General features: G+C 36.7%; 3 protein-coding genes and 1 non-coding gene across 6 annotated transcripts; 3 read left to right on the top strand and 1 right to left on the bottom strand.

Moving 5' to 3' along the window:
• Positions 1-10,107: 10,107 nt before the first annotated feature.
• On the top strand, positions 10,108-24,407 carry LOC121246192 (TBC1 domain family member 13-like). The gene is made up of 9 exons (XM_041144242.1): positions 10,108-10,621; positions 10,729-10,821; positions 11,162-11,266; positions 13,673-13,825; positions 14,618-14,716; positions 14,807-14,935; positions 19,502-19,681; positions 22,944-23,060; positions 23,985-24,407. The coding sequence occupies exons 1-9, from the start codon at positions 10,301-10,303 to the stop codon at positions 24,147-24,149; spliced, it is 1,362 nt and encodes a 453-aa protein (XP_041000176.1). The 5' UTR covers positions 10,108-10,300; the 3' UTR covers positions 24,150-24,407.
• Positions 24,408-26,171: 1,764 nt separating this feature from the next.
• Positions 26,172-35,802, top strand: LOC121246193 (actin-related protein 2/3 complex subunit 4). Of its 3 annotated transcripts, none has more exons than XM_041144244.1 (9): positions 26,172-26,230; positions 26,354-26,416; positions 26,781-26,846; positions 28,381-28,433; positions 29,076-29,103; positions 31,239-31,313; positions 33,194-33,298; positions 34,206-34,295; positions 35,546-35,802. In XM_041144244.1, exons 2-9 carry the CDS (start codon positions 26,414-26,416, stop codon positions 35,633-35,635), a joined length of 510 nt encoding a protein of 169 aa, XP_041000178.1. In that variant the 5' UTR covers positions 26,172-26,230; positions 26,354-26,413; the 3' UTR covers positions 35,636-35,802. The 3 variants fall into 3 exon arrangements, with proteins under 3 accessions (XP_041000178.1, XP_041000177.1, XP_041000179.1); XM_041144243.1 differs by having other exon boundaries at positions 26,190-26,280; XM_041144245.1 differs by lacking the exon at positions 31,239-31,313 and having other exon boundaries at positions 26,191-26,280.
• On the top strand, positions 26,190-26,286 carry TRNAY-GUA. Its single transcript has 2 exons — positions 26,190-26,226; positions 26,251-26,286. It is a non-coding gene; the product is annotated as a tRNA-Tyr (tRNA).
• Positions 35,803-38,038: 2,236 nt separating the features above from the next.
• On the bottom strand, positions 38,039-59,117 carry LOC121246552 (methionine--tRNA ligase, cytoplasmic). Its single transcript, XM_041144726.1, has 17 exons — positions 58,849-59,117; positions 58,039-58,183; positions 53,255-53,408; positions 52,883-53,038; positions 50,167-50,397; positions 49,848-49,991; positions 47,812-47,902; positions 47,539-47,645; positions 47,313-47,427; positions 46,830-46,960; positions 46,657-46,722; positions 46,392-46,520; positions 46,129-46,266; positions 45,908-46,028; positions 39,088-39,323; positions 38,875-38,976; positions 38,039-38,278 (listed from the first exon to the last, which is right to left on the bottom strand). The coding sequence occupies exons 1-17, from the start codon at positions 58,982-58,984 to the stop codon at positions 38,048-38,050; spliced, it is 2,433 nt and encodes an 810-aa protein (XP_041000660.1). The 5' UTR covers positions 58,985-59,117; the 3' UTR covers positions 38,039-38,047.
• Between the last annotated feature and the right edge of the window lie 3,110 nt (positions 59,118-62,227).

The raw sequence follows: 62,227 nt of genomic DNA, 5'->3' as shown, positions 1-62,227 counted from the left end.
GTCAACTGTTATATTGGAGGAAGTTAATTCTATGGGCGAGTATCACCAGCAGATATCACGCTGAATACTCTCTGCCCTTATGTCATTGATCAGTGGTCAATGATTGCTATGTTTGAATTCTGTATTGGCGCGTAATGGTTGTTGGCCCTTCGGTTGTGGGTCGCGAGCCTTGGACCTTTGACTCACGGGCTCTCTTGGTTGTGGGATCAGCCCTCTCTTTAAGAGGGATTATTTGGCCCTCCCGTTATGTTCTGATAAATCTTTTGAGATTATATATGTATATAAATTGATAATCTATATGCATGCATGTATCATGTATTATGGACGGAGACAACATTACAATTTTGGGGGGCTGCATAATTTTAGGTTGGAATAAGCTCAATTGGAAATTTGCAGGCACACCATTAAAGTATTGAGAACAATAGAGTAATAATAAACATACTATTTATTATACTACTTTTTTTATAATTCAATTTTAATGAAAGACAGTTATGTAAAATTTCAAATTTAAATAGAAAATTTAGTATTTTTAATGAAGTCCCGCTAGAGGGTCGGGAGGGTAACCTTCATCGTTGCCCACTCTCCTCTTCTTCTCCCCTTTGATTTCTTCTTCAATCTCAATTTTGTTTTCAGTTCACTCTCCATTTTTCCACGACTTTCTTTCTACTCTTTCTTTCAAACCTAATTTCTTTTTGTTTGGTTCACACATTGAGAACTGATCCAAAAATCCAAGTTTTTCTATCCCATAAATCTCATAAAGAGTCTGAAGCGCCTTCCAAATTGTATGTTGCTATTGTGGGAGAATCCAATCGAGTAGAGCTTACCTAATCCCAAAATTTGATAGTTGTATCTCTAAAGCAAGCCATAACAAAAAAAATGGTAAGTGATAAGTGTGATTTTTATGTGTTTGTTATTACTCCTTTATTTATGAAAAGTGTTAGTTTTCCTTCAATACTATTGATTTTATTTTATTTTTACATATTTTTTTTTATTTTCTTAGATTTCAAGGAATGAGAAGATTTAGGACAAAAATAGAGCATTTTTGTAAAAAAGAAAAGACTACGGATCCAGACCGATGATAGGTAATGAGATCTGAAGAGAGCCGAGTAGATTTAGGTGAGGAGACTCCATGACAACCAGAATTGGCGACAAGAGTTAAGCGATGAACCAGAATTGACGACAAGAGTTAAGCAATGAGCGAGACATTTTACTTCCGTGGTGAGAAGACTTGGCAACAAGGTTTTGGGAGACTAGATTGGGCGACCAGTCTAACCGACCATCTTAAAAGATCAACCTAAACGACATCGTGGGAAATAACTAGCAAAGGATTTGAAAGTAATTTTGATCAAGAAAAAGAGAAAGAAATCACAAAAGGAATCCACAAGAAGTCCAAGTTCGGAATATACTGAGAGACAATCTGGACATGCTTGAATGTTTCGATCATAACTTTCTGCACACATATCCGATGGATACAATTCTAGATGGGTTGGAAAGCTGACTTAAAGGGTACAATTTTATCTCTATTCTAAATTATGACTCCTGAAGTACACATGAGGCTACCAAAATTAGTCCTAAAAGTTAGGCAAATTTTTAGGCGAAAATCATAAAAATATTAGGGTTTCTTTTATACCTTATATAAGCATATCATTAGCTATAGATTAAGGGAGGAGAGTCTAAGTTTTAGAGTCTAATATTCCAGAGTTTATTCTTTAAGTTTCTTTCAAGGAGACGGATCTGGAGAGTAGAGGCAAGAGCCGGATGCTTCATCACCCGACTCCAATAAAGAATACTAGTTTTATTCTTTTTCTTTTCAATTTCATTATGAACTAATTTTATTTTCTAGAATTTTGATGTAGTCTAGCATTGAACACACAATTTATATTCTAAATTATTTTATGTTCAATATTTCAATAATTGAGTGTTTATTCCTTGTTCTTAATGCTTGCAATTTTCTAACTAATTATTGTTCGATCTATTGAATCGAAATAAGACCGAGAGGTGATTTGTGATTAGAGATCTAGGATTATGTACCATTAGTTGAGCGAAAGTATCGATACTTTACCGCGATTAGTGTGATTTTTAAGAAAAATCTAAAGAACTTAATGAGTCTCCAATTAGTTAAATTTACATAGAGATATGGAATTATTAATTTGAGATATTTTTAGTATTGTTCGAGAGAAAATATTGAAGAGTTAAAAGATTTTTATTATCAATTTGAGATAATTGAAATTCTATAACAATGAAGAATAAATTGTGTGTGATTCACTAGGTGAAGTCAAATGTTCTAGATCTATTATTGTTATCTTTAAAATCTTAATTTTAATGTTATTTTCTTCAGTTTAATTTAGATAATTTAGTCTTAAAATTTCATTTTTCCAAATAGTAATTAATTTAGTAAATTTCAATATTCAATAGCATAATAAATTTCTATGGGTTCGACATCCGTTTTCTTTAAAATATTTTACTACTTGTTATGATTATGTGCACTTACAGATATTTTTATGCGAACGGTAAGCCAACAATATTTTCACACCCCTTGAAGTTCAATGATCTAAAGTTATCCTCCAATTTGCATTGGTGGCAAAATTCTCTAAGGGAAGGTCTCAAATGAATGTCATCTGTAATCATATTTTGACCAAATAGAATCTAACACACCTTCCAATGGCATATTGATTCAAGGCATGTCTTGGTTAAACTGCAATCGACTGAAGATTTGGCCAAAGCATGTACACGAGATACACATATCATGGAAGGAGCTATGTTCAGGCCATCCAGATGGTTTTGGGAATTCACACCAAAGGAGAAATCACTTAAGGAATTTTTTTAGGCTATTCAAATAGTTCAATAAGGATTTACTTATGCCTTTGAATTTTTGTAACAAATCTTATTTAAAAGCTATTATGTTTCTTTTTGGAAAATTCCAAGCTCTTGATTTACTTACCCCCACACACACGTCCTTCCTATGCTCGTATGTGCATAGAAATGGATCTATTAGCTCCTAGAGAAAATGTTATTTGGATAGGTAATGGTGATGAAGGGTTGTGGCAAAAAATTGAGTATGAGAGATGTTCATGCTATTGCACACACTGTAGACTCCAAGAACATGACATCATTGATTATAGGAAATTTTCGAGACAGGTCAATAAGCCCGAAAAGGTTGTGAATGACAATTTGGTTGTCCCTAATGCTGAGAAAAAAAAAACGGATCTCTAAAAATAGAGTTGTTTGACAACAACTTAGAGGAATCCTGCACTCAGCAGAACACCCCTAGTTCTTCTATAGAATTACCTCTCTTGAATAATAAAAACCTCAACATTGAAAACTATAACAAAGCCCCCATTCCTGAGACTAATGTGACCTTTGAAGCTACCAACAACAAAAAACATTAGTGAGGCTGTTCAAAATGATGAGCAAAGTGAGAATGCTCACAATGTCGTGGATAAAGACTCACCTCTTGCTCTTGTTATCTAGAAAATGATCCACCTCTAAAGGATGTTCCTATTTATAATTCTTTTGCGATCCCGGGCGGAGTGTTCCAAACCATCCTTTCATTACTCCCCTGAGGGTCATTGGAAAAGCTCGACAAGCAATCTCTCCTAGGAAATCGTGGAGTGTGATATGCACCTTGAGGTTCTCCAGGGAATCTACTGGGTCCTTGGACCCATCATACATCTCTATCTATGGCACTTTAAACTTAAGCGGTAGCGGCACGACCATTACTTCCGTCCTGTAAGGCAAATCCGTGCAGCTTAATAGCTGTTCCGCCGAGGAAGATTTTGATGCCCCCAAATTCCGCTTCGGATCAGACAGACATCTGAAGCGTCGGGACATGTAAGACAAGGTTATGCAATGTTCCTAGCATGCATCTAGCATTATGCAATATTTGCAGCGAATAATTTTTTTTTAGCAATACTATGCACCAAACTTATAATATCTTAAATAGTTAAAACATAATCAGTGCATATTTAACAAAATAAACATCCACGATTATAGCACGAGTCTCAGAAGACTATAATCTCAAAACAACAGAGACTTGACTCCATAATTGCATTGCCAAAATACATTATTGGGCTAGTTCATTGAGTAACTCGCGTAACTCGACTAACGATGCCGGAATACTATCCAAAGACCTAACTATGGAGGCTGTAAGCTCCGTGTTGCATCTACGACGTCTAGTCAACCTCCTCCAGTCTGCCAGTGTCTGCTCCTTGATCTGATCCTGACACATCGCCTACCATTCAGGGGGAATGGTAGTTGAGACTACCATGGTAAGATTTAATTACAAATCTCAGCAAGTTAACAAGAAACTTCCACACAGATTAATGATACATGTATGGCAATAAAAGCATAAATGCATAATCAAAGTCATAAGTAAACATAGCATAACTTGACATATAGCATGGCATAAACGATATAACTTGAACTGAAACTGAAACTTAGTTTGACGTGACATGGCATGTACGTGAACTTAAAATATAACATGGACCAACAACATAACATGAATGTGAACTTGAAACATAACATAGACTTGAAACATAGCATGAACGTGAACATATATAATTTGAACATGAACTTGAACATAACATGAACCTGAGCATAACATAACATAAATGTAAACTTGAAACATAACGTGAACGTGAACATGGCATAACATGAACGTGAACATAACATGACAGGAACGTGAACTTGAAACATGATGTAAACTTAAAATATAGCATGAACGCGAGCATACATAACATAAACGTGAACTTGAACATAACATAACGTGAAACATGACTTGAACTTGAAATACATGAACTTAGAATCTTATTCAATAGACTTAATTAATAAAAGTGACCATATAGGTGCTACACGGGTCCCCTTGAGCCGTGTGTCCCTGGCGATTACCGTATCACAACACAAGTTTCTATACCAGCTGTAAGTGCATTAATACGTACTCCACAGTTGTTGTGGCCCCACGTATTCTACGTGTCACAATCGTTTTATCTCACGTACTGCTTGCTCCACAGTTGTTGTGGCCCCATGAATTGTTTGTGTCACACTTGCTGTGGACACATGTAACATAAAATATGGCTCCATCGGCGTTATTGTCCGGCGCGCTCCGGTGACCAGCTAGTTAGGCCCCATTCGTAACCTGTTGACTGTACTTCGTTAACTCAAGGAATTTTACACCTATTTAGACACTCCAGCGTAAACAAAGGAGTTCCACTAGGATATTACCCTATCCTAGCACTTGGGGTCGTGATTGACATGAATAACTTAAATGACATACATGAAATTTCGTAACGTGACGTGACATGAATGTGACATAAAAAATAGAATTTCTGACGTAGTGTAACATGACATGAACGTAAAACGACATACATAACATAATTTGAGACATAAATGTAACAGACAACATTCCATAACATGGCATACATGTAACAGACAATATTTCATAACATGGCGTAACAATGTGATAGTGAATATTATGTGACATGACATACATGTAATAGATGGCATACGTAATGTGACATACTTGCAACAGATAGTAACATAAGACAAAGTATATTGTGTAACATATAAGATTTTCGTGATAGAATAATTCGTATAATAGATAAATATGTGATGACATGGCATGTTATGGCATATATAATAACATACAAACATAAACTGTAGTTCCTTTATCCATCACACATACACAATAAACTGATAGTAAGTTAAGAGCTAACTTACCTCGATCGTTGAGTTCTACGAGAATAAAGTGCGAAATACGAGGAATTGTAAGAGGATATTCTGAAAGTTAGAAATTTAATTAATAATAATTAGAAATATGAAAATAGACAACTTAGAGTAAAATTACTATTTTACCCTCTACATGTGAAAAAATGACTATTTTACTCCTAACTTAAGGATTTCACATCCTAACTCCAAAAATTACCAAAATTTATATTCCTCATGTAAATTCTGTCCTAAACTCAAATATCAACTCAGAAAAATTTAAAATCATTCAAAACTATGAAAAACTCACTATGGCCAAAACATTTATAGGTCATTTCTCTTGATTTTGGTTGCAATTTCTTCCATATTCAAAACCCATTATTAAATCAAGATTTTGTAACAAAGATCTTCCTATCCTAAGTCTAAAACCACACTTAAAATATCCATTAAGAAAAAGTTCATCATCAACTCCAAAATTTTTGTAAGAAGACCCAAACTTTTTAACAAAAAGTAAACCCTTAAATCACAAGTTTTGACCTTAATAAAAAAATCTCCAAGAATTTCAAAAAAATCAAATCTTACTTCTAACATATTCATAACATTATCCTAAAATCAACCATGCTTTAAATCATAAAAAAAAAAAAGTTACCAAAAATCACAAAACAACACTTGGAGTTTTTGGTTTTACAATTAGTTCAAAAATAAAAACTTTTCTCTCAACTAACTTTGATCAATCTCTTGATCCATGGTTTAAAGACATGTGATCTTCAAACTACCACATCACATGGTTTAAAAAATGTATCTTAAAGAAGATCCAACCATCAATCTTAAAATCACATAGCTAAAACTCAATAAAATATGGATCTAATCCAATAACATCAAATCTTAGGCCTAACCGAAATTATCTTACATAGAAAATTCATATCTTTAAAGATAATACTAAATATCTTCAAAATAACATCTTAACATGTATATAAGAGGCCTAGGATTATCACATAAAAATATTAAAACCTTTGAAATAAGATTAAATCACGAAATATTCAAACTTTCACAAAACAAAAACTGTTTTTTCACTTCCAGTTTTCAAGTTTATAGATCTAAGGAAATCTATCTTCAAAAGCTTTATTCTTGCAACAAATCTTCAATGAAAATTCATAAATACATGCTAACAACATTCCATAAAATTTTCGGACCAAGATATGTCTATTAGCTTGGTCAAAAATTCCAAAACGTAACATACTCTCCAATTTCACGCCCAGAATGACATTTACGTGGTTAAAAATACTTTTGACCAACCAAATGAGCATGGAATGAGACTAATAAGATATCCACGAAAAACACACTCAAAGAAGAACAATTTTCATAAGAAGTCATTGTGTAAAAATACTTACAATGGGTCGAAAATCTCCATGCAAAAAGACCTAGAAATCTACCCAAGAGAGCTCTTTTGAATTTCTCTATAAGAACAGGGTGAAGAAATGATGAAAATGAGTGAAATGTGTCTTGCACGACTTTATAATTCTAGAGGGGGAAATTATGGGCTTGAATGACTCTTAATTGGAGGTGTCTATGTGACATAAAGTGGAGAATAGAGAGGAGTAAGGACTGCCTGCAACAACTGTGAGATATAGAGGTTGATGGGGTGGATTTCTCCTTCACATCAATGTACTATTGGGTGTAGTCAATGGCAATGAATGGTCTGCCATGTGAGAGAGGAAATTTCTTCAAGAATTTTTGTCAAGGTGGCCAAATTCGTGGGCCCTGGTGGGTCTCAACCAAGTGGGCTTCAATTTGGGGTTTAAAGGGAGTTTGGTTAGGGTCTGAGATGCTATCAAGCCTAAATCCAATTTTTCTTGGCCCAATCAAATTTTCAAGGTTTAAAATGTTGGATAATGATGTCATAAAAAATGTTTGATTAATTAATAGCATGTAAAAATGATTTAATCAAGTAATTAAACACAATGCTAGAAATCATATTAAAAAGGGTTTAGAGGCCAACTTTAGAGTTTGGAAAACCGTTTAGGGTTTCAGTTTCGGTTTCAATCAAACTTTTTGGGTTTCAATTGGATTTCAATCATTTGGGGTTTCGCTAGGATTGAAACCCTCTTTGGTCTGGCAAAATTTGGTTGATCAGATGAAACAAAGTTTTGCTTAGGTGACATAATCTCACACCTTGATTTCCTTCACAAATCTATCTAATGTTTCCTCATGGTGCCAAATGTCTAATACTATTCACTATGTGTGGCTAAGATCTTGCCAAGTGTCCAATTAAAACTTCTCTAACCTAATTTGAACATTTCACACTGTGATTTTGAAAACACTGTACTGGGTGCGCTTATCGAGATTACTATTCACTCCGAATAAATGCATTATAAACTTAGTATTGAAAAATTCTAAATATTCATATTAACTTATAGTGAAAATCGTTTACTGAAATTCAACCCCGAAGTGCCCCTAAAATATAATTTCACAATTTCAAACAGACATTTCGTTCGGAATTATGAAAATGGGCTATTGCGCCGTAAAATCCTAAATAATCAACTGAGTCTAATGGCGTAGACCAAAACACATTCTGACCTTCTAACCACCTCAAATAATTAAACTCATATTTCTAGAACCATAGTGAGTAATAACACTGACTATGTTGACGGACTAAAATCTGTACGATTGATCGATTCGTAAAAACTTATAAGGTTTTTACGAGATTCTTAAAGTCAATAGAAATTTTACTAGTGAATTTCTAGTGGGCTATTACAAAGATTCCCCCATCTTCTTCGCCATCTCCTCGTACTTGCTGGTGAGGCTACGTAGCTCATCATGCAGCTTCTTCTTTTCCACATCCTCTGTGTTCACTCCCCCATTGCTATGTGTTTCTCTTTCTCCTTGTTCACTATGGCTGGGCATGGTAGCATCACTGAACTCAATATTGCAGCGATTTAGTTCCTCGCTCTCTTTCCTTAGGTTTTCCAGGGAGTCTAACGCCATATTCAGCTTTTCTTCTGTCACTACAAACCTTGTTTCTATGTCTGCATGCGCTTGGGTCACGAGTTGCTTAAGAACACGACACAACTGACATGAGGGAACCATGTTAAAGTCTGATGAGAAACTGAAATCATATATCTAGATTAGGAAGTTGAAAGATTTACTCTCTATCCTTGTCATCCTGATTGAATGTACTGCATTTTGGTGCATTTGGAATCCAAATGATGATAAAGGGTTTATTTTTACTTTAAAACTCAAAGATAAAATATGAATGAGTAACATTTGACGTACACCCTCGGTTAGGAAGTGACTGCCAACTCATTTCAAAGCATTTTATGAAATTTATTAATTTACAGGCAAAATAATTTGAAGATTATGAGGGTGTGTTTTGAAATGGCCGGGGAGGCCAAGTTGTGGTGTCTAATACAGATAATAATAGAATTAAAATTATCTGTCAAACTTCCATTTCTTGTCCACAAATTATTGGGTTTTTTAGTGAAGCCTTTAAAATCTTAAAAATGCCTTAATACTAAGTTCACTTGCTTTCTTGTTGTTATATTAACAATAATCATTAATATTAGATTCTTATTATGTACTCTTATAATGTTAAAAGTAGTATAGATTGCATGGCCAATCTTGTAAATATAATATACCCATTTCATAAGATGGTAAGAGATAGATAATTTTAGTTTCTATTATAATTGGAGTCGTTTGATACGAGATATATTTTATAACAAGATTTAAAAGATACATTTTCTTATAAAAACATGTTATTTATTATTATACTTTTATAATTTTTTACATGAAAATGAATTATTACTATAAATGTAATAGTTTAGGAGTGTCAATTTTTGTTCGCAGGTTGTGTTAGATCATAGATATTCGATTATATAAGTCAACTCGAATACGATTCGTTACGCTAAATGTATCAGACTTTCAAATCCTAACACGACCCATTTAAATAACAGGATGTGTCGTGCCATCCGTTTAGACTATTTAATAATTAATTAGAAATTGATCAATCATGACTCATTTATGTTCGTATTATCTAAATGAGTTGAACTATTATCATATATTGTAACTTCTAGAGTCGTCTAATAAAGATATATTTTATAACAATATTTAAAAGATACATTTTCTTATAAAAATATTATTTTTTATCGTCCTTTTATATTTTTTGATGTGATAATGAATTATTATAAGATTATTTATTATTTTAAAAAAAATAAAAATATAATAATAAAATGAATGATAGAATAATATTTCTAATAAATCTAGAAGTTAAATTCTGTCTTTTTGAAGGCCTAGAAGTTAAATTCTGAAAGTATCTAATCAGTGTTAAAATTAAAGAGTATTTTTTGTATTAGCATTTTCTGATTTCTTCCGTTCCTGTCATAATCGGCTCGGCCCCAAATCCAATCTCGCAGTCACGTGGCGATCTCTCTCTCCGTCTGTCTCTCGTCTATTCCAAGAGGCAAGAAGTCTCTCTTAGAGGAAAGAAGAAGGAAGAAAAGCTTCGGGAGATGAGAAAACCCTAGAAGAATCCGCAAGCAGATTTCCTTTGCTTCCAGAAATTCCGAAACTTCTGTAGTTAAATAGTATTTGAAATCGCTAGATAATGGTGAAGAAGGGTGTGCCCGAGTGGCTCAACAGCTCGCTCTGGTACTCCACTTCCTCTCAGGAAGACGACGACCGAGTCTCTCGATACTCCACCAGACCCACAACCATTTCCTCTTCTTCCCCCGAACCTGCTGTGGAGCCGCCACCGGTCCTCCAACCCCCTCCCTCATCTACCCGTGTAGAACCCGCAAAGCTGGCGGAGAACAAGGACTCGCCCACCAACGACAGCCATAGCAGCGATCTCAGTTACAATGGCATCTCCGAAGAAGCTGGACCTTCCGCCGAGGACATTTCTCGCCAGTCCCAGCTCCTCGCCGAGGTTAGCCACTCCCCCCCCCCCCCCCCCCCCCCCCCCCCCCCCGGGTAAAATGTTATGTTTATGTATATGTGAATCGATGTGGATTGGTTGTATTTATGCAATTGTAGATATCGAAGAAAGTGATAAACATGCGGGACCTGCGGAGATTTGCGTCACAGGGTATACCGGACGGCCCTGGGATTCGTTCCATAGTATGGAAGGTTGGTATTTTGTTAAAGATTTCCTTGCATGTTATTTTCTTTCTTTATATTTCTTTTTTTTTGGGTGCTAATAAAGCGTGAGAAAAACGAAATATCACCTATGTGACCTTAATTGCTGGAATTGACTTGGTCGGTTGAGTGGCGTGGCAGATATAGTTATTTCGTGTCACAAAAGAATGAAAACATAGGACTCAGAGTTTGCACACAACGTTTATCAAACAATTTGACTGGTATATTGAGTTTGGTTTAATAGATGGAAAGACAACAAAAAAGGTCTTGTCAATGTAACCATGTTGAATGGAATTGAGGTTTTGACTTTAAGGCTTGTTGGTTGTCAAAGCTCTTACTGGGCTATCTACCGCCGGATCGTGGGGTTTGGTCATCCGAATTAGCCAAGAGGAGGTCGCAGTACAAGCAATTTAAAGAGGAGCTTTTGATGAATCCTGTAAGTTGTATTCAGATTTTGAATTTGATGCCGCTATTCCTGATTTCATTTAGTATTGTTTTGTTGAAATAACAAGAAGTAGCTAAAACAGTAATGAGGGAAATTAAAGAAAATGTAGCTGGCCCTTCTTTTCCATACTGGATATAGGTGCTCTGGTTATTTGTTTATTTTTAATTTTTTTATAGTTCGTCTTAGGCTTAGAAACAGAACCCCTCCATTCGGTGAGGGGGTCAAAGCATTACGGCTACGACTTGATTCTCAGAGGTGCTGCACCGATTGTACGGCACCAAAAGGGGCAGTTTTAATAGGCTGTTGGCTGGTTTGTTTGGTTTGGCCTGATTTACTCGACTCCCAAAAATAAAAATTCCAAAATAAACAACAAAACCCTACCATACTCGCCATGGATACAAATAAATTACCTAGGGCTTTCTTGTGCAATCCGAGGCAAGACCCTTGCCCTTAATTGTGCAACAAATGGAGCTGGGATAACTCTTGCTTTGTTAAACAAAAAAGGCATGGAGCTGGGATCTAGAGAGTGAGATGCCAAATAGATTTGAGATCAATAGAAACACATCTTGCTGAAGGGTGGGGGTAGTGGCTTCGTTGTAGTGACAGGGAGACTAGAACTGAGAACCAAATTCTCTCTCTCTCTCTCTCTCTCTCTCTCTCTCTCTCCCCCCCCCCCCCTTTCCTCCTCTCCCCTCCTCTCCCAGTGTGAGACCACATAGATTTTAGATCAATAGAAACACAGATTTAGCTAGAGGGAGGGATAAAGAGCTGATATGGAGAGAGAGAGAGTATACCTGATGGATTTGATGGCAGTCTCTGTGGCAGTGAAGGGGAGACTAGAATTGAGAAGCCAACCTACCCATTCAATTTTCAAAAAATTGGGTTGCCCTGTTTGGGCTGGCCCGATATGGCGCCTTTTGTCTTGATTGAAGAACAAGACTGTCAGAAACATAGAAGCCATGGAACTGGACTCAGAATTAGGCCTGAGATTTGGAGGAGATGGTGTGCCCTAAGACTCAAAAGCTTCATAAAATTGTTTGGATAATGGTATTAAGAATTGGCTAACTTAGATAAAATTTCTTTCACCTATCAATTGTGTGTGTGTGCTTGCGTGCGCTTTACTCTTCACAGGCTGAAAGGATCCTTTATTGTATTGCTGTTATTGACACAATAAACCCGTTCAATTTTACCTTAAACCTTCACATGCTAAAAATACCTTTCATTGTATTGTCTTTATTACCTCAATAAACCCATTCGATTTTTGACATTAAGATTTAAAAAAGGTTTTAAGATGAAAGGTTTCCCTACCATTTATAATTACTTATTCAATAGAGTATGTCTTCACACGCTAAACCCATTCAGTTTTTTGAAATCAAGATTAAAAAAAAAAAAAAAAAGGTTTCGTGATGAAAGGTTTTCGTACCATCTATAATTACTTCTTCAATAGAGAGAAGAAAGGACTTTCCATCTTATAGTGGTGAATTATTCTATAATTTATTATTAATTTTCCAATAAAAAAAGACTATTCATGTTATTGTAGCTATTGAGTATTGACTCTTCCTTATTTGTCCTTTTGGCTTCCTCACCTCTTAGCTATTCTACTTTGAACTCTTTGTATTCTCACCAACTAATTTTTATGTTTGTTGAGATATAAAAATTGTCATTCCTCACGATTATAAGAATATTTTTACATTTTAGACTATTTGTGATAGAAATTTTAGACAATTCATTCATGCCTTTGTGAAGAGGATCTTCTGATCACATGCTTGTTTTTGCTAACCCTCAGAAAAAAATAAATGGAATAAGAAATAAAAATGGCCTCTTGATTCTTATGCTTGTTCTTGCTTATCGAAAAGATATAATATACTGGATTAAAAATGTTCATATTATTCCTCTTGATTTACATAGTATGAGCTAGAAGTTTAAAAATAATGGGCCTCATCTTTGGTTTTTAATTATGTGGTCAGTTCTTAGAAGTAGCAGGGGAAGGGATGAGAATTTTCTTCAAATAGACTTCCTTTCTTGTGCATCTTGACAACTGCCCTTTCCTTGAACCTATCAAAAAATAAACACGTCCTTTTCATGCCTCAACTTCTAAAACCTGAATGTCAAGTGATGCCTATATAATCTTCTACTAAACTTTTCTTCTGATAAAAGATAATCTTCTACTACTCTTTTCTGTTTCTTTCAATGTTTATCATGTCATATCTCATGGTCAATACTTTTTCATCAAAAAAAAAAAAAAAAGTCTCATGGTCAATAGTTTTACACATATTATGAAAATTTGGTGTTAATGAAAAGAAGAAAAATATTGATGTGGTGTTTTTTTGTTGCTTATATTGACTTTTAATATTCTCTAGAGGTTTGGGTTTTCTGAATGTTTCTGTGGCTAGTCAGTCAGAAATTACGTGGAGGTTGGATAAATCCAGAAGCTGTGACAAAGATGACTCAAAAAGTGAAAGCAGGTGCTTGCTCTCAAGATCAGAAATAACCCATGGGGAACATCCTTTGAGCCTTGGGAAGTCCAGCATATGGAATCAATTCTTTCAAGTACATGCAATTAGTTGGTTATTTGTTTTTCATGTTACATTATACTCTAATAAATTGAATTTATTAGGCTAAATGTATTACCATCTGCTTTTTAAACCTTTTGTTAATTGTATGTTAGGATTTTTTGATATCATACATCACCTTTGAAAATGTGCACTTTCCTTCAATCAGGCATGTGCTTGTGCTTTGCCTTTAGGCTCTAGACAGCATTAGGTGCACCTAGCGCTTTCACAAACACTGCCGTTCCTTTGGACAACTTCCTAGACTTTAATGGGCTTACTCTCCATGATTATTTTGTATCTTTTCCTAATTTAACTAGGTGACTTTCTTGTATGCATCTTCTTGTACTTGGAATGCGCCTTTCACATTTTTAAATGAAATTGTTATTACCTATAAAAAAAAAAAAATAGAAAAGTGGCATCTGCTTCCCATGTAAGAATAAAGATGAAGGGTTTTGGGTTCAAGACCCACCTAATTGTGTGCGATTTCCACTACAAAATACTGTTAATATATTGTATATCCTAGATTGAACCTTTTGTATCAAATTCGCTTCAACAGTCTTCTTGTTCTAATATTCCTGGATTTGCTATTATGTCTGATGTCTACCCAATCAAGATTGTAGTTTGTCTGGCAATGTCCCTTGTGTATTTAGCAGTGTATGGTCTGCTGGTTAAGTGTGAGTCCCAGCTTGTTGGGCTGTTGAACATTAGTAAATCTGAGTGTAATGTAGTACTACTAGGTGCCTTTGCAGCATTCTTGTGAAACATGTAACTCTAAACGTGGGTTATGTAGGACTCAGAGATCATAGAACAGATTGACCGAGATGTGAAGCGCACCCATCCAGACATGCACTTTTTCTCAGGGGACTCACAATTTGCGAAATCTAATCAGGTGTTCCCATTGTTTTCATTTTTAATATGATCGACACCCTAGTGTTTGAGTATAAGCTGATTGCTGAATTTTTGTGCTTCATATTTTCAGGAGGCATTAAAGAACATTTTAATTGTGTTTGCAAAGTTAAATCCGGGTATAAGATATGTTCAGGGGATGAATGAAATTTTGGCTCCTCTATTCTATGTGTTCAGAAATGACCCTGAAGAGGAATATGCGGTAAGTGCATGTCAATTTAGTTTTGCTCCTTTTCTGGGGTTCATGCCTATATTTTGTCTACAGTATGTCATTTGTAAAACAAATGTACTTTTTTTCTACACTATGCCAATGGTTGTGCTTTCCTTTTTGTTGATTTGGTTGATTTACTTCCTGGTTATATCTGGGTAATCATGGCCTTTTGACAACCTTCGGCAGTCTGTATAAACTTGAAAAGGCTGACTTTCTCTTTAATATAAAGCTGGAAACAAAAAATAAATCTGGAAACAAAGATACTCTCTAAAGGATACACCAAACTAGCTTGAAAAGAAAAAAGAGCAAAAGTCTTTGGAGTCTTACATAGTTAGAGAGTTGGAAGATTTCTTTAACATAGAGGGTACTGAATACAAAGACTTTTAACTTTTGTGCTGCCCTCCCCTGATATGCAAAAGTCAGGGCATTGCGCCCTTGCCAAATTGCACACAAAAGCCTTCTTTAAGGCTTCCACATGGGCTTCGTCAGCTTGCCAAAAGCTCGATCACTCTGGGGAATGACCCACTCAATCGCTAAAATGTTGAACATCTTTGCCCTCATTCTCTAGCCAGCTCATAGTGCAGTAAAAGGTGATCAATGCTTTACCCATTCTGCTTTTACATAGAACACTCAGTTGTTATTATGATATGTGTCTTTCTCAAATTATCTGTTGTTAAGATCTTTCCTTTGGTGACCACTCAAACAAAACAAAAAAAACCTACCTTGGAGCACTCTTTATTTCTTCAAATGCATTTTCAAGGAAATGGTGACCCATTTGGAGGGATGTGCAGATTAAACAAGGATTTAATCTTGAAGACTCATCTTTTGGATGGGATTTAACATATTTGATCTTTACTGCCTCTGCTCCATCTAATAAACTCTGCCTCTATTACGACTCCCAATCATTGGCTGATTCCAATAAAAGTAACATCCCCTTCGGCCATGTAATCATAAATTTGCATGCGTTTTGCAACTGACTCACCTTGATGATGGATAATTGGGAAAATAGTTTGGCAGGAATTTTGGGGTGGAAGGTGTCATCTTTACCTATGAAATATTTGGGCCTTCCTTTTGGGTCCACTTTCATGGCTAAGGCAATTTGGGATAGGTTTATTGAGAAGATTGAATGAAGATTGGCTAGTCGGTAAAAGGATGCATCTGTCCAAATGTGGTAGATTACTTTGATCAAAAGTACTCTTTCTAATCTGCCCATGTATTTCATGTCCTTATTTCTGTTTTCAGTAAGTGTTGCTAGCACTCCTTGCAAATTTGCAGAGGGACTTTCTTAGGGGGTGGTCAGGAGAAGAGTTCAAATTCCACTAGGTAAACTGGGCCAAATTATGCTCTTCGATCCTTGAGGGAAGGCTTGGACTTTGGAGCTTGATTGCCTTCAATCGTGCACTCTTAGGGAAGTGGCTTTGGCGCTATCAGAAGAAGAGAGAGGTCTTATGGCGAATGGTTATAGAGGTCAAGTATGAAAGCTCATGGGGTAGATGGTGTTCTTATGTGGTCTTGGGACCTTATTAGGTGGGCTTATGGAAGAACATAAGAAAAGAGAGGGGGAAGTTCTCGATGCATATTAGATTTGAAGTGCGAGATGGTGCTATGATCAGATTCTGGCATGATCACTGGTGTGGTAGTAAGGCTCTCAAAAGAGCTTGTTTGGAGGTGTATAGGTCATTCCGGGTTAAGGATGCTTCAGTTGCAGACCTGCTGGAGACAACTAGTGAATTCCCTCAGTGGGTCTCAGCTTTATTAGAGCAGCTCATGATTGGGAGGTTGAGGCCTTCTAAGGACAAGTTGCTTTGGGCCCCATATAAGAAAGGAAAGTTCGACTTCCATTCTCTTTATTGTGTCCTTATCTTCCATATGAACAATTCCTTTACATGGACCTTCGAGAGCTGTGCTTTTTGCTTGGACTGCCTCTATCGGGAAGATTCTTACTATGAAAATTTTGAGGAAAAGATAATTTGGTGTACTTGACTAGTGTTGCATGTGCAAAAGGAGTGGGGAGTTTGTGGCTCATCTGTTACTACATTGCTAGGTGGCTGGTTTGGCTTGGGTCATGCCTAGAAGCATGGTAGACCTCTTTAACTCATGGAGTGGGTTAGGCAGTAGTCCACAAATCTCAGCAGTGTGGAAAATAGTTCCTTCATGTATCATATGGTGTATTTGGAGGGAAAAAATTATAGTAATTTTGAGGATTGTCAACGGAGGATAGAGGTACTCAGTACTTTTTTCTTCAACACTCGGTCATTGGACTGCCTCAATAGACATTAATGGGATTACTTACATGATTATCTTGTACCCTTTTCTATTTCTAGCTAAAGGAATTTCTTGCACACTCCTTGTTGTACTCAGCATGTGCCTTTAGCATTTTATATAATGAAATGATTATTATTACTTATTAAAAAAATGTATGTGGTGAAATCATGTGTCCTACCCATGGTAGTGTATATACTTCAATTGAGAAAAACCCTGGAGATTGTTTAGGCTTTCTGATTAACCTTTTAAAGTTAATCACATAGAAAAATTTGCTTGATGGAGATGTAAGTTTGGGATAAGTCAGTCGGGACCATTGGCTGTGTATGGGATTAGCTCCCTCCCCTTAAATAAATCTCGTGTGAAGTTGATCCAATGTTTCTAGCTCCATTGCTAGAGATGGTGCCTTCAAAATCAGAATCAATGGCCATGCTTTATTAACCAAACATTTTTCAAAATTTTCCATTTTTTTAAAAGTCATACTAAATATCTTCAAATCTCAACTTTTCTCGTTCAACCTTTCCTATTTCAACTTTTCATCCAATCATTACCCAACTTTTACTCCTTGCCGAGGGCATGTGCACCCCTAGGATGAGTCGGAATACTGTTCTCGGACACTCGGTGCCAATGAAAAAAAAAAATAGTATCTAAGTAAAAAAATTATTACAACTTTTACAAACTCCAAAATAAAATTACTCTTAAAAAATTATATTAAAAAAACTTTTCAACTCTACCTATTCACTTTCTCAAAATTCAATACAAAACATTTTTAAAAAAAAATTATTCAAAACTCTCTCCCCTTTCGCATAACTCAATCTTAAAAAAATTCTCAGAATATTTCATAACCAAGATGGCCAGTGTATCCCATCGTTTGAGAAACTTCAGTGGGTTTCTTGTGGCAGGGTTGGCGGCAAATTCAAGTACCACCTCATTAAGTGGACTAGGATTTGTACTTGATAACTATAGGTGGTTTGGGGTAAGAAACCCTTTACTCGTTACTGTTCATAAATATCTGTTGGGTAAGTGGTTACGGCACTGTGCTTTAAAAAGAGTTTGTGGAGATTGGTGGTAGAAGTCGAATATGGTAGTATGTGGGGAGGTGAAGGTGCTGTCAAGGGTAGCATTCTTTGTTTGGTTGGCTATATTACGAGAGATCTTATTGGTGGATAATTTGAGGAGAAATGTCATAGTAATGGATTGGTGTTGTAAGTGCAAGCAGGGCGGAAAACATTGATCATCTTCTACTTCACTTTGAGGTGGCTTTGGGCATCAATATTCCCTACTGTTGGTTGACTGTAATTGATTTTAATGGCATAACCACTCATGAATTTCTTGTATTACTAGAACATCACTCCAAAGGGCGGAGAAAACATTGATCATCTTCTACTTCACTTTGAGGTGGCTTTGGGCATCAATATTCCCTGCCATTGGTTGACTGTAATTGATTTTAATGGCATAACCACTCATGAATTTCTTGTATTACTAGAACATCACTCCAAAGGGCGGAGAAAACATTGATCATCTTCTACTTCACTTTGAGGTGGCTTTGGGCATCAATATTCCCTGCCATTGGTTGACTGTAATTGATTTTAATGGCATAACCACTCATGAATTTCTTGTATTACTAGAACTTCACTCCTAGGCATTGCTCTTGTATATGACCCGTGTACTTGGGCTTTGCCTATTCTTATGATCAATAAAATTTTATTTACTGATAAAAAAAACATTTCCCTACTGTTGTGATTGAGTAGGTCATACTGCGACAAGGGGTACATTTGTTAGCTGCTTGGCGAAGTCCCCTTAGTAGCCATGGCAATGTAGAGGTTTGGAGGATGATCCCTTTGTGCTTGATGTTTGTATTTGGCAGGAACGTAGTGCTCAGACCTTCGAGATTGTGAGAGAACGATTTTAGAATTAAGAGGCGTTATGTACTTATAAAAAAAAAATGCGTTATGTCCCATTCTATTTGTGTGGATGACGGTGAATAATATTTTTTCGTTGCTCACATTCTAGAATTCATGGAATTGTGTTCTTTTTCTTCATCCTTCTATGCTGGGGGTTTCCTATTGTCTACTTCTTACGTACTTGGGTTGCATCCCCTTGCGATAGAATAAAATTACATCTCTTGTGTACATATATAAAAAGGAATTAAATTTGTTTCTGTTTCAATGTTGGTCTGAAATGCTTGTTGCTGCTGTTACCATACTGTTATATATCATTTGTAGCTATCACTTTTCCTGTATTTGCCCTTTGGTTTAATTTTGCTTATCATTTCTTAATTTGTAAGTTGCGCAGGCCTCTGCTGAAGCAGACACATTCTTTTGTTTTGTTGAGTTATTGAGCGGATTCCGTGACAACTTCTGTCAGCAACTTGATAATAGTGTTGTGGGAATACGTTCCACAATTACGAAGTTCTCACAGCTTCTCAAGGAACATGATGAGGAGTTGTGGCGTCATCTTGAGGTCACAACCAAAGTAAGACCTGATTCTAACTTGTAAATTTTGTTCCTTTCCCAATTGCTGTTATCTTTCCATGTATTTTTATCTCTTAAAGAATTGGGTGGTTCTCAATTTATATTTATGCATTAAGACCCAGGGTTCAGAATAACCCCGGCTACCTTCTAGCTTAAGCACATCCCTTGGTCAGATTATGGGATCTGACCACTGTACTGTAATGGACTTCTAATTGAAAGTAGGCAGGTAGTCTAGACATAATGTGGCATCCTCGGCCCTCGGTAATTCCCTAGCAAGGAACCGTGGTGCCCAGGATGCTCACGTGTCGGCTAGATCCCTAGTTTCTTTGAGCAAGGTGTGCGCCCATAAGCTACGCACACGAGTCACAATGGATCACAGTGAGGGGGGATTAGTCAGAGACTAATCTATCAGCACCAGATATGTACGAATAAATCCTTCAATAATAGTAATATCCATAAGTCACTATTATTGTGTCCCAAATATAGTTTTAGACCATCATAAGTTCATCACTTACATCACATGTAATGAACCACAGAGGGTTCGTCTCCTAATTATAATAAATATCTTAAATTACAAGATAAACACCAACAAAGACATGCCTCCATAGCTACTCTTCAGGATGGGCTAGTTTTTTATTTTCGAGATAATTCTCTTGGGCTATATCTGCATCAAGGTCTCCGGCTTCGATGAACAAAACCGAAGGTGGGACTACCTGAGTTTCTATGAAACCTAGTAAGTTAAATTCATGATATTACTAATAATGAGACAATGACGAAGAATATGCATGTACCAGTTCATGTAAATAAAGATGAGCACACATATTTTGCATATGGCGAGGATATGGGAAAAACACGTATTCCTAAGCATGGCGAGGAATCACCCTCTGAGCAAATCACATGTATACATAAGTATGGCGAACAATCACCCTCTTAAGAAAAACATTTATGTTCACAAATACTCATCATAATATTATCAGCGGGGAATGACCACCCTTTCGGCACGAGGAATCTTGCTACCCAGCCAATATATGAACTCATTCACCAAAAACCGATGGGGAATAATTCTACCCATCCGACATGGGGAATCTCTCTACCCTGTCCACACGTGGAACACCTCCACCCAAACATAACAAAGGACACCCCACTTGATCAACACGGGGACTCTCTCTACCTTTGATATCAAGTGAAGCCAATAGGGAAACATCCCACCCTGATCATCGCAGGGAATTCCTCTACCCATTTGAAACTCGTGGCAATGTGCTGCTGGAATGGTACGAGGAATCCTCAACCCGATCCCATGAATTTAGAACGTTTAGGAATCACATCATCTCAAATCACATCGTAAAGATAACCAATAAATGTAATGGGAAAAATATGCAGTTTCATGCAATAAAGCAACGGGATACAGAATATGCAAATCCCGAATATACCCACAAACATTTACCCTGCATTCCCAATATAGTCGCAGGAGTGAACCTATCTGAATAGTATTTCTAAGGGCTTGTTTGGGAAGTGAGATGAGATAAGAATTCTATGAATAACAGTGAAATAGTTTGAATTAAGATGTTTTATTGAGTTTTGGGAAATAAGAGAAAAAGTTGAATAAAAATATTATAAAATTAAAATATTGTAAGAATATAATTTTTTAATATAATTTTTATTTTAAAATTTGAAAAAATATTTTTTTTGTGTTTTGTTTGGAAGTTTGGGAAAACTGTAATGATTAGATGAAAAAGTTAAAAATTTAAAATTGAAAAAGTTTGTGTTTGAGTGATTTTTAGGAAGGAAATTATGAGAAATTTTGATATGAAATCATCTCACCTCCCAAACAAGCCCTAATACTAAGGTTGCGTTGATACCTTATCCTTCAGTCGTGAAGCTCTTGAGTTCCTTGCTTCCTTTAAGACTTCGAAGAGAAACACTTTATGATCTCAAAAATGAGATGATGACTCTTGTCCAATACCTTTTATATGAAGGGACTGTCAGTTACAGTCCTGATGTTCTTCTGACCTCTGTCTTCCTTGAATGAGAGACCTTCGATCTCAACCGTCCATTTGTCCTCTAGACTTGAAGAATCATAGAGACCGAGTGATTGATAAGGCAAAGCGTGCACGTCCTTGCAACTTTCCTTCGGTCCAATCCATAGTCCTTTCCCCACGTGGCCATGTGCCATATCTTTGAGGTTAGATGATATTATCTGCATATTCGTATTCTGACTTCCCTAGGTGTACTCCAGATATGACGTCTCTGATGGAACATAGGCCTTGGGAACGACACCTGCTACCTTCTGAGCACCTCCGGGTTATCTCGGAGAGCTCCCAGATCTTCATGGGGCTTGTCCTCGCCCTATGCTCACCTTCGTACGGTCAATACATCTTTTGCTCGCATGGTGTCAGACAAACCTTCTTTCATCGCCCTATGCTGTCCCTGCATTTGCCATGTACTCTACAACGTGTTGCTTGCCTTCTTGTATGACTGCACAATTCTCACCTGGCTACCTCCTTATCGCGAGTATTTTGCCTACGGGAGGGGATCCATTCCCTTGATTCAGCGCAGTCCTCACACACAAGCCCATAAGTCAAAATGCATGTTCATTTAATGCAGGTTTTTTTATAGGACATCAAGCGATTGATTAAGTTGCTTTAACCCACCCCCTCCCAACCAAACAAAAGAAAACTTACGATGCCAATGTATTAGCATTTATAATGCAGGTTTGTTTATTTTATTTTAAATATGGGCTTGTTCTCCCATATTCATAGTGGAATATTCGCATATGTTTTTTTTTTTTTTTTTTTTTTTTTTAATTTTTCTTCTATTTATCTGTTTTGCACTGCTTTTAATTTTCTATTTATAGGTATTTTTAAAAAAAATAAGAAAGAGAGAATTTTATTTAAGAAAATGCAAAAGGTGTAGCCCATGTACAATGATTTGGAAGCTGGTAGATTAAGTTGTCTTGTTTTTTTTTTTGTTTTTTGATAAGTAGATATTAATTTGTCTTGTTGAAAACTGGAAATGTCACTCTCCTAGTTGCATTATGTAGAGTAGGATCTGTGCTCCTGCGAGTTTGGTGTAATTCTTCTGATGTGGGCACTTCTTTTCTTGTAGCGATCAACCACTAATTTTGTCCCTTTTTTTTTCCTTCCAGCAAGGCCAAGTGCTGTTCTGTCTGAATGTCATAATTTGTGAAAGGGTTGTGAAATAATTGTTAGCATTAGGTTCTTAGACAATTTCCTATGCCTTACTGTTTTTTAATTAAATGACAGGTCAACCCCCAATTTTATGCCTTTCGGTGGATTACTCTTCTCTTGACTCAGGAATTCAATTTTGCGGACAGTCTTCACATTTGGGACACTCTTCTAAGTGATCCTGAAGGTCCCCAGGTAGGATTACATTCTTTGTGGATTATTCTATTATAGATATGATTTACTTTGATATTCCTTGATTGTAGAATATGAAAGGCTTCCCTAGGCCACAATGAGAGTTTTAGGCCTGGTTTGGATAGTGAGTTGAGATGAAATGAAAATTGAATAAAATATTGTTAGAATATTATTTTTGTTTTGGGATTTGAAAAAACTAAATTATTTATTGTATTTGTTTTGGAAGTTTGGAAAAGTTGTAATGATTAAATGATATTGAGATGAGATGAGATGATTTCACTATCTAAACCAGGCCTTGATTAAGCCAAGCTCTTGATCTTCAAGAACATGACCAATGTAGGATACGGTGCCGCATAGAATATTATTTACTCATATCACAGATAACTTTGCAATCACACTTCATGATGTGATTAGTTTTAATATCTTATGAATCTATGATCCACACAAGAAAATCCAATTTTATTTTACTGTCCATGTAAATGAAAAAAGAAAAACCATGGTAGTATTAACGTGATGCAAGTTAGATGTGGATGGCCACTGGTTTTGAGCTTAGAAGCTTCATGACATATGCATACCGTACTAGACTGAAGGCTTCACCCCAATGCTCTCATTATAAGCGTCTTTGCTAACTTTGTTCACCGCTTTAAAATGCTGAAGGCAGCTACACTAAAAGTACGTCAAGAAAGTTTGATCATTGAGGATAACTGTTAGTCTGATAGATCTCTCCCTCTCTCTCTCTCTCTCTGAAAATGCTTTAGAATTGATGATAGTGGTAGTTCCTTCAGTTATTGTATATGTAGTCTGGCTTGTTAAATAATAGATTCCCTGAATCCTGGTTATGAAACTATCTTCAGGAAGTACTTTAAAAGATCTCTAAATCTGTGCAAAAGAGGCAGAAAATTGACAATTGCTCGCTCATTTTTGCAGGAAACACTTCTTCGGATATGTTGTGCTATGCTGATCCTCGTTCGGCGGCGCCTTCTAGCAGGTGATTTCACGTCTAATCTCAAACTGCTCCAGCACTATCCTCCAACAAACATCAGTCATTTGCTCTATGTTGCCAACAAGTTGCGTGTACAATCCTTAGGCTAATTCTCTAAGCAATCCCTTTTTATTTTTTGTTGTTCCAAATTTAATGCTTGTAGATCACTGGATGTAAATGTTGATCAAAAGTACAAACTGAGGCAGTGATGACATCCATTATTTCTTTTAAATACTTTTTTTTGTCTCTCTTTGCTAGAAATTCATTGTTACCTTTCATGTAACATGTCCATCCCTCTCTTTTTGTTATGGATCAATGAGTTGGTTGTCGACTATGAACAAATACTATGTAATATTTACTCTTGCCTATGTTCTCCTCATCATCACTTTATTCAGGATATTATTCGGTTTTTTTCCTTAATTCGCCTTACCATACCAGAAAACCTTACTGATGTTTTCTGAGGGTGCTTGCTACATTGATATTGTCTTTGAGGCTCCCCACCTGCGTACCCTGGCCGGCATATAGGTGTCTGTTACCACGGCAGGACACAATTCTGATACAGGTACCCGGGGTTGGGCACCTTTTGAGTAATCGGCTGACGTCAGCCAAAAAAAATAAAAAACCAAAATCGATTTATTTCGGAAGCAAACCCATCCCAAATGGGTCTTGGCTGAAAGCAAAAAGCAGCTAGCATCAAAATAGAAATCAAACTTGATCATCCCAGTGCCAAAGCAGAATGAGAGAATCTTCTAGTGTCAAAGCAAACTAGCGTCAAAGCAAAAAGCCAGCGCCAAAAGTAGTTACCGTCAGAGCAAAAAGCCAACGCCAAAATGGGTCTCAGAAATCAAACTCATCCCAGAAGAAAAACAGCTAGCGTCGTCGAATGCCTGCTGAAAAAAGGTTGAAAAAAAAATCAAAACAGAATGGGAGAATCTGTGGTGGTCGATTTCTGAAAGAGAGTGCCGTGGGTATAAGCATTCTTTGTTCCTTTGTTTTATGCAATTTTTGTTTCCATCCTCCTATAAGATTTGGTTTCTTGTAATGAAATATTATTCCTTTTTGTAAGTAAAATGGAAGGAATCCAAGCCTTTGGCCACCATTTGTGCATAGGAAAAGAAAGAATAGAGAAAGAGATTAAATTCCTGTGCATTGTAGTAGAAAGTAGGGCTTTTTTGTTTTGATTATGAACAAATCGGTTTTGCAATGAATAGCTTGGTGGGGTACGCGGGGAAGAAGAAGATGAAATCAATCTCCGTGGGTTTCTATTTCAAACTAGCCGAATTCAACGGAACACCCCGTTTTGTTTTCACATGTGGATGGACGTGTATGCAGAGTTCCCATCCCCAGGTGCAAGTAGAGTTTTTCTTATTTTCAAGTTGTTTAACAATTGGATTATTTATTTATTTTTAATTTCTTGTACAAAAATATGATAGAATTATATATATATATATATTAAATTTTTCATCATTATATTCGATTAGAATTGCAAAACAATTGAAAGATAGATTTTCTCTAGTTGAACAAAAAAATTAGAAGATGAATAATTATTTTATATTAATTTGTGATTATGCATAAAACACTACATTTGCTATGTACTTATAACTTAATGTCCTATCTTCTTCATATATGAGGCAAAATAAATGTCGAAAATTGAGATTAAATACATAAATTACATATTAAAACTAGTCAATGAATTTATATTTTATACTTTTTTTTATAAATGACATAAAATGTTTGAATTGCATTACATATGATTTTTAATTTTTTTTTTATCAACATTAAAATAACGGATTCAATGAATCACCCAATTCATTATCTGATTCATTGAATTGGTAGATTCTAATTTTTGAAGTCTCGTAACTTTAGTTATTGAATTTTCAAGGATTTAAGCGATTGAGGGAAGTTTCGTATGCATCATTAAAATGAGCATTTGTAATATTCGTATACTCACAAAATTCTCGAGTATTTTTAGGCAAATTAAATGTTAGGCCTTTACAGAGATTATTTTTCAAAAAATAATACAACTGAGTTTTTTTAATTATCCTTCGTAATTTGTATGTCTTAACATTTTCTTTTTATAGAGGTGAAAATTCAATCCAATATAATAAATATTCAGAACTTGTATCTTAGAGAGCATAGTCATCAACAATCCGACCTTAGCTCAGTTGGTAGAGCGGAGGACTGTAGTCAGGTGAAAAGCCCCGCAGCTTAATCCTTAGGTCGCTGGTTCGAATCCGGCAGGTCGGAATTTTTTTCATTAATATTATTGTTTTGAATTTTTCACTTTATTATGTTTAAGAGTTCATTATTGCAGTCTAAGCGAAAAGAAAGAAAAAGGTTCCGGGAGTTTCAGAGGCGCTTCTCAAATCTCAGTATGGTAATGAGGGGATAGATATAAGTTTAATCGTATTGGATCTTGATTCCTTTTTTTCTTTTTCTACAGATTTCTCTTATCCTTGCTTCTTATCTCTGTCATGCACCAACCTTTCCGCTGATTTGAGTTGAATATGGGAAAACCATATTCATATCAACATGAAACATCATCATATTCATAATTCCGTTCACGTTTTTATTTTTAGTTTAATCGCCATTTTTAAATTTTATGTTTTTACTTTTTCTCTGTTCTATCAGCAGCCAAATATAGGGGATAAAGCACTTTGAGCTTTCATTTACTTGCTCGCATTTTGCTTAATTAAGCTCCTTATTTCACCATCTTGTTGCTGGATTTGAACAATTTGTAGGCGAACACGTTGCGGTTGTACTTGACCTGCATTAGGAACACTCTCGAGGCAGCCATGTGTCTTCAGGTGCGTGTCATTTATAGTATCACTGCTAATTGTAGCAAAAAAGGAAAATTCCAGCTTGCTTTTATATAATTTTTCAACTTCATTTTTTATAGGTAATATAATTGTGCAACTTCTATCAAAGATGATGGTCCTTCAGAATGTTCTGTCTTTGTAAAATTATAGCACTTAGGGAACTGACGATATGTTTTCCAATTGGGAAAGATAGTGATTGAAAATGCTCAAGTCATTTGATTCGTTGATTCAAGTGATCAGAAAGTTGGGTGTGTTTGTTTCTTTGTGTAGTGATTCAAACGAGGGATGCTTCTGAAACAGTAATTTGTTTGTTGTTGACTGAACATTAGTAAGCTTGTTGGTCTGAAAGCGCGTAAAGATAATGTTTTATATCTTTGATATGAACCATGTATTCTGTAAAGTTGCTTTATTTTACCTGCCAATCTTAAACTTCTTTTATCTACGAAAACTGTGCCCTTATTTTTGTGTTTTAGTTTGGCAGGAATACTGCCTTTTTTCTCTTTGAAAGGAATCGAGAAGAAAGTATCCACAACAACTGGTTTTATTGAAGTTTAAACAACTGGTAAACCCAAATGGGTTTTGATCACATGACTTGCTCCATGAGTCCATGTATCCCTTATTTATGGGAGGAGATTTAATGCACTTGGTCCGAAGACCATTGGTGCTCCCATCAGTTGAATGGATTGTAGAAAAATAGTTCTACAATTTTTCATTTAAATAAAAAACCGATTCTTTCATAATATACAGATGGGCATGGTTTTTCACAAGGGTAGGCTTGCTAAATGCTCCTCCACTAACCATAGAAGAATCCTTTTTACTCCCAAAACGGCCAAACATCTTCCGTAAATTGAGAATATGATCCTACAAGGAAGTAGAACAGCATAGAATAGATCATTTTTGGAACCCTGATGGGCTATTACCTTAATCGCTGTCCTATGAATGTCTCTTAGTCAATGTGTGGAGAACCTTAATAAACTAGCTGATGCTATAAGAAATATAGAATAGACAATCATAAAAGAATGAATTAACGACATATGTCATTGTATGCCTTTTACAGAACAGTAATATCCTCTCTGAAGCAAGCTCCTTTATAGTTGCTTAATAGAATGCTCAATCCTCTGGAAGTTTATGAAATTTCAGTTGGTTATACCTTGCAGTTTGATGCCATTTATTCTGTTTAGTGTCGCATTTTTAGAAGTGAATTAAGTACTAAAACTACCAGGCATTGGTATCTGAAATTAGTCATAGTTAAATATTACTCTGATGTCTGCATTGCTGGCTGCAAACACAAACGTTTTGATAGACAAGGTCTATGTGTATCTTTTGAGGTTTGACATTGTTCAACAACTGATTGGGCTCCTTATTTCCCTGCACTTTTACAAATGGTGATAGTATCCTTGCTTCATATGACATGATTTCTTGAATTTAGTGCTGTGGGACTGGAAAACCTCTTTCTTCCACCTAATTCACTTTTACATGATTATGATGACTGATTGACCTTGTATCTAAATGGCGAGTGCAGAACTTCCCTTGTCAAGAAGTTGAGAGGCATAACAAGCCCGAGGTTGAACTAAAGTATGTTTACTAGTTTCCTTTTGGATCTCATATAGCTCTTACTTTTGCTGCTTCTTTCTATTATTTTTTGTATTATTTTTAGTTTTTGAAAAAACAGAAAGCTTTAGCTACAGTAAAGTTGCACCACAAGAAAAATAAGTGAAAGTAAGACTTTAATCTCATTCACTGATCTTGTTAGCAGTCTTTTACCTTTATGACAATGATTGAGTTCTAAAGCAGATTATGCAAGTCCTCTGGTATTCTTGAGTTTTTGGGCGGATATTCAGGTCTTGGACATTGTTTTAGTACTTCTTTGACTCCTTTAACCAAATTCTCTGGACGTTGGATCTGCCGTGTCTATTGAAGCTGAACCCGTAATGATGACATAATAGAATGCACACCTCTTGAGAAGCCCAGAAAAAAGCCCCAGGGCCCATGCAAATCACAAGGACGTTCTTGTCCAAGAAAGTACTTGCTGGTGCCATTTGGCTTCTATATTAGCTAGATTTTAAACTTATTATTTTTATTGTTATGTATTAAATAGTAGAGTTTAATCTACAAACTATTTTAATGTTGTACATACCTGTCCATCATCATGTTCTGCCAGTTTATTATTTTATTTTACACCTAAAGGACTTTAATCTTTTTTTTTTTTGTTTGCAGAACCAGCCCAGAACTCCTCCTGAATCCTGTAAGAACTATGTTGTTGACATTTGATATTAGTGCATTTTCTTCCCCTTTTCCTTGTTACTTTCTTATTGGTTTACTTTGATATTCGTAGTATGTTTTCAATCGATTACTAATGAAATTACTCAAGTACCCCTGTAATGCACGTTAATGCTAAACAAAAGCTATTAGCACGGATTAGTAACCAATATAAAGTATTAAGAACACAATAATTTGGTTACGAATGGAAACCCTTTGAAGAACTCCTCAAAGGTAAAACCCTACAGGGCAACCAAATCCAGGAAAGCCAATCTTATCGATTGAGAGTTTTACAAGTAAAATGTTTCTAGACACGTTTACCCAAGACACGCGATCTACTTGTTTTCTACCGCATTAGGTAGTCAGAACCTCTGATACTTCCAATCTTTGTCTTTCCTATTGGAACCTCCAGTGATTGAACTTGAACACGGCAACTCCCCCTTGGAGTATACTCTCACTCAATCTCACGGATTGAGCTTTCACAATCTCTTGAAGTTCTACCCAGATCTTCAAGCTCTCAATACTTGTGAATATGTGCTATTCAAGTCACCTTGAAACCCTCAGCTGACTTCTCTACAAATAGGTAATCCCGTAATTGATTTGGAGAAGGACTCTGCTGATAGGTTTATCCGGAATCCTAGTCAGATACGTTGTTCACTATCTTCGAATATCTCGGACTCAATTACTTCTTCTGAATTGCCTCGAGTTCAAATAAGGCTTGCATCTTTATCTCTTCAACTAACTCTAAACTTGAAGCATGCCTATGACTCTTGTAAACTCTTATCTTATAATATTAACAAGATTTGATAAGAGTTACAATTCAAACACTCATTCTTATCGGATAAATACTTATCTTTATCGGATGAATACTTATCTTTATCGGATGCACTCCTAGAGTCCTATCAAAATTACATTCATCCATAATTTGAATCGAGCACAGACTCATCTAATTCTAGCCAAACATAAATTACATTTACAACTAATGCTGTTAATTTTCCCGAGATTCTCTTTGTTTCCTGATTTATATTATCTGTTAGGTTTTTGACAAAAAAAGTTCCCACGCATGCCCACACATAATATGAATAAATTTTAGAGATAAAATCATCCTTTGTCAAGGACTTAATAATTATAGAGAATTTAGCAAATGTAGAATTTGTGGCTTGAGTGAGAAAGTAATGTTGACATGCTAGGTAAAAACTACTGGTTCAACTCTACATGATGCTTGTCAAATTTTCAACTTATTTTGCCATGTCAATTGATGAAAAAAACATGCTTCAAATTATCTTTAACGGTTAGAGTTCTCAATAAAATTTTCAGGGTACTATCCTTTTTTGTTTTTTAATTTTTAAAGAGTTACAGTGATATTTAGGTAAACACAACAATCCAGGGTTATTAATATTGCAGTTAAAAGAAAAATGAAATAAAAGGAAAAACCATGAGGAAAATTTTTGGGTGGTATACCCTCTCGTCTGGTGACACTATGTTATGCTCCATCTTTCAGTGCCCGATTCTGGATCACCAAATATCAGTTCTGCCGAATGTTGTGAGGCATTTATAGAAGCCTTTTTTTTTGGACTTTTTCTTTGGCAACTATCGTTTATGGTTTCACTAAAATAATTTAGGCACATACCTTCACCTGGACTTTCTCCTTGGCAACTAGCCCTTTTAGTGGGAGCACTTCCATGCCAAGTTGAAGTTAGTTGTGCAAATGAGATTTTTAGTTTTTATATTCCTTTCTAATGTAATGATTGTGAGAAGTCGGTGGTGGACCTTGAGAGACTGCCTAGACACCATTTACCATTGAATGACGGCTCATAATTGTTTTCCTTTGTCTATTTCTAGTTTCTAGGATTGTTCTAGATCTCTTTAGTTTTTGCAGTTTAGACGCATCCCTCATATACTCCTTATGCCCTTCGTTTTATCAATAAAAGCTGATCTTATTTATGAAAAAAAGGTTTTTTTTTTTCCTTGTTGTTAACTGCTCGCGCTGCTGCCGCTGTTTCTAGGACTGACTGAATCTTCCTTTATTAACCTATAATTTGCACTTTTTTACTTTATCTCTTTACTTTTTTTAATTTTTGTCCCTTAATTGTGTTTTATACCTATTTATTGCTATTGTAGGTTTTGATATGTCGAAATGAGGCAGAGAAATGCTTAATAGAAACTTCTATCAATTCATTGCGCATAAGCCTCAAGGTGAATCCAAGCTATTGATGTTGGATGCTTTATTGTGCTTACCGAGCTAAATGGTGACTTTATTTTTTATAAGTAAGAAGAATTTATTAATCCATATAATTAGGCAAGGCCCAAGTACACATGAAGTATACAAGAGAGGAACCTAATTACAAGCTAAGCTGTGAACAACAGCATAAAAGTCATTAAAAAAATCCCATTCAATACAATGGCTGAAGCCCAAAGTAACAATGTATGAAAGAAAAAGTCCCTAAACCCTCCCATCGAACGTTCCCTATTATCAAAATAGTGACCATTCCTCTCGTTCTAAGTACACCACATTAAACATAGAGGCACCATCTTCCAAACAGCCGCGATTTGACAATTGCCCCGAATTCCTCTCCAACATGACAATAAATCTACCACCCTCCTAGGCATTACCCATGAAATACCAAGCCTAGTATAGATTTTATCCCATAAAGCCTTAACCACATCACAGTGAAGAAGAAGATGATCTGCCAATTCTCAAAATGCTCTTCCGAGCTGAATGGTGACTTGAGATCCTTTATTGCCTTTTTTTATAATTCTGATTGCATATAGAACGAACATAGAACCTAAAATACATGATCAAAGTAGATGGTTCCACCCATGGTGATCGTCTACGTTTTCTCACGATTCAACCCTTTGTAGTGGTCTTTTTTGTATGAGGTTTCTCTAAAGTATATTTCCTGATGGCTCTAGGGTTGTTGTTTCTATGGCTCTTGGTAGGGGGTTCAACCATATAGAAGGCTACTTTAAGGCTTTAGACAAAATAATTCTAAGATAAAATCAGGAATGTATCAACATAGGAATAGGAGCAAGGTGAATCTTCCCAAATTTACTTGAGCTTTTCCAACATACCATTATGTTGTAACTTTCATACGATAGCAGTGGAAACGGTGCATTCCACAAAATCTGAGTGAGATTTTCATTGATATTCTGAAACTCCCTTGAAAGTAAAGATCTCTGAAGTGGTGAAAAATGACATGATGACTCATGATATGTCCACCCGACCCTATGTATATAAGGATACATGTTGTCAAGAGCTGTTGCAGTATTTGAAAGGAACTTGTTATAAAGTTTTCGTATATGAAGTTATAGTGGAACTTGTGGATTCTGCTATTTATGTCAACTTTGATTTCCATATGTGCCAAAATGCATAGGCGTATGGTAGTCAATTAATAATATTATGATCATTGATTGTTGTACAAACGTTTTCAGAAGTTTAAACCTAAATTACATATGAAGAATTCCAACTTCTTTCATAAAAAGTCAGAACATCCGGTAAATACATAAGGTGCAATATTTGATGGGTTCATTTTGCAAAATATAAAGAGAGAAATTTTAGTGCCAAAAGTAAGTATTATATATTTTGTTGAGGTGTGTTGTGTTTGCCATAAAGTAGTGAAAGCAACAGGTCATCAGGTGTATACCTCTCATGATCTTCATGCTTATGATGTAATTGTTAGAGATTTAGGATGGAAAAGTTGAAAGATTGGAGGTATTTTTGTCCTGGTTCTTTTCATGGAATAAGAAGACTTTAAACTTCTTAGAAATATTTTACGTATAGAAAGAAAGAAACGTCCAAACCCAAGTAAGGGCATATACAGTTTCTGTTGAAGAAAGACCAGCTTAAAGTTTTTTGAACTTGGTCAGAATTGCCTATAATTGAGCTCAAACTTCACTCATGCAAAGCTTCATTTAAGCTCTGAGATTGTGTATCTTTCTTTATCTTGTTCCTCACATTTCTGGGATAGGTTTACCTATTCATATATGAAAGAAGTTTTATGTGCATAAGATCATAAATATACGGATTGCAATCTTTCTCCCATTCTGTTCTTAAAAGCATTTTTCCTGTTTTATAGGTAAAGCAGGCAGATGAACTTGAAAATATACTAACTAAAAAATTTCTTAGATTTTTATCAATGAGGGCTGAAGCATTTCAAGTACTGAGGAGGAAGCCAGTACAGGTATGTATAATTCATCTCATTGGCTCAGCGTTTCACTTTGCTTCCTTCAATTCTGTTTCTCGACAACATCAAGGGATTTGCTTAATGAGCCTTTAAAATCATTATTTTCTCATTATGTAAATGGTTGTTGGGATTATACTGTCATGATTACAGCATGCTTGCCAATACAAAAATGTGTTTGTTTAGGTTTTTTTTTTTTTTTTTTTTTTTTTTAAAAAAAAAAACTGCACTTTTCTTTGGGGTGATCATGTGGGGCCAATGGACCTTTCCTATTCTTAGAGATGGTTAAGTACCCGATCAGAATTAATTCATACAAGTTATCTCATTGTCTAAACTTGAGATTTTTAATTTGTTATCATCCGCAGAAGTAATAAGCTCTTTGTTGCTTGTCCTTTGTTGACTGGTATAGTTTGCTGCACCTGATATATGAGATTTGAGTCTGTTTTCCTTGAGAACATGGTGTGGTGCCCTATAAGTAATGCTTGTGCATTCTGAGTGTGCACTTGCATCATCTTTGAACTTCACCTTAGATCACCGCAATATATTGAACTAGATACATTTGTTTATAGGCCATTAAGTTGCAATCTCCACTCAGCTCTTGTTATTGTAAATTTTCTACAAACTAAGACTTCTATGTGGATACATACATACATACATACATACATACGTTGTTTCTACAAACTCTGTATATTCCACCTTACTGCTGAATGAAAGGGCATTTTAACAAATTTTTTGGTTTGCTTTTCTATGTTTGCACTTGCCTAGTGGTTTTGAGCATTCTGAACTTCACATGAATAAATGAGAAGTATCAGTCTCAAAGATAACTTCTTGTTTTAAGATGCTTTTCTGATGACATGCAAATCATTCATTTCTATTAAACTAAATATGTTGATGCTTCAATTTACAGGGTTATGACATTAGCTTTCTGATAACAAACTACCATTATGAGGACATGCAGAAGCACAAGCTCATAGATTTTATCGTGCAATTCATGGAGGCAAGAATTCTGTTTTACCCTATAAGTTGGTCTTAATACACTTTTTTACTTACCAGTACAATTCTGCTGGATGTGTGCACCTGATTTTTTTTGTTTGATAAGTAGATATGTTCGTCTGAATTTTAATTCTCAATTGACTATGCACATAGCAACGGACTCTCAATAATGAAACTTAATTAATTACATCAAAGTTCTTCGCTTGGAATATGCCTTGCATATTCAATCACATATTTAGTTTTTCCAAAAATAAGAAAGATGTATTTTTCTGTAGTTTTGCAAACGAAACTGTATGAACTAAATAAAACTACTCCAGATAACTTCTCTTTGGGTAATAAGTTCTCCCTTCTATGGTATGCATTTCTTGAATAAATTTCTTCTTTTGTGGTTGTTCTCTGAATGAATTTGTTTTTACAAACTTCTGTTATGACTCTTCTCTTTCTTATAACAAGTCCCTTGGTTTTTTATAATGAAACTTGTCTACATCTTTGAATATATTTTTACTGGATGCAGTCCCAATGGATTGCCCAGATGATGGTTGGTAGACTGCCAATAAATATGTTGAGACTCCATCTCACAAAGAAGGCTCACTTTTGTTACTAATTTCTGTTGGCCACATGAATTTGGTAGTCATTCAACTCTATTGAGGGACAGACTGATTAATTAGCCAGGCTGGTGGCTCACTGAAGTTGAGGGTATTGCAAGTTGTAAAATTTAACTTCCAACTCGGGTGTTATGAGTTATAAAACAGAGAAGACAATTTTACTCAAACAGTCTGGTTGCAGAGAAGCACTCTTGGTTGTTTGCTGGTGGTGGTGCAAAGGGTTTGGAAAGACATTAGATCTGTTTCTCTACTTACCTGTGCTACAGTATTTTATTGAATTAGAGAATGTTCTCGATCTAGCCTCCGGTGGTCATGATGCCTCATGCACTACTCCCGCAAGGCGTCATATTTTAGTAGATGTGAAAATGATCATTTCAGGCAATTTGGACGTGATAAATGATAAAATTAGTGCTGGGCATGATGTACCGGTGTGTCTAAATTCTTCTTGACTCCAATACAGTTCCTATCAAGTTCTTTTCACTCAATTGTTTTTTTAAAAAAATCTTTGTTTTTGATGCTGCTGTGCTCTTGTTATTCAACTCGCATACATGCCTGCATACATAAATGCATACATCTAGGTTGAGCCTAGTGTGAATTCTTGTTGTATATACGTTTATTGAGTTTCCAATTTGTTTCTTCCCCCCTACAGGATATCGATAAAGAGATAAGCGAACTTAAAATGTCAGTGAATACGAGGGGCAGGCTGGTGGCCACAGAGTTTCTGAAGCAATTTATCTGATCTCTTCATGGGTACATCCATCTTTCTGAGTGCTCATGACACGGTACACATGGAATTCTGCTGTAAGGATTGTGTGACCTAATGCTTTTCCATCTTTCTGAGTGCTCATGACTCGACAAGATGTATCACTTCAGATTATGTTTAAAAAAAAAAATGGTTTTACACCATTCTTATTTTTTGATCTCTCACTGGTAGATTATATTGATTGACGATATAAGTTCGCTAACATGGGGACCGGTTAGAATAATTATGGTAGGTAGAACCAGCTAGGCAAGTTGGATCGGAAGCCTGGTGCGTGTTGACCAGGTCAGTGATTATTCAATTCGAATGAAATGTATGAGTTTTAGAGTTTTAGGTGTGTTTCTATTAACAGACAAAACACTAGGTATGAATCCAAGTTTAGGATGGGAAACACACCCAATAACCAACTTGGAGCTATGATAAACACATGATTTTAGCTCACTTTTTTTTTTTTTAAATGTACAACCAGATTTTGCTTATCCAAATCATAGGTAATATGAAGAAACTAGCCACACTTCCATGCTTTGAAGAGCTGAAAGCAATTCTATTTCTTGACAAAATACCCAATTGAACAACAGAGAAGATACAAGAGCTGCAACTTTACTGCAGCATTAGACCCGTCGGACATATTTAAAAGAAACCATAGCTCTCTCTCTTTCAAATCGCGTTCTGCCATTTGGGAGGAAACTAGTGAATTGAAGATGAAATTACTAGGGTACTTTCTTCCTGGGACAGTAAGTCCGTTTGGATGTTCTTCAAACAAAGGAACAAACTCTTCTTTTATGATCCAACTCCCCCTTCAAAATGGTCTCGAGCCTTAGCACCAACCCTTATAAGCCACATCATCAAGACTATTCAAACACGGTCTTTTCTAAGATGGCTATACTAATTATCTACCATTACCATCGTCATCCAAATTAACACAAACCCCAGATAATCCGGTTGGTCCGCATCAACACAATGAACACCAAAATTCCACAAGTCACTGTTGTTTGACCATTCTTGTGGGCCCCCAATAGATAATGAAACCACGATGGGCAGTGACACCAAAAATCCTTAGCAGCTAGGTTCAGGACTAAAGTTTCACTGACAACCTTATTATTGCAAACTGCAGATGACCAGATTATGAGCCAACCCATGAAAATAATAAATAAATTTAGAAAAAGAAAAAACTACATAAGCAAACTCTTTTCACTTTGGTTTCTATCCCAAGAAAACCGGCGAGGGCCTTTTCAGAAGGATCTGTATACTTGAGAAGCGCTCTATTACCACAATTTTTAATTTTCAAGTAAATAGCCAAAACATAAATTGAAGTGGAGAGACAGAGAGATTTTCCCATTCGAGTTTTGTTACTAACAATTTTGTGTGTAAGTACACCATTTATTATTGGTCTGCCCGTCATAAAAATTCAAATAAAAATTATATACAGTCACTTTTACATACTATTTGTACACCCTATTAATGTGATTAGCTACATTATTTTTTTTAATATAAAATAACTGTCTTGACAATCATCTCAAACACTAAATGCTAGCTAAAGTAAAAGGCTTTCACATATTAGTGTTTGACGTATCGATAAGCAAGCTTAGAAACAGAGAGACATGAATGTCTCTCAAATTCAGTACATTTCTAGTCTCTCACAATTTCTGCGGTCTTGCTCTCTCTTCACTCTGCATTGTTTTTGCTCGTCCTTTGGACTATAGATATGACGATGAACGCACGAGAAGAGCATTATATCAAGGATAATGATAGGCTTACTACTTCCTACCATCCATTTCCTATTCTTTATTTTTATTAATTTTTTATTAAAATTATTAAGTACAAGAAAATAATAATAAAAAATTTTTTAAAAACAAATATAGTAAAGGAAAGGTAGAAAGTAATAAGCCTATCATTACCCTTGTATCAATGTTGTCAAGCGTGATTTTGCATGACATGGAAGCATGCTCTGATATCAGTGGATTGTAATCGCGAGCAGTCGGGATGGGGGAGGAGTATGTGCCTTTACAAGTTTCCTTGCCTATGCATTGGATGTTATGCAAGTATACATGGTAAATATTAGACAATAAGTGTAGTATGAGCTGCAGAAGTATTGTTTTCTTGAGTAGTATATACGTGAATAATAAACCACACAATGACTTGTAACCATCAAAATGATTATTATAAAGTTATCCATCGTCTATGCATATTAAAACCCAAAACAATTGTTTTTTAAACCCACGTGAAGAAAATATACTCTCTTCCACATCTATTCTCATGTGGATGAGGAAGTTCAATATATGAAGATAAATGACAAACAATAACAACTTACAATTCAAAATCTGAGAAATTTTGTTATAGTTAAAATATTGTTTTCAACAATTCAACAAGAGACCTCAACACGAGATCTACCTACCTAATAGACCCACCGGTAATGGATGAAACTGTGCAAACACCAGCTGATGTGGTGAAAGGAATATCTTTGTAGCAGGCCACTAGTTCTGTGTTCGTATGCAGATCCACTTGCAATGTTTCCCAAACCTTCTTTTTAGGGTTTAAGACATCATCAGGCTCACCATCAAACCCCGGTATTGTAACTCTTTCTCCAACTTGAGCAGATTTAGGTGGCTCGACCAACTCAACCTAATAATAAATCACATTAGAATTCGCCAAGGATGATCCAAACTCACAAGGAAATATATATATAGAAACTATCTAGATGTTAAAATGGATCCACAACAGTGCTTAAAACTAGTTATGTAAACAAACAGTAAGTTCCTAAGCTTGTCATCTAGACATTGGGCATTGCAATGACGTTTTAATTTCAAAGCCATCGGTCGTTGAAATTGAAATTTTCTATACCATCAGCCATGGGCTTTTAATAAAACATCTCACCACCGCTCAGTAATCAATGTAATCCCTTTGCGTCAAAACTGCTATCATGTTCAAATGTGTCTTAACCCACCATCCAAAACCACCACAAAATCACTCAAAAGTCAAAACTATGTCCTCTCACAACTATTTGGCCACAAGCGGTAAATGGCAAAGCCCGAAATGGTGATTCTTGAGAATAGCACTACTGGTTTAAAGAGGTAAGAAACACCAATCCACATTCTAGTGTTAGCAATCGGCCTTCTATATTGGTAAACATCAGACCATATCCTCAAGGGGTCACAAAGGGCAGGAATAATCGGATAAGGTGCAGACCGTAATGAAAAAGGTGTTTGGGGTTCACTAACCTTGGTGTGGTCACTGTTGGATGCAGCAAGAACCATTGCTTGTGATTTTATACCTCGCATGGTAGCTGGCTTCAGGTTGCAAAGAACACACACCTTCCGATTCTGCCAAAGAATCATAATTGTGAACATTACTACACTGGAAGATGATATATCAACCAAAAACAAAAAAATTCGCATTCCAAATTGTGATCTGTAAGAGCTATGAACAAAAACCTGCATCTCTTCAAGAGGTATATACTTGACGAGTCCACTAACAACAGTACGGGTCTGTCCTTCACCAACATCAATCTCTTCCACGTATAGTGAATCAGCATCAGGATGCTTCTGAGCACTTGTAATAAGGCCAACACGGATGTCAAGTCTTGCAATGGAAATTTCTGGCTCAGCTGAGGCCCTAGCTTTGGCTTCAGATGTGGGTTTCTTGTTCTGTTGCTTTTTGCCACTGCTCTCTGTTTCAAGCAAAGCCTTAGGTGCGGTTTAGATAGTGAGATGAAATAAGATAGTTTTAGATTAAAGTTGAAAGTTGAATAAAATATTGTTAGAACATTATTTTTTAATATTATTATTATTTTGAGATTTGAAAAAGTTGAATTGTTTATTATATTTTGTGTGAAAATTTAAGAAAGTTGTAATGATGAGATGAGAAGAGATAAGATAAAACACTTTCACTATCCAAACTAGGCCTTACTCTATATCAAGTGAAACAAATAACTAGTACCAGGAAAATGTATATGGGTGAATACAGAGATTAATCGGTAAGTATCCCAGAGAGACAATTCTGTAATATCAACTTGTAAACCAACTAAAATGTTTTGTCAACCAAACTGTGGAACCGCACCTATCACTTGAAAAAAAAAAAAAAACAAAGACACAAAATGAAAAGACAAGTTAAAAGACAAGTTAATTGGAGATTTTTTATATACATTGCTCGAGAGATGTGGCTTCGGTTCGAAATGGATCAAACAATGTACCTCTACTGTATACTTTCTGTCTTTGTGAATGGCACACCAAAGGGCTTTTTAAAAGTTCACAAGGCTTGCGACAAGGTGACCCTCTTTCTCTGCTACTCTTTGTTTTTGTAATGGAAGCTTTTAGCAAGATGATTTTAGGTGTCGTGGAGGGCAGGTACTTATCAGGATTCTTAGCGGGGGAGGCAAATACTGGTTCACTGCACATATCTCACCTCCTACTATTTGCTGATGATACCCTAATCTTTTGTGGCGCCAGTCATGATCAAATTCGAGATTTGAGGGCACTCATTTTATGCTTTGAAGCTGCTTTGGGGTTGAAGGTGAACTTGGCTAAATCAAAAGTAGTCTTAGTGGGAAATGTTCTGAATGTGGAGAGTATGGTTAACATTTTGGAATGCAAGTTATCCCAACTGCCGATGAAACACTTGAGTCTTCCTTTTTTTTTTTTTTTTTTTTATTTGATAACCTTGGGTGTCCTGGCCAGTTTGCGCATGGAGTCCTGAAGTTAACGACCAGGTAAACCTCCAGTGGCCCTAAGGGGACTAGAACTGGTGACCAATGGAGAGCAAACCTAAGGCCAGACCAGCTGAGCTCCCCCTCAGGATTAAATACTTGGGTCTTCCTTTGGGTGCCCCATTCAAATCAAAATCGATTTGGGATAAGGTACTAGAAAAAATGGAGCAGAAATAGGGTCACTTTAATCAAAAGTACCATTTTCAACTTGTCAACCTATTTTCTAATGGGCCAGTGTGCTCCCTGAAAGGGATAAATACCATATATCATGGCTGCAATCTGTTTCCATTATTCTCTCAATTTGTACAATTTATTTTTACGTTAATTTCTTTGTAATTGCTGTACATTCCTTATTTGTTTCATCACAGCTATACATTGTAACTGACCTTCATCTATAAAACTTTATATGCCATACAAGCCTTGCATCCTTGCTAGCATTTCTACATTTACATGGTATCAAGAGTCTAGAGAAAATCCTGAACAATGTCATATTCTTCAACCTCTCAAGCTCCTTCTGCTGATGAAACTTCATCACTTGAGTTCTTTTCCTCAAAAACTCATCTACCCAATATCCCTACCAAACTTGCCTCCACCAATTACTTATTATGGAAAGCCCAGGTGCTTCCTATACTACGAGGTCATGGCCTGTTAGGCTATCTCACCAAAGAATTGCCTTGCCCACCCACCACAATTCCTGATGATAACCATCAGTTAATCTCAAATCCAGCAGCAACAAAATGGTTGCACCTTGATCAGTTCATCCTTGGATGGATCAACAGCTCCCTATCGGAAGCTCCTCTCTCACAAGCAATTAACTGTGAGACACTGCATGCAGCATGGGAAGTCCTTGAAACCTTGTTTGGACGACATACTCGCGATCGTGTCCAGCAGATGTGTGGAGAGCTACAAGCTCTCACCAAAGGCTCTTCATCTATGGAAGAGTACCTTCACAAGGCCAACTCGTTGGCCCTCTCTCTCTGCAGTGCCGGAAAGCCTATGGATGATGATGAATTCATCAACTGTCTCCTTCGTGGTCTGGGGTCAGAATTTGATCCTATTGTGGCAGCTATAAATGCAAGAGATAATTTTCCCTCATTGGAAAATGTCATCGGTAAGCTCAAAGATTTTGAGTTACGCATTTCATTTGTTACAGCAATTCCTTTGTTGTTGCTTTGTCTACAAACCGAGCCACTGGATCGACATCGACTGGAAATAAATTTAATCGTGGCAGAGGCTCTAACTCTCGCGGAAGAGGTTATTGTGGAAGTCCAAGATCTAATGATCGCACGTCTGCCGATCGTGGTTCACAACCTTCAAATCATAGCAACAATGATAGAAACCCAATCCGTGGTGGTCGAAACTCACACATTACATGTTTCTGTTGTGGTGGCCCAAACCACAAAGCTTATGCACGTTGTGCCTCGGATGAAGAGGCAGATCAATACCAAGCCTTCCTTGCTGCTCAAGCTGGTGACACTGGTGCTAATCATCACATGGCCCCCACAACGAATGAAGCTCAAGGTATTAAACCCTACACAGGCATTGATATGGTAATGGTTGGAAAAGGCTCTAATCTATCCATCTCTGAAACTGCCACCTTTACTCTTCCTAATACATCAATGCAGTTGAAAAACACCTTGATTGTGCCATCTTTACAGAAAAAGCTTCTTTCGGTTTCAAAGTTTACAATTGACAATCATTGTTGTTCCATATTTTATCCTTGGGGTTTTTTAATCAAGGACCTACGGACGAGACAAGTGTTGTTTCAAGGGCTCGTGCATGATGGCTTATACCCCTTGTCCCCACCTATCTCAACTGTCTCTCTGATGGCTCTTCTCACAAATAAAGCATCTAGCAGTACATGGCATGCTCGGCTTGGACACCCCAACATTAGAACTCTTCATACTTTGTTTCCGTGTCTCTCTATTTCAAATAAACAAGTGGATTTTTGTGAAAGTTGTGTTCTAGGTAAATCTTCCAAATTGCCTTTTCAAAATCGCAGTTCCCATGTTCCAATATTTCTTCACTCTTCTCACACTTATGTGTGGGGCCCTGCTCTAACATCATTTGATGGGTATCGTTATTATCTTGTCATTGTTGATGAATTTTCTCAATAAATTGGTATTTCATTCTACTCAACCTTACAACTACTCACAGGTTTTTGATTGCAAGTGTTACCCACTTCTCACTCCCTTTGGTCGGACCAAACTCCAATTTAAATCCACACCTTGTGTCTTTCTCAGCTACACATCTCAATATAAGGGGTATAAGTGCATGGATTTAGTCACGGGTCGTATTTATATTTCTAGACATGCGATTTTCAATGAGGATAAATTCCCATTTTCTAAGCAGGTTCCAATCTCAGCGAAACCAAATTGGTTTATCGCTCAGCCACTACCCACAGGTATCATACAAGGGCCAACAATTTCTTCTTCAGAGCATAGTCTACCTATCGGGCCCACAGCTCTATCCTTAGAGTCCAATCACTTGTCTACAACAGCTCCTCATCATGAATCTGTTGCACCCGAGAGCAGACCTGTATGTAACACTGGGCCCACAAGAACCCACCCAATGATCACCCGTACACAAGATGGTACAAGATGGCCCAAGACTTTTCTTTCTACATGACACCCAGTTCCAGTATGTTTTGCTACTGATCTAGCCACTACCCCTTTGGAGCCCAAAACTTTTCGACAAGCCCAAAAGGATCCAAACTGGCAATGGGCCATGCAATCAGAGATTCATACACTCCATGCAAATCAAACTTGGACTCTTGTTCCTCCATCTCCAAATATGAATTTGGTCACCAGCAAATCGGTCTTCAAGGTTAAAACCAAGGCTGATGGTTCAGTAGAATGCTACAAAGCAAGACTTGTAGCTCGAGGTTTTACACAGCTTCAAGGTCTTGATTATGATGAAACATTTAGTCCTGTTGTTAAATCTGCAACAATTAGGCTGATTCTCAACTTGGCTCTATATCAAGGGTGGACTCTCAAACAACTTGACGTCAGCAATGCCTTTCTACATGGGGAGTTGCAAGAAAAAGTATACTTGACTCAGCCACCAGGATTTGAAAACCCTCACCATCCGGATTATGTTTGTAGACTACACAAGGCTTTGTATTGGTTTGAACAAGCTCCTCGTGCATGGTATCTCAAATTCAGCACTTATCTTACGCAATTGGGTTTTAAAAGGTGTCCATATGACAATTCCTTGTTTTTCTGGCATCATAAATCTAAAGTACTCATGCTACTTATTTACGTTGATGACATCATTTTCACAAGAAGTTCTTCTTCTATGGATGCACTTATTCAAACTTTGTCAACTGCTTTTCACATGAAAGATCTGGGCAATCTTCATTACTTTCTCGGGGTCCAAGTTACTCGAGACAATGATACTTTAATTCCGAATCAGTCCAGATACATCTACAAGCTGTTAAACAGATCTTTTGGTATCTAAAGGGCATGATTCATCTTGGTCTTCATTTCACCAAATCTCCTCTATCTACACTCCAAGGGTTCTATGATGCAGACTGGGCTGGATCGAGGGATGACCGATGGAACCATCTGGTTTTGCAGTTTACATGGGACCCAACTTACTGTCATGGGGAGCCAAGAAACAAAACACAGTTGCTCGATCTACTGCCGAAGCATAGTACCGAGCTTTAGCCTCAACAACTACAGAACTACTTTGGTTTATGAATTTATTACAAAATCTGGGTTACAAGCTTTCATCGCCTACACTTCATTCGAAAAATATCAGTGCTTTGAGCATGGCACGTAACTCTGTTTTCCACCAACGAACCAAGCACATCGAGATTGACATTCACTTTGTTCGTGAGAAGGTAGCCACTGGTCTCATTCATCTCGCGCACATCCCTGGTCAAGAACAATTGCAGATATCTTTACAGAGCCTCACTATAGTCCGAAGTTTACATCCAATCGGGGCATGCTCTGCATCGGTCCAATACTGACTTGAGCTTGAGGGGGAATGAAAGGGATAAATCCTATATATCACAGTTGTAATCAATTTCCATTATTCTCTCAATTTGTACAATTTATTTTTACGTTAATTTCTTTGTAATAGTTGTACATTCCTTATTTTTTTCATCACAGTTGTACATTGTAACTAACCTTCATTTGTAAAACTCTATATATGGCAAAACACAAGCCTTGCATCCTTGCAGGCATTTCTACATTTACACTCCCCTATCCTGGAAGGAGGATTGGGTATTCAAAACTTGCAATCTTTTAACACAGCTTTGCTTGGTAAATGGCTATAGAGATACCACAACGAACAGGGAGCAATATGGAGAGCCGTTATAGAATCGAAATATAGCGAACTATGGGGAGGATGGTGTTTGAATGAGGTAAGTGGGCCATATGGGGTGGGACTATGGAAACACATAAGAAGAGGATGGGGCACATATTCAAGAAATATTCATTTTTAGGTGGGTGATGGATCCAAAATTAGATTTTGCCATGATGTATGGTGTGGTGAATGTCCACTCAAGGAAGCTTATCCATAATTATTTGGCATAGCAAGAATGAAAGAAGCCTCAATTGCAGACCTCTTAATTCTATCTCATGGTGCTCACCAATGGAACGTTACATTTTTCAGAGACACACAAGATTGGGAAGTTGATGCTTTCTTGCAGTTTTATGATCTAGTGTTCTCTACCCATATAATGAGTGGAGTTGAAGACAAGATTTTTTGGTGCTCTTCTAAGAAAGGGAAGTTCAGTATCCGCTCCTCCCATCAAGCCATGATCACACATAATACAAATCCATTCCCGTGGAAGAGTATTTGGAAGACAAAGCACCCTTGAAGGCAAAGTTTTTGTATGGCTGGCTCATTAGGGAAGATCCTTACAATAGACAACCTAAAGAAACGCCAAATCATAATCATGGATTGGTATTGTATGTGTAAAAAGAGTGGAGAGACTGTAGATCATCTATTACTTCATTGTGAGATTGCTACAACCTTGTGGAATGACTTCTTTGCTAGGTTGGGATTGGCTTGGCTTGGGTGATGCTGAAAAGGGTAATTGACTTCCTAGCTTCTTGGCGAGGCATTCATGGCAACCCTCATATTGCAACAGTGTGGAAGATGGCCCCAATTTGTCTATGGTGGTGTATTTGGAGGGAGAGGAATGCAAGAAGCTTTGAAGATCGAGAGCAGTCAAAGGATGAGATTAAAAGTTTATTTTTCACTACTTTACTTCATTGGTCGATTCTAATTGACTTTAATGGCATGTCTTTTCATGACTTCCTTGTATCGCTAAACTAGCTCGCATAGGCGACCGCTCTTGTATATGTCCCGTATACTCAGGCCTTTGTCTATTTGAGGCTCAATAAAATTTTGCCCATCAATAATAAAAAAGATAAGTTAATGAGTGTTTTCATGAAACTATTGGCTGGAAATGTAGCATGTATATGACATGTGAATTTGCAACCAATAGAAGTGAGAGCAAATAAATATATTCTTTTGACAATTGAGGAAAATGAATACATGTATATATCTAATTAACAATGTGAATAATATGCAACCTGAAACTTTTGTTTTCTTCAGTTGCTCAGCCATCTTCTCTGCTTCAGCTTCTGCCCTCACAATCCTATCAGCTTGACTTCCTGCAAACTTCGTCCTGAAGAATTCTACTTCTTCATCTTTCTGAAAAACAATTGGGTTTCACTAAATAAGACACCAACAGCCAAAGCTAGCATAAGGCTTAAGAAAAACGGAATAGAGAACATAGGCAGCAGGCACATACCAATTCCTTAAACAATGGCTCTGGTGTCCCAATTTTGTGACCTGCAGGCAGGATATCCCAAGGTCTGCTTGCCCTATCAATATCTCCTTTTTCAAGTGAAAAAGGAGTTTCAGGAGGAAAATTGAGCTGCTTAAGTACCTTCAGTACAACCAAAACATACAGAGTGTCAGCATGTGTATAATATTTTAAAAGGACCAATTGATAAGTAACAACAAGTATTTCTTGGGGTTTCGAAAGAGAGATCTGCTGGCAGATTAAATTACCTCGAGAGAAAAAGATGGCATAAAAGGTTCTAACAAACATGCAAGAAGATATACTAGCCCCGCTGAAGTTCTTATAACAAGAGAGCAGGAAGGTTGGTCATCCTTGTAAAGCTTCCAAAATTGGCTTTCCTGCAAAGCAACCATGAACATGGAGCATCTTAGGCAGTGGCAAAAAACTTGTTTCATGGGAATTTTCCAAGCACCACTTCCAACCAAGACACGCATGGAATGGCCAAATCAGAACAAATAGAAATGTCGAACTTACTTGCAGATATCCATTCCCCTCATTAGAAATGCTCATTGCAGTTTTCAGTCCTTGCTTTAGTTTAACCTATACAATTTGCAGACAAGAATGTCATTCTAATGCAATAAACATTAGTGAAAGAGTGCATGGGGCTGCTTTTAATTGCATAAATACTATCCAGTAATTTCAATCACCTTCTCCATGGCCTCAACATATTGCTCCACACACTCAACTATGCTACCAACCAATTTCTTAGTAGGTTCATGTGTTAACGGATCTGGATCAGAATCTGAAGGCTTAGGGATAACAGAACCATATCCTTGACCTGTATAAACAGAAACTTTCAGTTTCCACTCTGGTGATTCCTCTTTATAGCAGTAAAACTCATGAATATTCACAATTTTATAAAAAGCAAAGGCTTAGGTGGGAAATAAGATGGAAGGTTGGCACCATTCTTAACTCTTTACAATAGAAAAAAAATTATATATATTTGCAATATACATTTATACAAATTATCGGAGAGGCAGGTCAATAATTATATACCATTTTTCAAAAATAGTATTCTGGATATAACATAGAACCAGAACTATAATAAGTATATCCCAGAACCAGAGCAATCAAATAATAAACTAGCTGAACAAAAAATTTGAGAAATTGAATGTAAGTAATTGACCAACCTGGAGGTTTAGCAATGAAACTCAAAACTCGATTTATAAAGTTTCCCAAGTTATTTAGCAACTCGCTATTCAGTTTTGCTTGCAAGTCAGCCCATGTAAATAATGTGTCGGATACCTGGTTTACACAGATAATTTGATAAATCTTGAAAGCAATTACTAAAATCCTACATTACATTTTAAAAAGATAAAGGTGAAAAAAAAAAAAACGCTACACAATTAAAATTACCTCAGGCCTATTATTCAGCAAGTAATATCTCCATACTTCTACAGGAATGTTTGTATCTTTTGCATCATTGCCAAAAACTCCAATACCTTTACTCTTAGAAAATTTTCCTGTAACACCATCCAAATGAAAAAAATGCATCATTCAAGATGTTCGACTAAGAATCATCATCATTACATAAATAGGGGAGCTTCGTCAATCAATCATCCATCTAAAGGGTTGATAAATTCGCCAACGTTGCATGACAGCTAAATCATTACCAGATAGTTGGCTAACCTGCTTCATAATTCAAGTATTCAGTGACACTGATGGTCTTCATTAAAGTCCAGTTTTCTTCAGTTCCAAGAAGTGTTGATGGAAACATCACCTGAAACAAGAATATACTTGTAGTGAAAAAGAAAAACAAAACAGAAAAAAGAACCCTACAGCCAGTGCGTAGGCTCAAAACATCGTGGCTTCTTCCTCCTCAACTTCTGGGGAGCCACCCGCAGAGAGGGGGGGGGGGGGGGGTGGGGGGGGTGGAAGGGGAGAGTTGCTACATTATGTACAGTTCAATGAAAAAACAATTTCGTTTTTAGTACATATGTATACCTATGAGGCTAACGAAGTGTAATAATGGAACTCCCTGGTCTTTTGTAATCCATTCTATTTAACTTCATTATTGGTATAACTTTATGCAGCCTTACTTAGGTCAGTGAAGGTCCAAATTCATTGTAGCTCAGACTCAAATGCCAAGCCATCCAAAGCAAGTCAACAGAGATGATACTTGGCAACTCCAAAAGATTTCATCATATAACATTGGCCATGTAGTTGCAATTGAAGAACAACTCAGCACGTAACTAGATCAATGATACAAGATATTAATCCTTCTATGAGTAGACAACCTAAACCTAACTCTAACCCTACAACACCTCAATATGAACTACGTAGCCGCAAAGTTCTAAATTATGAGCTATAACTCTCACATATGTCATCTGGAAGATGAAATAACAATATATATAAATATATATATATACTCACAACTAGCAATTGCATGTTATTTTTTTTTTATTGGCACCAGGTGTCTGGAACAAAGTCCTGACTAATAATCCTAGGGATGCATAGGCCTTCGACAAGGAGTTTCCCGCAAGTGCAACTTAACTAATTCAAGAGGAAATGACCCAAGTCCGATGGCCCCTAGAAATTGTTTGTGCTCAAGGGCTCGAAAATTAGGTTGCATTTGGGTAGTGAGGTATTCTGAGGTATTCCATGAATAGTAGTGAAAAAGTAATGAAAAAATAATTATAGAATATTGAATAGTAGTAAAAAGTAGGTAAAAAGTAATAATAAAATAATGAATAGTAATAAGGTATTCTCAGAGAATACCTCGACACCCAAACTAGGCCTTAGACTTGGAGGGAGCATACCTCCAAGACCAAGACTCTTACTACTTGAGCCAACCCTTATGGGTTAGCAATTGTATGTTATTTACGAAATTCAACGACTGTATAGTTCTGGAATTATAACTAAAAAGGGAAAAATTAACTTTTTTTTTTTATGACGGGGGAACCACCCCATGGCAGAGCCCTTAGGACTCACCCATGAAACCTAAACCCTGGGGAGACTAGCATAGCAATCCACCGCCATGGTCTCCCACTTAAATCGCAGTTTGATCCCAAGGGGAATGGAACCTGTGACATGGGGCTCATGCACACAAGTTTGCCTTTACCACTTGGGCTACCCACGGGTGGGTGGAAAAAAAATAACTTTGTTAGAAGGTTTTTTTTTTTTTTTTATAAGTAAAAAGAAATTTTATTCAACAAATGTAATAGGCGAAACCCATATACACAAGAAGTATACAAAAGAAAAACTTAATTACATTCTAAGAAGGGAAAATGAAAACAAAAAATCATGAGCTGAAGCTCCATCAAGCCCTATAGCAGAAAACCATTGCAATAACTTTGTTAGAAGATAAAAACTGAAAATACGGAAAATACTACAACATAGATTTATTTTTTATATTGGCACCGGTGTCTAGGAACAAAGTCCCGATTAATCTTGTGGGTATACAAGCTCTCGGTAAAGCCCGCAAATGCACCTCGGGTAATTCAAGGGGAAATTCTCCCAAACTAATGGCCCCTAGATATTGTTGGCACCCAAGGGTTCGAACCATGGACCTAGAGGGAACATACCACCAAGGCCCTTACCGCTTGAGCCAACAACCCCTAGGGGTTTAATACTTGCATAGCTATGTACCATATTAAAGTCAATTTCTCAGCTGAGGAACCCTCTTTTTAAAGTCATCAGCATAATTTGAATAAAATAGCACTTACGGTGTGAAACGGCACATTGTCCTTGCCCATAAACTGATACAGCTCCACATTTTCAGGATTCTTCCACCACTTCTCCCACTCAGGCGTGTAGCAAGAAGTGATTGAGACATATCCAATAGGTGCATCGAACCAGACATAGAAAACCTATTCATAGCACAAAAAGATCAAAAATAAAAATAAAATTGTTAAAATCTATTTAAGAGAGAAAATTTGAAGAGTGCAACGTAAATTCAGCCTGTGCAGCTAAAGGCGAAAGAAGTGGCTTAGCTTAACCTCTTCATAGACGCATAAACATACTATTCCATATAAAACCAATAACCTTATCACTATATCTCTCATGTGGAACAGGAACCCCCCACTTAAGATCCCTGGTAATACATCGTGATTTCAGGCCTTCTTTAAGCCATGCATATGTTGCTTGAATGGCATTCTGGCTCCAAGATCCAGCCACCGACATTTTGTTGATATACTCTTCCAATCTGTCCTTCAGCAAAGGGAGTTCAAGAAACAAGTGATTTGTGTCACGAATGCGTGGTGTTTTCTGACAAACCTGTTCAACAAGGGTGAAGCCCAAGTGCAAAATCAGGAATCTGCTCAAGCCTAGATTTCATCTATAAGATTAGAAAGTCATAATTTAGACAAAAAGGAATTAGCAAGCACTAGTTTTCTTACCCTATAGTTGGTTTATGCAAAAAGGTCATTTAACAAGGATTACAAAGTTTTATAACATCAAAATCGTTGTAGTCAAATGAATCAGGGTTTGCACAATCAAAATCAATATAAAGAGGAGGCTTAAAAAATCGTAATCACTTTAAAGGCCCACCAGAAGAGTTAGCTTAGTGGTAAAGCTCAAAGTTCACACCTATAGCTTAGTAATCACTTTCATGATTCAATGCTAACAAGACGAGACTCATGCCCATTATCCATACCTGGCAACTACCTACCTCTACACCCTTTGTGGGGCTACAGTCAAGCTATGACTCCAATCTATCTTTGAGGAGTGCCTGCAGATCCCCCACATTTAACCACAGGTAGCAAACTCCTCATAGGACTGTCTAAGTACCTCAAGTCAAATGCCCCAGCGGGTAAGGGTGCTATTATGATCACACCCAAGTAAATATCCCAACTTATAGTTTTCCTCTCACCCATTTTTGGCCAAGAAAAAAAAATCATTTTGAAGGGAACAGACCAAATGTGTGAAATAAAATGACATTTCAGGATCAACTACATATTTTTAAATCAAGAAAGCAGGTTATCGTACTCTGGTTAGCATCAAGGTTGTTCAAAGCCTCATGGACTTGAAACAAACCAAAAAGTGCAAGCATGAGCCCAAACAAAACAAAGTGCACATTTTTTTAATACATGTGAAGTCAATTTTTCTAGTGGGTCTCACATTTTTTTTCAGAGGGCTTGCGTGCCCAGGGCTTACACAAATCATTTTCTTTCTTCCACGTTAGTATGCCAATCTAGCTTAAGGGCTTGCACACCCGGGGCTTGCATCTAGCATTACTCAAATTGCTAGACAACTAGGAAACTTAAAGGGAAGAAAAGAAGAAGCAATGCTCTGCTTTTAGGTTAACCAAATAGCAGATAACACCAATTCTCTGCTCTAAATGGAATGTCAGTTCTGCATTATGAGCATGACCTTTGTGTTTCATATATATTTCGTTTCAAGCATCATATGCCATGTTATATCAATTTTTGTTCCCCCTCCCCAGCAAAAAAAGTCCACAAAGAAAAACTAAAAGAAGTATTGCGTACAAAAGAGAGAAAGGAGAGGGGAATGGAGGATTTGATCTCTTGAAATTTTGAGGTTAATAGTTAATCCCACATATTTAGGCTTCACATTTTTATTGTAAAAACTTGTTAGGAAGGCAGCTTACGAATTCTCGGGTGTTTGGTGTGCTCAGAAAACTTTTCTGAACTAGAAAACAACTTACATTCAACCCAATCTCATTAACAAAATTTCAAAAAATAGCAAATGGAGTTTAGAAACCTAAACAAGGTCCCTAAACTTATCCCCCTCCATCATCAGTAGCTGCTGCATCCATCATTGTTGGTGGCTAGGCCTTCCCAACCTCTCCCAAACTAAGCCCACCTCAATTCTTCACACTAGACGAAGCTCCAGCCTTCCCAAGTCAACCTCCAACCTGTCTTCTTCTTTCAACAAGGGTGGCTCCACAGACACTGCCACTACCACAACCACCCAAATGGCTGATGACCCCATCTCCCTCCAGCTCAACTACAACATTATGATCCCATGCCAACCCACCCACCAGTCCCACTTCCCCTCAAATTGCTTGACCCCAAATTACTAAATGCCCCAGCTAAAAAGGGATAAGCATGGGTTCCAGATTCCCATATTCTAGATCCATGAAAACTTCCGGTTTCTGCCACTAAAATTCATGTTAAGATTTTCTCTAACACTAAAATCTGGGTTAAGGATTGTTGAGCCTTCCTGTTGTGGTAATATTGGTCCTGCTCTATACTGAAATTGGGCAATGTAGTGATTATCAGGACTTTTGAGCTTTTCTCTTGTAGTAATGTTAAGTCTACTTGATTTTGGTCATTGGGTTTAATTGGTGTTATGAAAAACTTCATCATCTTTGTTGTTGAAATGTTGATGCTGTTTGCTTTTAGTTTTCATTATACAGATTATCAAAATTAACACAATTTTACTGTACCAATGGAAAATTAGCTTAATTTTCATAATTTGGGTTAATTGAGGTTATAATAATTTTGTGCTTTTATAGTCGACATGCCCATTCTGCATGATTTTGGTGTTGGATTTTTTTGTTGGGATCATCCAAATGTTAAGCTTTCTATTTTCTGATGGTCTCGATTCGAATTGATTTTGTATTGTGTTATTTGTTTAAGCCACATTGCATAATTGGGTTATATTCTATCCAATCAGATTACTAGATTTTTCTTTTATTAATTAAAAGACGTAAGGTGGTGATAATGATCAGTCAGATTCCAAGTTTAGGAATGGATAAACAAAAAAAGATCCCTCAAAAATAAAGATAGCACCGTACCTTGCACCGCGGGTCTTTTAATTCTGTCGGATTCAAAAGCTTACTGCACTTTTCACATTGATCTCCTCGTGCAGACTTGTAATCACACCCCTCTTTCGGGCAGGTACCCTCCACAAGCCGGTCAGCTAAGAACCTTTTGCATGTGTCACAGTAAAGCTGAATATTGTACGAATTGTGAGTTGGAAGGTAAAATGCATAGAATTCCATTGAAGTTTATAATTTGACAGCAATAGAATTATTGGAAAAACACAACAGACACCAAAACCAATAAGTGGACAATTAAAAATTTTTGTAATAACTGGACAACTAAGCAAGAATAGAAAGTCAATGAAGTGCAGGATCACACCAAGTATAACAAGAAATAACACATACCTGCTGCATTGTGTTCTCCGAAAGCCAATTGTTCTCCAACAGTTTCTTAAAAATTGCTTGGCAAACCTCAGTTTGCTGTGGGGTTGAAGTACGTCCAAATTTATCAAAACTTATATTGAACCACTCATAGACTTCCTTATGTATAGCATAGTATCTGCAGAAGAAGAACACATAAGGTGCTTATAGTGTAGCTAGAGGGATGCATTATTTTCTAAACATCTGCAATGCATTGATCAAAGAAGAGAAAGAAACCATTTAAGAAGAGAGAATAGTTCACACCAAATATACCACTTAACCAATAATAGATTACTTAGTATAATAAGACAGAACTGGTTCCAAACATACCACTTAACAAATAATAGATTACTTAGAATAATCAACACCATGTGTGCTAGTTTAGTCATACAAAGAATTCATGAAAAGTCATGCCATGAGAATCAATTACAATCGACCAATGGAGTGAAGTATTGAAAAATAATTTCTAAGCTCATCCATTGACTGAACTTGATCTTCAAAACTTCTTTCATCCCTCTCCCTCCAAATACATCACCATAAACATATTGGAACCATCTTCCAAACTGATGAGATTTGAGAGTTACTCTGAATATCTCTCCAAGAAGCTAGGAGGTCAATTACCCGTCTCCGCATCACCCAAGCTAAATCCGAGCAAAGGCTTCATTCCACAATGTCCTAGCAATCTTACAATGAAGTAGTAGAAGGTCAACTAACTCTCCACTCTTTTTGCACATACAACACCAATCCATGACTATGATTCGACATTTCCTTATGTTGTCTAAAGTGAGGATATTCCCCAAGGAAGGCATCCATACAAAGAAATTTGCCTTTAAGGGCACCTTTGTCTTCCAAATACTCTTCCATGGGAATGGATTAGTATTGTGCTTGGTCATGCCTTCGTAGAAAGAGCAAACTGTGAACTTCTCTTTCTTAGAGGGACATCAAAAGATCTTGTCTTCGACTCCCCCCAACAAGCAGGTGGAGTACACTAGGTCATAAAACTCCGAAAAAGCGTCAATTTTCCAATCTCGTGCATCTCTAAGGAATGTAACATTCCATTGGGGAATACCATTAGAGAGTATGAAGAGGTCCACAATCGAGGCTTCTTTCATACTTAGCAAATTGGAAAGAATGCTTTTGATTAAGGTGACCCTACCACCTTTGGATAAATACATACTTTTCCAACTAGCCAATTTCCTCTCCATTTTTGCTAGAACATTATTCCAAATATATATATTGATTTGAACGGAGCACCCAATGGGAGACCAAGATATTTTATAGGCAACTGAGATGTAACATACGAGTCCAAATTTAAGGCTTAAATCTAGTATTTTATATTTTTATTTATTTATTTATTTATTAATTATTTTTATTATTTTTATTATCATTTTAGGAAAATATGCTATCTGTTAAAACGATGATTCTTTTCCTATCAAAACCTTTGTATAGTTTATCCGTTAGCTTCCCATATTAGATTTGGTTCCTAGTTCAAGACTAAGTCCAACTCAAACTCTTCAAAATCCTCTCAGAATCTGACTCCTCGTAGGAGATTGTTCCTAAAGTTTAGGCAATTTTGAATTATAGTCAATCTCCTAAAGATTCACGTTGCTTTCCTCCCGTCGCCTATAAGAAACCCACAAATCCTCTGAGTTATACACACCAAAATCCCTAGAGAAAAACTCTTCCACACAGAGAAAGAAACCACTCCCGCAAGCACCACGCAGCCTCCCTCCCGGCAACCAACAGCCACCTCGACGGACCACCTCCCACACCACCACAGAAAATGCCGGCCAACCTATTTCCGTCGCACCCACTCCCTTAGGAACCTCCCTGTTGCACCGACGTCGCTTCCAACCACCCCAGAGCTGTCGTTGCCTCAGCCTCCTGCTCTCGATAACGCGCTATCACTTGGAAGTCAGGCATCGCTAAGAGGTAAATAGTATGATCATATAAATGCATGCGTACTGTGAATATTATTGTTATGTATGAAAATATGATGTGCTTGTGATGGTTAACTACGCTACGCTAAGAGGCAAGTCAAAGTTAGATTCCTTTTTCGATCTTTCATGAAATGTGAGATTATGTTTGAATGAATGAATTTGTTGTTCAATTGACTGAATGTTACTAAAATAATATGAAAGCCATGAGATTTCCATGTAGTAATTCAAGTCAAGTATGCCACGTAATGGAATAGTCAGACTATGCAAGCCATGTAATACTAAGATTATGTATGCTATGTTCATATAGTACTTAGATCATGTATGCCATGTTCATGTAATACTTAGATCATGTATGTCATGGAATGTCATAAAACGTTCAGAGCATGTTATGTAATGTCATGTTATGCTATATCATGTTATACCATGTACAAGAATATGCCATGCTATGCTATGCCATGTACAAGAATATGCCATGTTAGAAATGTTCATGAAACCTAATAAATTCTCATGCATTAAGAAAGATCATAAATGAAACGGTGCCACGGACTCAAGCGTGGTTAACCACCAGTTAAGTGAAACATGGACCCAAGCGTGTTTCACTCCGTGTTATGCAAGTTAAGTGAAACACGGACCCAAGCGTGTTTCACTCCATGTTAAGACAAGATAAACAAGATATTCTGCATTCACGTTACATGTTTGCCATGATTATATATGCTTCCGCTTATGTTAATGATGAAAACGTATACTATATGAGTCTGTGACAATATATGCATGTAGAGTCTTTCAGAAAGTCATGTTTCGTGTATGATTGTAAATCTATCAAGTTGTATGTATGTTATGAAGAGTCTTTAGAAATTAAGTACAAGTTAGGCAAAAATTATATTTTACAGTATAATGTGCTACTTACTGAGTATTCGACTCATTTGTGTTTGTTTTCTTGTTTTCTTCCATGTTTAATTCTCACAGATGGTGATTATGATGACGCAGAGTTGGATGGCCAGGAATAGATCTAGTACAAAGACTTAGGAAGGAATAAGTGATATTCACACAAGAATTAGATTTCTTTTATGTCATTCATAGGATTAGTTTATGTTATTTTATTTTACGTTCAGTTTTCGAAACAATCATGTTCAATTCAGTTTTAACATTTTAATGTTTTTCAATAAATGAGGTATTTTAGGATATGAATATATTTACCGGGTATTATGTTATGAATGTTAGTAACATCACTATCCTACGGGAACGGGGTGTTACATGAGATATCTTGCATCCCAAAACGGAAACCATACTCCACCCCCAAAACTACTTATGATTTGGCCAAGTTCACCTTTAACCCAGATACAACTTCAAAGCATAGAAGGAGAGCCCTCAAAGCTTGGATTTGATCATGTCGAGCCCCACAAAAGATTAGGGTGTCATCGGCGAATAACAGATGGGATATGTTGAGAGTACCAATATTGGCCCACTGAGAACCCAGATACGAACCCTCAAGCCACCCTCCAAAATGCCTCAGATACATTAAAAATTAAAAATAAAAAATATCATAACCACAAGCACAAAACCAATAGTATCACTCAACCTACATGTAAATTCAAAATTCAGCAACATTATTTAATTCTCAAAATGGAGTCTCCATCAAGGAGATGATACTTCAAACTATGGAAATCATTTTGAACATCTTATTATGCCGTTTTTCTTTTATAAATCTCTCTTCTAATCTTCAAGAGCTAGAATTTTGAACATCTTATTTTGCCTTTTTCTTTTATAAATCTCTATTATGATCTTCAAGAGCTAGAATTTTGAGCAAAAAATCTCCCGTCATCTATGCCTCCTGCAACAGAAGTTTGAAACAAATGGTACTCCATTCACAAATGATTCAAAAGAATTCTATCATCATACTCATTCCCAAGTCTTCTCCCCAGCCAAGACACAGAATGTTTTGTGCCTGTTGAGTTGTATTTTCATGAAGTAAGTTTTAAACACATTTCAACAAACAAAAATTAATATTTTCATAAGTAAACAAAAATAACTCTTTTCTTTATTTTACCTGTAAACAAAATTTTATTGATCATAAAAAAAGCAAATCTTACAAACATGATTTTTCAATGGTTTTGTTTTTCCTGAAATTGAAATTAAGAATCTTTTCTAAAACACCATCATGATGTCCAAAAACCAGCTATTTTTAAGAATGACTCTTTGAAAGCATCTTTGAAGAAAATTTTGGCAGTACATTTTTAATTATTTTTTTTTAATTTAAAAACATAAATCAAATAAGCCAGTTGTTTCACCATCTTTCTTTTGCTTTATATTTTTCATACTCTCTTATCAAAACATCATCAATTATCTTCTTCTTCTCTTGGAAAATATTTTACATGTCCTCAGAATTGATTGCATTCAAAGGGTAAGAGGGACAGCAAGCTTACACACAAGGCAATACAGCACCATTTCAAAATAAGTGCAGTCAACCGTATGTATGAGGGACTTGTTAAGGACCATGGCCAATCACCTAATAGACTTGGGATGAGAAGGGAAAACCAGAAAGTTCTGGGTATAGGATAATCTTCTACTGGCATACAGAGAAATGCCCTATTTGCCCAACAATTTCAGAAAGGAGCTACTGAGTGGAGTGCACCGGCTTGCCTCCATAGCCATATAAATTTGTCCTTATGGTACAAGGAGCTAGCTAAGCCAAACCAACTGTAATTTACATCAATAGAATACCCTAAACAAGCAATATGCATTGAAAATCTTGATCAAATAATAAACTGGGTGCAAAACTGTCACAAATCTCAATTTCAATCTATAGTAAATTTGGATGGGAAACGTTACTTGTCACAAATCTCCTTTGGGGTGCTATTCTCTTCCATGGCTTTAGTCTCTGTGGCCGTCCCGTACTCATCTGTTCCGCACATGTATATTGCATTGTAGCCGCGAAGCCGGCAGTACCGTGCAAACACATCAGCACTCAGCACACCTGTCCCCCCCAGAAAAAAAAAATCAAAGACAAAATGTAAAAACATAACTATCAAAGTAGTCACAATCCAACATCATGCATGGTATCTATGTGATACCCCATATAATAAGGATAGGAGCAGATGGTGTATGAGATCCCACATTACTTGGAAATGAGAAATTCTTGCTCTTTATAAGGTTTCAATAGAACTCCAATTGTATCATTGACTAGTCCTTTTGGAGTATAGACCATGTGGTTTGGGTCTTCTATTGGGACGTTACAATCTATTAGCACCTTCGTAACTTAAGGGGTCTGTCTGGTCGCTAAGGAATCAGAAATGTTAGTCTTCACCTTTCTTGATGCCTAAAACAAAACAATGACTATTAACTCAGAAGCTATATCGAGCTTCTTTTAATTTCCTCTTTTGACAGAGGCTAGTCCTAATCCTCCATTCAGCATCATAATCACTCGACAGAACAAAAGCCTCGTTTTTTTTTTTTTTTTTTTGATCGGTGACAGAACACAAGCCTCGTTATGCCTACTACACAAGAATATTGAGGGGGTGATCAGGGACATACATACAAGCATGCATGAAAATGAACTTTTTGTTATCATTTCCTATTGGATTTTCAGGAACCAAACAAAGCAAAAGAAAATCAAGACATGCAGAGAGGGGGGAAGTTTACAGCCGATGATGTTGCCGAGGTGAGGGACGTTGTTGACGTAAGGCAAGGCGCTGGTGATGAGGATGTTCCGCTTGCCTTCGATTGGAAGCTTGGGGACCTTCCGATCCCCTGCGGCGTGGTCGGAAACATCTCCCATATCCTTCCCACTCTAGCTCTCTCAGTCTTGGGTTGGTTCACAGGGTAAGCAAGTGTTTTCCCTTCTTTTCGGCGTGCGATAAATGGTGCGCTAGTAACCCTTGTTTTCTTCTGTACTTTTTTTTATTTGATAGGCTTTCCTTCTGTTCCATTGGCGGCCATTGGAATAAAGGACGGGTTGGGCTTTTTACGGACTTCCTTCTATTCATTTTTATTTTTTATTTTTTATAATTAAAAATAATAGAATTAAGTATAAAATCATTCTACGCATCAGCTTATAACCGCAGCACAACTCATATTATTATGATTATTATTATTTTATGTGTGCTTCAGCTATAGGCTGATATGAATAATTTTACTTAAGTATAAAATAATGTTAAATACTATTTCAAGATCCGTAAGTCCTGCACATTTTTAAAAAAAAAATAGAATTTATTCTTAAAAAAATAATTTTTTGATGTAGATCTTAGATTTATTCATTTTTTTCAAATCGAATGAAAGAAACTTGTACATCTTAAGGCTGCAAATATCATTTTTATAAATATAAAAAAAAATTATATATTTGAATTTTTAAATAGATTAAAAAACTTAATCAGTTTTGAACGAAAAATGAAAAATTTATCGCTATTTTCAATTATTTATAACTTTGTTTCAAATAGTGAGTAATCATATAAATTTTAAAATTATTTTTAATGAATTTATAATTCTGTACTTTTTCTAAGTAATATGCGTAGTAATTATGTTAACTATAACAAGGCAGTAATCAAAGAATATCTACGACCACGTGTAAAAAAAAATTAAAATAGGTAATTTCGAGTCATTTATTAAAATTGGTGATTTTAAAACTTATTAGGCAAAACTTATAAGTAAGGGCATTATTTGGAATTTCCTTCCATTTCAGTGATTTTGTAGTGCCAGTAGTCCAATGATTTATACATTTTACCCATTGTTTTGTTTCCCGTCAAATTGATTTGGGTGTTTTGCTAAATTCTGTGTAAAAATTGAAATTTTTCTGGAATGGGCTTAATGTCAATTTGTTTTTTTTTTTTTTAAATAAAAATGGCAATTTGATTATTTGAATGTTCATAGTTTCCTCTCTCGCCTCCCACGAGTAGAGGTTTACCTTCCTGTGGATCTTTTTTCTTCAAACCATGGCGAATGATTTGGAAGCATTATGTGGAAAGTTATCTCTAACGGAGCAAGAGCACGAAGTTGTATCAATTGATGATGATGTGTTTCAGGAAAACTTGGTTCGTGGTGAAAAGTGTTTGATAGTACAGTTGCTTACTACTAAACATTATAATAATGAGGCTTTCAAACAGGTTCTGAGGAAGACTTGGCATCCAATGAAGGCGATGCGAATGCAAGATTTGGGTTCTAAATTCCTTATTGCTGAATTTGAGGATGTCAAAGATCAGGAGAGGATTTTGCATGATGGTCCATGGTCTTTTGACAAGAAACTGGTTTTATTGAAGCAATTTGATGGTCTTCTTCAACCTCATCAGATTAATCTCACAGAAACTTTTTTCCAGGTGCGCATTCATGACCTCCCACTTATGGCCCGTAGCAAGCAAATTGGTCGAAAAATTGGTGAATCGGGTATGGTTTTGGAGGTGGATTTGCCTGATGATGAATGTGAATGGGGTGAGTTCATAAGGGTACGAGTTTGTCTTGATGTTTCTAAACCTCTCCTACGAGGGAAGCAACTTAGTTTGGTTCGACTAGGCATTATTGAGTAAGATTTTCTTATGAACGTTTACCAAAATTCTACTATATGTGTGACCGGATTGGACATCAACAGAGGGATTGTGAGCAGGCTAACCATATGGAACTTTTGCCTAGAATATTGCCATATGGACAATGGATGCAAGATCTTGGTCGTCGGGTTTCTATGCCTGATCAAAATGGTCGCCGACAACCGCCTAAGGTGGTCAATCTTGGTATGGATGGACAGGGTAGTGAACCGCAGTTGGTCCCAAACGGCTCTGCGATGGTTACGGAAGCGGTTACAACTACTTCAAAGGAGCCATTAACCTCGAAGGTGGTGGAAAATCCGTTACTACCGGAAGTAATGCAGAAGTTACCAAGGGTGATTATTGATAATAATGTTGTTATAATGGCGGAAGGTGGAGTAGTTGATGTTGGGAGTGATTCTCGGGATCAGGTGGACGTTATTTTGAAGAAGAACACTATTGAGGCTAGTATTACTGTGAGATCTCTAATTTTTACTTGTGTTTATAATTTCGTATATTTTAATTAAATGTGTTATTTTAATTATGTTGTTTGTGTTATTTTATTTATGTTAATTTAAATTATTTTGGTGTAATTTCAGTTTGGGCTTTTGAATTGTTGTGTTTTATTTTAATTAGGTTGTGTGTGTTTTAAATAAGCCCAACCCGTGTGATGATCCAGCCGTGTGTGTGTGTGCTGTGTTTGGCCCAGCCCGTGCGATTTAGAACCCAGCCCTCCCTCCCCTTTTAATTCGAACGGCGCCGTTTTGATGGAATCTAGGGCTCCATCTCTTCTCTTTGGCGCTGCACTGCACTCCTTCTTCCTTCTTCTTTTCTTCTTCTTTCTTTCTTCTAGCTTCTTCTTGTACTACTTGCTGCCGATGCCAGCCTCTATTCCAATCGGATCTTAAGCCACGCATTTCACCCACATCAAGCCACCACCTCCTCCTTCCTTTTTCTTCTCGGTGTCGTTAGGCTAGGGATCCCGAAGGCTTGCTGTCACGACGTCGCTCCACCGCCACCACATCCTTCTTCCGTAAGCATCTCTATGGCATTGGGCATGGGCTCCGAATGTGCTGTCTTTGCCGCCGCGCCACGCGTCCGTGCCTTAGTCTCCCTTTCCTCCACGGCTCGTACTGTCGTTTTTGCTTTTCTTCTACCTGTGCAACACTTAGCTCCTCAAATCGCCATTCTTAGTCTATATATAGTCCACGGGTTCCTCAATTTAATTCTTCCGAGTTCATCTTCCTCCCTCACTTGTATAAGTTATTTTCATTTCAAAGTTTTTAGATTATTGTGTTGTGAATTTTGGTTGTTAATCCGAGAGCTTGGGGAGTTTTGTCTAGCTCTGTTTGGTTCTAAAATTGTGAATTTCACTCGGTTTCTTAGTAAAATTATTGGTCTGTTGTGAGTTGAGTTTTCCATCAACTTGTAATTTAGCCAACCCGTGAATTGAGAGCTCTTTTTGGGCACTGAACCGCCGTGTACAGCCATTGTGCCACCACCTTGAGCAA

The sequence above is a fragment of the Juglans microcarpa x Juglans regia genome, chromosome 1S (genome assembly GCF_004785595.1).
Source record: "Juglans microcarpa x Juglans regia isolate MS1-56 chromosome 1S, Jm3101_v1.0, whole genome shotgun sequence".
NCBI classification, from domain to species: Eukaryota; Viridiplantae; Streptophyta; class Magnoliopsida; order Fagales; family Juglandaceae; genus Juglans; species Juglans microcarpa x Juglans regia.
Note: the sequence above shows the minus strand (reverse complement) of the source record. Positions and strands in the feature narration are given on the sequence as shown.

Excerpts from the sequence above, each read along its gene's own strand:
- LOC121246552 (XM_041144726.1), bottom strand. The coding sequence starts at position 58,984 with ATGGGAGATGTTTCCGACCACGCCGCAGGGGATCGGAAGGTCCCCAAG. Across the intron at positions 47,903-49,847 it reads ACAATGTGCCGTTTCACACC|GTGATGTTTCCATCAACACT; the intron begins GTAAGTGCTATT and ends TTCTTGTTTCAG. Across the intron at positions 46,267-46,391 it reads TGCCATCTTTTTCTCTCGAG|GTACTTAAGCAGCTCAATTT; the intron begins GTAATTTAATCT and ends GTTGTACTGAAG.
- LOC121246193 (XM_041144244.1), top strand. Across the intron at positions 28,434-29,075 it reads AAGCCCGAGGTTGAACTAAA|AACCAGCCCAGAACTCCTCC; the intron begins GTATGTTTACTA and ends TTTTGTTTGCAG. Across the intron at positions 34,296-35,545 it reads TTATCGTGCAATTCATGGAG|GATATCGATAAAGAGATAAG; the intron begins GCAAGAATTCTG and ends TCCCCCCTACAG.
- LOC121246192 (XM_041144242.1), top strand. The coding sequence starts at position 10,301 with ATGGTGAAGAAGGGTGTGCCCGAGTGGCTCAACAGCTCGCTCTGGTAC. Across the intron at positions 13,826-14,617 it reads TATGGAATCAATTCTTTCAA|GACTCAGAGATCATAGAACA; the intron begins GTACATGCAATT and ends TGGGTTATGTAG. Across the intron at positions 19,682-22,943 it reads ATCTTGAGGTCACAACCAAA|GTCAACCCCCAATTTTATGC; the intron begins GTAAGACCTGAT and ends ATTAAATGACAG.